Here is a 72,089-nt window from a genome sequence, read left to right on the forward strand (position 1 = left end):
TAGAGTCTTCCGACCATTGCGCTTGCCGGTCACGTGACCTCTCCACTAAAGGTTTTGTTGATATACTGTACAGCTTTGACACAACAGCAGTCACCGTTTTAGAAAAAATCAGAAACGCCACTCTGTCTCCCACTCTAGTTTGATCAGCTTGACATTGATAACAAAATTACTCAAACAAACGCCTCTCACGTCCAAAATATATGCCTCACCTAGACAAATTTTACAGCAAAACCTAGGTATTTTTGTCCTGTTTCACCTCCCTTGTTGTGCTTGGCCTCATGGCTTTCTCACAAATCACCTCTGAACGCAAAGAGCCACCACTCAAGCTCCCATGCTTTATAAACAGGCTGCCTCATCAAATCAATGCCAAGGCTAATTTTAAAATTGCCATAAAAAACAAAGCGTACATAGGACCAGAATGAAAATTACACTGGTGGCTTCTGCCATCCCTTCTGGCACTCACAGTTGATCGTATCAGTATTAAACTCCAAGGTCGTCTCTCATAAGGGCACAAAGTAGTGGCACTTTTTTCTGTTGGCTCCTGTTTTTCTTGCACACACAGCTGTCTCCCATAGTAACTAATTATGAGGGCAGAGCCAAGATGGCTGCCCTATTATAACAAGTTTATGCCAGCCAGTGTTATGTGTGCTCATAATACAATATAACATGACAGTCTCTGTCTCTCAGTGGGGTGTAGCTCTAACTAATCACACAGCTGCTACTCCTTATGAGGGCATAGCCAAGATGGCTGCCTTATTATAACAGGTTCATGCCAGCCACTCATGAGACAAATGCGTGCGACAGCACGCACTTACTCACATATTACTTACATTTTCCCATTATTCTGAACATCTCATCTTAAAGTTTATTCAGAACCGGGCCTTATGTGTTGTAATAGCTTCATGACAGCCATTGTGTTATGTCTCCTACCAATACAGAAGCAGGCACAATATGGGTTCAAGTGACAGGGAGACTTAGGTCATATTGCAATATGACTATAACATGACAGCCTCTGTCTCTTGGCGGGCAGACTGTCCGCCAGACCGTCTTCGGCTCCAGCTCCCTCATTGCTGGTCGTCTGTCCGCCTGACCATATTCCGGCTCAGCTGTGCTTTTTGTCAGTTTTGTCTGTGGAATAAATCATCAAATATCTGCATCCGGGTCCTTCCTTCATCACCATGCCATACAAAACCTCTGTTATGATAGTACCTCACCCATTAACATTTCTTCAGAAATGTTCTAGTTATTTTTATTATCTATCTATAACAATAGCAGATCTTTAATAATAAATAATACTACAGCAATATAATTCATCTTTTGTGATTAATAAATGATCAAATCAAATTTATTTTAACTGAATTGAATGAAATGATTTCAACTTGAAAACACCCCAAATGTTGAAACCAGAATCAGATCCAGAATATACAAGTGAGGAGTTTGACAAACCACCACAGGAAAGATTGCAGCAGGATATCTCTGGAAAAAATGTTTATTATAGGCAACTGCGCAGAATCACAGATTGTCACGTTTTTGTCAACCTCACTATATATATTTCTTTCTGAATACTCCCATGTTAACAGGCGCAGATGTGGAAAGTTGTAGTAAAATGGAAACTGCGGCTTGCTGCCTAGAATTAATAAAGGTAATGGAACCTAGACTATTGTTGTAATTACAGTGTTTTGACTATTGCTCTATCCTGTTAGCCATCATTTGTTTGTTTGCAACTGCCAGTGCCAGCTACTGCTTCCTCTTCTTCTGGCTAGACACTTTGGTAACTCACATCTCATCTAGTGGCACATATGGGTATTACTGGAAGGTCTCTCTACCTCTAAAATTTCACAGTTTTATAACTTGGCTGCATTAAATTAGACACATTTTGTATATCATAGCATTGCTTTTTCCAATTCTATTGGTAACTGTGGTTACATTTATGTACATTTATGTATCACTTTATGTTTTAAACCTTTTTTCTTCATCCTTTAAGATGATTAGCATAACGTCACCCTCTTAAAGTAATGGCCAATGAACTTTTTTGCCAAAACTGATTTTTTTTTTTTGCCAAAGTCATGTCCTCATAATACAGGGCACCTCTGGAAAAATTGCCTACATCCTCAGTTCTATCCTAACAGATATTTTGTTTCCACCCCTGTGGTATAATGGCCTGTGTCAAGAGTGTGACTTTGGCTTTTTTAGTTTTTTGTGTTTTCTGAAAAACTTCTGAAAAAAAATTACATAGGCCATTATTTTAAGACCATTATTTAGTAAGTTGACAATTTTATAAACCACACCCTCCTCAAATGTTGATTTGTTTATTGGTTTTTGGATAGAGGAAGTACAGATCAAATTAAAACCATTTCTACAGAAGATGGGTCAGATTTGATTTAACTTACGTTTTTTAACAGGCTTAGATGTTTAAAACTCCTACTTGGAAAAGTTGAGTATCTATCATTTTGCTATTGGAGACAGATGTATGTAGTCAAGACTATGATTATAGCTTTGACTACAGTATTATCAAATTTGATGTGTCTTGAGAGATTTTTTCAAGTATAATGTGGTGCCATATGTACTCCTGCTTGACCTGCATCATCAAAATCAAGTTGGGTGCACAAACAGTCAGACACATGCACGATAATGGATATAAAATATGATATTAAAAGTATTTTTTACAAAATGTTTACTTTTATGGATAACTGTGCACTTTCAACGAAAAAATGTGTTTAATTTGGCAAAAAATTACCTTAAATGAGGGAAAATGTAAAATTTTACAATGTTTAAAAAAAATAATAAAAAAAGGGAAAAAAGACAAGCTGAACAAATAGAAGAAAAAAAAATAAGATGAATGATTGTTATTTTCACTGACAGGCTTGTTTTGATATCAATATATTCCATCAGTCATTTTAAAACTCAAAGTGACAGTTTTTTTTAAATAAAAAGCTCAGACTGATGTATCAGCCTGACTTGAGCACAGCACGTTCTTTGTTGACTGTGAAGATTCACAGCAGCAAGGGAGATGATCAGACTAAGCCTGCAATGAATCATGACCCAGTTTGTAGTGTAATAAGCAAAAGCTGTGTGAACAAGCCCTGCATGACAGACATATTTGAGAAACTGCTCTTCCTCTCATACCAATCTCTTTCTATTAAGTTCTGGCTATGTGTTTATCATATATATCCTTGGATATTCAAATTTCCTTTAGTCTATTATTAACTTTATCATTCTATCCTTTGTTGACTTGTAATTTCAGTCCATTCATTTACTTGGCTGTCACTGCTGTGTTGGTCTAATATCTTCTCTGAGTTCAGTTATGTTTTACTGTCGTCTAATGGATAAAGTGCATAGATGGATAGTGTGCTTCAGGTGTTATGACTAAATGTTCCACTGGGGGTCATCTTGGGAACACAGAAGAATATCTAGTGGGGAAAAAGAATGATTTCACAAGCAAGAGATCAGTCTCCCTGTTTTGCAACTTTAAAAAACAAATATACAGAAAGTCCTTTACAGTAGAGATTAGGTAATTATCTTGATCAAAACATGGTATTGTCCCAACTAAGGTGTGGAAATTGGAAAATATTTCTGTTTTGTTGTTTACTTTACTGCATGTTATTTTGTTTACCTCTGATCATCCAAAGATCTGGTTAAACTGTATAACTGGTCTAAACTGACCCAGGAGTGAATGTGAGTGTGCATGGTTTTATGTCTCGTTTGTCTTTGTGTGGCCCTGTGATGGGCTGATGACCTGTCCAGGGTGTACCCCGTGTCTCGCCCAATGACAGCTGGGATAGGCTACTGCCCCCTTGCGACTCTGAATTGGATTAAGCGAATACAGAAAAAGGATGGATGGTGTTTTGTTTCATGCCATGTTAATGTGATGTGAGTCCAACCTTTAATAATGTACTTGGTGTTTTTTGTTCATAATTCTAACCCTGTATCTGTTGATGTTTGACCACAACAGTTGTATTCTTTAGCACTAGAAGTCCCAAAGTGCAGACTTTAGACTGCAAGGAAATTCCCCCCAAATGTGTGAATAAGTCTAACATACCACTACTTGCCTCCCATTGTTGTGTAAAGAAGTCTAATTATTTAGCTGTGTCCATGCCAGTACCCCACCCCCACACACAGGATATTCTGCAGGCCAGCAACTCTGATGTGCCCTTCTTTAAGAATCACTGGCTATACCTGAGAAATAGCCTCTTTCAAGTTGACTACGTGGGTTTGATTATAGCTGAGGTGCCCTTTTGTAAGACTCAATGGGCATCATACACTTTAGATTCGATGAAGGAAGGTAGGAGAAGGGAGTGTCGTAAAAGGTGTGAATGTTGTAGACGAGAAAAAAATCATAAATAGGGAATGCCTGGCACGCAGACCCAGACTTAACAATGTCACAACCAAGGCAACCAAGAAGGCTCAGTGCTCAGGAGGCTTTAGCAGTTCTACAGAGCATGTCGGACTGTGAATCTGATGGTGGAGATGTGGACTAGTGATGTGTCGTTCGCGAATGATTCGTTCGATATTAACTAATCTTTTATATGACTCGGGAGTAACGAGTAGTCTCAGTGAGTGATTCGTTCGTTTTCATGCAGTACCCTTCCTCCCCATATGACAGGCGGCTGCTGCATAAACTCAGTCAGCACGACAGGAAACAGAAATGATTAATTAATTTCCATGCAGTACCCTCTCTCGCCACATGGCAGGCTGCAGCTGCATAAGCTCAGTCAGCAGGACAGGAAACAGTTTTGATTCGTTCACGAGTCAACTCCTCAGGTTATGGCTCCTCGCACAGGAAACAGTTTTGATTCGTTCACGACTCAACTCTTCGGGTTACGGCTCCTCGCACAGGAAACATTATTGATTCGTTCACGACTCAACTCCTCGGGTTACGGCTCCTCGCACAGGAAACAGTATTGATTCGTTCACGACTCAAGTCCTCGGGTTACGGCTCCTCGCACAGGAAACAGTATTGCTTCGTTCACGACTCAACTCCTCGGGTGACGGATCCTTGCACAGGAAACAGTATTGATTCGTTCACGACTCAACTGCTGGCGGCTGGCAGCTAAAAACACTGTGAGATCGGGATGTAGCCTAGCGACAGGATGTCAATAAATGATGTGGAAAGGAAGCTCAAAGAAGGTCTTTACAGCACAAAGACAAAGCAAGGCAAGTGTGATATTTGGAGAAGTTTCTCAATTGTCCGTGAATCTGTTTATTAATAGCCTATAAAATTACGTGTTTTCACCTGCGGGATGGGAGAAGACACAAAATCAATGCATTTCTGTTATTGTGCGGGCCTAAATTCTCAAAGTTTTGCGGCTGCGGCCGGGAGTGTAACACACACGTTGTGGCCGGTAATGGTCAGAAATTCAGCGGGAGCGGGGGGAAGAAAACAGTCCCGCACAGGGCTCTACTGTGGACTGAGAAACGAAGGAGGAAATGAATGATATCTGATTTGTGATGTTCATTTGTCATGAAATCATGATTAATTAGTGGTCTTCGGTTCTTGTAGATATGTATAGTGTTGTTGTGTATATAATGCCTGAAGTGTGTAAATAGATAAATGATAATGTAATAATGTGAATAGATACTTTTGAAAATTATATCAACATATTGATTTTGTGTTATACTCTACTATAAAATAATATAATAATAATAATAATAATAATAATAATAGTAATAAGACACAATAAATGCACTATGTAACATTTTAGGGAACTTATTGTTACTTTTTTTCCTCACTTAATTGTGTTAATTATTGTCAAAATGAATGTGAGTTTTACATTCACTTGTTCTCGACCAGCTGTCACGTGACAAATTAACGAACGAGAGCGATCGTTCAGCCCTGTCACGTGACAGCTGGTCGAGAACAAGTGAATGTAAAACTCACATTCATTTTGACAATAATTAACACAATTAAGTGAGGACAGCTACCGAGTCAGTGTCAGACTTTAAACAACAATGGCAGGGAGGATACAGACACAAGTCACTTTATTGTGTATTTGATTTCCCAGGTTTTCACATGGTTTGAATTGTTTGTGGCATTTTGTGTATTGTATTTTGTCAGCTCAGCTGAAGCAAACTATGTTTCCTTCAGTGTTAAGTGTTTAGAACCGTGGTCATTTTGTGCAACGCCCACAGTAGGGCTACAGCGCCACCTGCTGGAAAAATGAACGAAATGATTCGTTCAATTTACTGTTCGAGAGTAAATGATCCGATTTAGCCAAAAGAGTCGAAGTTCCCAACACTAATGTGGACATCGCTTTTCAGAATGAAAACATTGTCACCCATTCATTAAGTGATGAGGATGCGACTGCTCAAAAGATGCACCAGGAGATGGGTGGTCAAGTATGTGATTGAGCAGGACAGTTCAGACACAGAGGCCAGGTCAGATGAGGAGGTAGCGCTGTACTCATTTCAACTATCGCTAATAGAGCCACTTCCGGTTGACGTCGTCACCACCACCACCAACAACAACAACAAAACTAAAGCATTCAAGAAAGATGGCAAACAAAGAGCAAGGTGAAGCTACGTCCCTCTACATTTGTGATGAACATGGTTATGGCACAAACGCGATGCACAATGGTGCATTCTCCATCGCGTTTGTGCCATAACCATGTTCATCACAAATGTAGAGGGACATAGCTTCACGCGATGCACAATGGTGCATTCTCCATCGCGTTGTTTATTTCTTTCCGACGGCGGCGCCGACGACAGTAATATCATCTCCTTCAACTTCCAGGTGACGATCGCGGTAAAAAATCTCGAGCATGCGCTGAACGCTCGATCCGATCCACTGTCGTCTACATGAACATTCAGTGGGCATTTGGATCGCATTATTTTGGGGTCTTAATTCGATCACAAGTAACCTGATTCGATTTCTTGTAAGATTAAGGCGTCTACATGATATTGATACCGTCGACCATTCTATACTATAAAAAAGATTAGGAAAATGGATTGGACTGTCTGATACAGTCCTTTGCTGGTTTAGATCATACCTACAAGACAGAGACTATTTTGTTTCCATTGGCAACTTTGTCTCCCAGAAGGTTGACATGAGGTGTGGAGTTCCTCAAGGTTCAGTCCTTGGTCCTTTACATGCTTCCCTTAGGAAAACTTTTGCAAGACAACAATATCAACTACCATACCTATGCAGATGATACTCAAATTTACATTGCCCTCTCTCCTGATGACTACAGCCCAATTGATTCCCTTTATCATTGTATCTCACTGATAAATGACTGGATGTCCCACAATTTCGTGCAGCTAAACAAGAACAAAACAGAAGTTATTGTTTTTTTCAAATGTCTAACCTTAACCATTAGGGGGTGGGAAAGTAGTAGAAAAGTGAAAAGAACAGGATTTGAATCAGGAAATTGTCAGTTGAAGGTCAAGGGTTCAACACCCACCATCCCCTGATAACAATTTAATCCTTGTCAAGAGTGACAAATGAAGAGTGACATCATGTCCCAAGTTTCAATATTGTCATTGACTCCATTGACAGGAGTGAAAACATCATTAGAAGTGTAACAGAAGTTACACTTAGTGTATCATAGTGTAGAACCAAAGAAGGGAATTTCTAATATTCAACAATTGTTGAGACTCTATTATGAAACTGTCATATAATCCATGGATAAATAGCTATAGCTATATAAATAGCTAATAGCTATAGCTATTTTACAATCTGTCAAAAAGTTTGTATTGTTTTGAAAAGTGAAACTGGTTGCCTGGTGTAACAGTATGCAGTGTAATGCCATCACTCAACCTCTCCTGCCTTCAAATTAGCATTTTAAAAAAAATGTTCTATAGATATGAAATATCACTTCTGTCACAGTTTTCACATAGCCTTCAAGCAAAACATAGGCATGATACAATTTGGAAAGCAAAGGTAGCCACATACTGTTTTGAAAGCCATCAAATTGCATCAATGACAGTTTTACCCTTTTTTTTTAACTGCTACAGTTTTTGCTGTAGAACTACCAGCTATCACACATTTAAAAATAAGACTTCACTGATCTGACTGAGACTTCTTGATTGACCTTTTAGCTCAAATTGAATAGGCTTATAGTCAAAGGTTCCAACACATTTTTTTATTTTACTTCATCTGTGGAATTTTCTACAAAGAACTTTTTATTACGTAGTAAACAAGGTGGCTGTGTGTGTTTGTGTGGTTTCAGGGATTATAGATGAAACCTTGCTTTTTCTTCCGGTCACAGTTAACAGTAAACAATGGCAACCGAGGTGGAGCAGCTGCATTTCCAGTTGGAGCTCATCAATATTAAAGAACAAATGATTATATTGCAAATGTTGAAGCGCAGGCGACAGAGAAGACATTTGCAGGGGTGGTCAGTCCGACCACTAAACCGGTCAAGGCTGAACGAGTGAATTTACAGTACTGGTTCAACCACTGAGGGACCCGAATGAGCAAATGCACTTTTGATACTTTCGAATGTCAACGGGCCGATTTGACAAGCTTCTTTGCCGTATACAGCACATTAATACCACAAAAAGCAACTGCCGGAAATTATGTTCTGAGCAGACCAATCACAGCCCTTACGGACTGCGTCAACTACGCTGTTTACTTGACGGAGAAGCATAAACTAGACTTCAGAGCGCTTTAACACTACATGCCACTTTGACCGATTCATTCAAATAGCACATTTTAGTCCTTTAGTGCTTTCAGTTGTTTGTAAGAGAGCGTGAAAATTCACAGGGGTGATATTATTAGTTGTCTTTTGTTTCCTGGATTGAAACCCGGTAGGAAAATCAATATTTTTAAGCCACAATATTCTAGACATTTAAAATGTCTGCTGTAATCTTTTCCTTTCTGCGCCCACTGCACAAGCAAGAGGTAGTTCGTGTTACTCACTAAAAGAGAGTACAAACTGGAGACAAGTCACTTATTGTGATCCAGAGGAATTCCCCAGCAAACTGCAAGCAGAGAAGCTAAATCATGCTAACATTATCAAATACAAGGGCCTTCATCTCACAACTGTATTATGTTGACTGTACAAAGAAAGAGTTTGAACATATCACATAAAAACACATCTGCACAACCTCATTCCGCAGCCCAGCCAAAAACAGGTGGACACAGCACTTTTGGATTTCTTCCTTCCTCTTCTGCCCCAGGTGTCCGTTGCAGATGAGAGCTGTGCATCCCTCTTATCTCTTAGTCATTAACTGATAAAAACTCCACACAGCAGTCAGCACACATAACATCACCTTGCTGCAGTAGCATAAAGAGTTTCAATACAGCAATTGACCAGGAAGTCAGCTCTTGTAATTCACTGGAAACACCAGGCCTGATTCAGAGGTGCTGTGTTGTTGGAAAACAGTGACATTCTGGAAAAATCTCATCCTAGGAAAACCTCTTCCAGTTGTACAGTATAATGAATCTGTTTGAATATAGCACAGATCTGAAGAAATTAATATTGTTTCTTTTGTTTAGTTTTTTTATATAACAGAGTCATACAGTATGCTATTGTTTTAATGTCCATGAACACTATATGGACATTAGAATATGTTGTATTCCAGAGCATGAATCAATATATGTATTATATTTTGTGGCTATATCAAAATTCTTATATTCTGACTGTGTTGCATTTACATGCAAGCATGATAATTACATGCACTGTATGTACCCTACCACAGAGCAAAAGGTTCATCACAAACTGTTAACCCTTAGGAACCATCACTTGTTATACGCTGGTGTTGGATAGTCTGCTTTTGTTCTCAATAGATTAATTTTCCTTTACATTTACAGCTATTCTTGATTTGATCTCAAAACCTGAAATGCATACAAAAACAAGTACCCAAAGATATTGTCTTTGTTTCTTAGACTTTGCATTTCTAAGTTTGTACTGAGTTAGAGAAAAGGGACCCACTGCTGCTCCCACTGCTTGAAACCTTCAACACATGTGGCTTTCTCTAAGTCCCACTGACTCCTGCTAACATCTCGCTTTTCAGTACAAGAGGAATGTGTTTAATGACATGGGAAAAAATGTAAAAGGTTTAAATCAGTAGGGATGCCATTAACTCTTTCAACTGACTTAAATTCCAAAGGTACAGTCACATTAAGCTACATTAAGCTACAAGCAATAAGGAGGGAAACTGGCAACTTGCTTGGCACAAATCAAGGTAAAATGTGCAAAAAGTTTACAGCACATCATCATCAGCTTTGATGTTACTGAGTCATAATTAAATTAATTCTGTCTTTTCTGTTAGTCAGGCTTTGTTTACTTGGTACACAATGTCTATTTTTGTTGTGGTCTTTTTCCTGGGTGGCATTTTTTTTAAATTTAGAGAAAGAAATCAGACAAGGACCTACATAAACTGAAACGGAAAATTACTACATGAAGCCACTAGCTTCATTGTCCTATATGTAAAGATAACAGCGCTGCCTATGAAACCTGGATTATATACAGTTATTATTTTGAGTAACCTATAAAGGAAGAGTCTTTTGTCACCTGAACAAAAGACTTTTAAGAGATTCTCTTCTTTAGAGCTTCAGAGACCTGCATAAGCTGGCTTTTTAACAATGTGTTCATTATTTAACTGTGAACAAACCAGGAGGCTGGCTCTACCACAAACATGTCGAGCTATTTGTTATATAACTCTCCAAATCCAGTGTCTCACCATGTCCTGCTCTCTTCTTGCAGTCTCATTTCATTATAAAATGATACAAACTTTATGAGAATACCTGTAACAAAATATATGCTGTCTGATATTGTAGTCCCTATACAGATCATTTTTATTTTTCAGGTCTCTGAAAGAAAGAAAATAGGGCCAAAGTTAAAACAATTACAATTACTGTGACAAATTTTCATGTGAAATTAGCAAAATTATATGTATGTATATCTATGTGTGTAACATCTATACTGTCTTTCATTGAAATCACTCCAGGCATGATGCCTGTTCACATAAGAATCACATTTTGCCATGATGACACACAAACATCATTTACCAGAATGATGAAAATATAAATGAACATTTACAAAATGAAATTAATGTAAAAATGAAGTAAATACAATCTCAGATTAACAAAAACACATGACAATTTACACTGTCATTATTTATTCAACAAAAATTAAGAAGCATAGTGTGAAAAACTAAGTCCACCCTTATCGCTTCGCTTGGAATTAAGAGTTTATGTAACAGCCAGGTGCTTCTAATCAAATGCTCTTGATTATTCATTAAGTGTGACCACCTCTATAAAGTTTGCTGGTCTGGAGCACTGAGGAGTGTGTTTATTCAATGTCAAAGAGGAAAGAAATCAGCAATGATATTGGAGAAGCAATTGTTGCCGCCCATCAATCTAAGGAGTTAGAAGGCCATTTCTAAAGAATTTGGAGTCTATCATTACAGTGAGAAAGTGGAAAATTTGCACAAGTTGAACATGTTCAAGACAACTCAATTCAGCCTTATTAATAGAGCTTTTCAAGCATTTGAGTTGCAACCCAAAGAATTTTATAAAGCAAAAAACATAATTCAGAAGAAATAATACAACTAAAAACTAAAAGACTAAAAGAATAACAAAATTTATAAAAAAAAACATTTGCAATAGCACTGGAATCTTCTTATAAACAGAAACAAAACCAAAGGTAAAAATACATAAGTTTAGAAAGATCAACAAATCAAGGAAAATCTTTATCAAAGAGGTAAGATTTGAACTTAGTCTTAAAAGCAGAAATGGAGTTTGAATCCCGTACCCAAACTTGGAACTGATTCTACAAGAAAAGGCACCTGAAATACTAAAGGCTCTGCCTCCCATTTTGGTCTTGGAAATTATGGGAATAACAAGCAGGTCAGAACTCTGAGCAAAGATCTCTTCTGTATTGATACGACACAAGGAGATATTTAAGGTATGTGATCAGAAAAAATCTTGAATTCTCTTTAAAGGCTAACATAGGAGAAATGTGTTCTCACTTGGTGGTGCCAGTCAGTACTGCAGCATTTTGTATCAATTGAGAGATTTTTACAGAGTTGTTTGGACACAATTATTTACATGTACAAATTGAAATCCACTAGATAAATTTATATTAAACCAGTTTCAAGCAGTACCCGTGATTTCAATGTTATTTGCAAGTTTTTGTACTAAGATGCTGTGGTCGATAGTCTCAAATGTGGCACTGAGATTTAACAGGACCAACATAGAGACAAGACCATGGTCAGAATCAACATGGAGGTCAATTGTAACTTTTATTAGTGCTGTTTTAGTTCTATGGTCTACTCTAAATTTTGACTGAAACTTTCCATACACTATTATTCTGCAAGTGCACTACTAATTGTACATTAATTCACCAAGATCAGTGAGTGAGAAACAGTGTAAGGAAGAGTCAGATTCAGACTCTGCAGCATTGCATAAGACCATAGAATCCGACAATATAGTTGTACAAGTTGTCGGATGAAAAACACCATAGCCCTCCAGCTAGTTGTCAACTTGGTCAGAAGCCTAAGGTTATACCACTCTTTCACAATTAGCAAAGAATAACATGCAGTTTTAGTCCTGCACAAGGCTTCCTTTTTTTAAAGTTCTACAGCTATCCTTCCAAGCTGGATAATATAATTTGGATTTAATGGAATTCCAGTTCCTCTCCAATTTTCTCACTGATAGTTTGTCTGGTATAATGCACAACTGGGTTCCTTGAAACAAAAACTGCAAAATACCCAAGAGCTGTATCTCACATTCTAGCATTCCAAATATTAAAGTTCATGACTGTATAATTAGAAAAAGACTGAATAAGTATAATTTGTTTGGAGGGGTTGCAGGAGAATGCGTCTTCTCTTTGAAAAGAACATGGCAGCACAGCTTAGGTTCTCAAAGTTGCATCTGTGCACATCACAAGACCTTTGAAAAAATGTAATTTGGACAGAGAAGACCAAAGTGGAGCTCTTTGGTCATAATGCACAGCAGCAGGTTTGGAGAAAACCAAACACAGCATATCAGCACAATTAGTTTGAGGTTTCAATTATGGTAATGGGCTAAAGATTTGGGCTTATTTTGTAGCTACAGGACCTGGGCACCTTGCCATCATTGAATCTATCGTGAAGTCCTCTGTATACCTAAGTATTCTAATTTCTAAGTCTAATTTGAGGCCATCAGTCCAACAGCTAAAGTTTGGCTGAAACTGAGTCGAAACTGAATCATCCCAAAGACAGCAGCAAATTTACAACAGAATGTCTGAAAAATATTCCAACAACAACAAATCTGAACAGTCACTTGGGGTGTAAAAAAAGATCTACATAAGAGACAGTAGAAGAATTACCCTTCCAAAATGAAAAACTGCTAAATATGGCAGTTCATTGTTTTTCAATTCAATGCAGTTATACTGAATGAGAATGGCTCTGTAATACAATGACCAATTCAGCAGAAATGTGGGCTCACAACACTGATTTACTGACCAGCAAAGATATACAATAGTTACATCAACGAAACCTTTGACAGAAAATCATCCAGTTCTAGATTTTGTAATCACCGTAGCCTTGAAAAATGTTATCATTCAAAACACAACAATTATAGATATGTACCATATCTAGTGCATTTTATTCCCTCACAGTCCTCTTAGAAAAACAATGGACAGTGGAGTATTTTTTTAACCAGCACACGGCACCTGAATACCTCTGTTATTTTGGTAGAAAACAAAACAGGTCAAAGAAGTAATCTCATAGTACCACGAAGCACATTCAAAAATGTCACTAAATATTCATTTAACATATTTTCTGTTTTAGATTCTGAAAAATGGCAGTGTCTTTAGCTGTCATAGCTTGCTCCAGCTGTAGTTGGGGTCATTGGTAGATCAGAGTAAAGGACTTGATGCCCTGGGATCTGTCCAGGCATCTACTCTTCAAGAATGTCTACCATTATTTTACTGGAAAGTACTTGGAGGAGTGTGGATTTGATGTTTTTATAGCGACTGCTGTCTCACCATATTGTTTGACACCATGATTGAGGGATTTGGACTGAAATGTGACAAATTGGTCTCAAAGACTTTAAAGGAGCACCTATGCTACATTCTATTTAGGGTTTGTTTTGGCTATTTATTTGTGGTGGCAAGTTAAAATGACATCTTATCTGCTACTGAAAATACCAAACTTAGTAAAATCGAGTCTACTTTAAAGCACATTCTTACTTTTTAATGAATTCTAACATCAGATTAATGTTGCAATAACTCCAAAATAGCATTGGAATTCCAGTCACAAAGTTGGGATTTGGAGGTACAACCACCCGACCTAAAAAATCCTCAGCGTTCAACAGGTTAAGCTAGATTTATACTCTTCCAGAACGTCGACGTGACGTCTTGATTGAGCATTCGAAGTTCTGTGTCGAGGGAACACATTGCTCTGCAATTAACCATGCCGGTAGGGAGGTGTGGCTGTATCTTTGTGTGGTTTCAGGGGTTATAGCCGAATCCTTGCTTTTTCTTCTGGTCACAGGTAACAACAGTAAACAATGGCAACCAAAGTGGAGCAGCTGTATTTGCAGTTGGAGCTTACCAGTATTGAGGAACAAATGCTTATATTGCAAATGTTGAAGTGCAGGCAACAGAGAAGACGTTCGCGGGGGTGGACTGTACGACCAGCTGACGCCGAACGGGTGAATTTACAACCTGGATGAACAAATGCACTTTAGATAATTTCTAAGAGCTTCTTCGCTGTATACAGCAATTAAGACCGGAAAAGGCAACTGCCGGAAATTACGTTCTGAGCGGAACAATCACAGCCCTTATGGCTGTTTTTTGGAGGTGCACGTCAGGCTACGGCGGAGGGGTCAGCGTCTCCGCCATCGTAGTTTATGCTTCAACGTCGAAATGGAAACCCCAGGAGTAATTGTTCCATGTAATGATTCTCTAATACGCATGCCTTTGTTTCCTGTCAAAAAATCCGAGACAAAGATCAACCAACAGAATGGCATTTTTTTTCAGTATCTGCAAGCAGGTAATGCAACCAAGTAATGCAAAATTATTTTCAGTGGTCGACTTTTCAGACACCTTCCTTCCAGGTCAGTCAGTAAGTTAATTCTGGTTTGCTTTCAATAGGCGGGGCTACACATTCACACGTCTGTGCTAAGGATACTGTGAAAGTTTGCACTGAAGTTCTCAGACAGTCTTGAATCCTTTGTTCTCTCCCCAGAAACTACTTTGTTACAATATGTTGATGACAGACATATTGTTGTCCGACCAAAGAGCAGTGTGAAGCCAACACAGTCTAAATCTTGAAACATCTAGCTAAAACTGGCCACAAAGCCAGCTTGTCTAAACTTCAATTTGTCCAGGAAAAAGTTGTCTTCGTAGGTTATGTCATCACTTCTGAAGGGACTCTTTCACCAAAAAGAGTTGATGCAATGCAGAACCTTCCAAAACCTGTCACAAAAAACAGATGTCATTTATTGGTATGTGCTCTTACTGTAGACAATTAATTTCTAACTATGCCATTCTTGAAGCGCCACTCGCCTCCCTCATTCATGGGAAAGGTCTACAAGCACAACATAAGATCACATGGACTCTCGAAGCGGAACAATCTTTCACTGAACTGAAACTTGCCTTACAGAACACACCAACTGCGTGACCAGACCGTTCACTCAAACAATAGATGAAAAAGATGGATGTATGACTTCTGTTTTGTTGCAAGATAAAACTACGCTCAGTAGCTTACTTTCTTCAAAACTCGATCCCGTGGCTACAGGTCTCCCAAGATGTATCAGATCTGTGGCGGCAGCTGAAAAGGCAGTTATGACCTCCAGAGATATTGTTGGCTATTCTGTTGTAACTCTCCTGGTCCCACACGCTGTGTCCATGATTTTACTTGAACAAAAGACTTCTCACCTCTCCACAGCACGATGACTACGATACAACACGGTACTATTAGAAATGTCTAACATCACTGTCAAACGCTGTAATGTGTTAAACCCTTCCGCCCTCCTCCCTACACCAGACAAGAACAACATAACTGTGTTGCTGTCAGGTTTGCTTGCCAAGACCGGACCTACAAGAAACACCATTAACAAACCCTGATTTGATTCTCTTTGTAGATGGATCAGCTTCACGTGACCCACAAACGGGTCACAACAGAGTTGGGTTCGCTGTTGTCACTAATCATGAAACTCTTCAGTTCACTCCCCTCTTACTATTCTGCACAAGTGGCAGAACTGACGGCCTTGACAGAGGCATGCAGACTAGCTAACCCCAAGGCAGTTACCATCTACACTGATTCCAGATATTGGTGTTGTGCATGATTTTGGCACTCTGTGGAAACACAGACAATTCCTAAAATCTGAAGGCAAACCTATTCTCCATCATGACAAATTCGCAGTTATTCTCGATGCCATTTTTCTACCAAAGTCAATTGCTGTTTGTAAATGCCTTGCTCATACTAACAACACAGATCCTGTCTCTCAAGGAAATGCAAGGACCAATTCTGCTGCAAAAAGAACTGCACTCCAAACCACTATACCTGAACCTTTGTTTGTATTGATTCCTGTCAATATTCCCACTTCTCTTACAGCAATACAAAAGGAAGCAGTGTGGCGGGGACCCGATAATAAGGCTTGCCTGCCTAAACACTTCTTCCTTCATTTTGCAAAATTGACACATGGGTTGGACCATGTGTCAAAAGGGGGGATGATGGATGCCATAACCCAACCCAACAAAGGATTTTCAGTTCATGCACAGAAGTTTTGTTAATCGTGTATGGTTTCTGCAATGCATAATGCAGGTAAAACCAAAACAATCACGCACACAGCTCACCCACCACCAGACAGACCATTCAAACACTTAATTATGGATTTCATAGAACTGTCACCAGCAGAAGGAAAAAAAAATACTCCTTAGTAATAGTTGACATGTGGTCAAAATGGATTGAAGTATTCCCAGCAAAACACCAGAGCAGCCAAGTGGTAGCAAAGGCTCTGCTAACAGAGATTATTCCCAGATGGGGAATACCAATTAAACTGAGCAGCGATAATGGCTCTCACCTTGTCAATTCTGTAATATCCCAAATTAGTGAATTTCTTACTATTAACCTCAGACAACATTATGTATAACACCCTGCCAGTAGATATGCTGTTGAACAAGAAAATGGCACTCTAAAATCAAAATTGGCCAAGTGTTGTGAGGAAACAGGACTGCCAAGGACAAAAGCTTTGCCTATTGTTCTTATTCATGTGAGAATGAGGAAAATATCTAGAGTAAACATGAGTGAAATTTGAAATTCTTTTTGGCACACCTCCATCTCTGGGAGTAAAACCTGTAACCAGGCCACCCCCCTCCACTGGCCTGTGTGAGGACAATATGTTGCAATATTGTAAAAAACTTATCCTCTCTCTCTCTCTGCAGACTTCCAGCCTGATGACTGGGTGGTGACAAAAGAACTGGCTTTTTTTGTTTGTTTTGTTTTTTGTGTTGTTTTTCATTGTTATTACTTTCTATACTCTAAACAATTGCCATGATGATACATTTTGAAATCTGCATGAATTAGCGTATTGGATACTTAAGTTGTGACTACTTTTTTCCCCCCTTCCCTTTCATTTAGTTTTTTATTAGGGCCCAAACTGCAAGGCAGTGAAGCCCTATTGTATCTGAAGGAGTTATTATTTTTAGGGCCCGAGCTATGAAATAACGGAGGCCCTATTGTATCTGTTGGCATTATTTTTCTTATTCTTCGCATTTTCATCGCATATTTGGGGGCTTTTGCGTGCGCGAAAACTCACAAATTTTGCCATGTCAGGTCTGGTACATCATTTTGTTTCACTGTAATTGCGTTATAATTGCTCTGTAGCGCCTCCTAAAAAATTAATAAATATCTGCGACGTGGGGGTTAGTTTTGCGTAGCCGGACAAAATTCGCTACACACCTTCATCATGCACAGGCGCACAAAAAAGCCTCACGACATCATGGCGCTGCCATCAAAGGAAGTCGGCCATTTTTAATTGAATGTGCAAAGTAGTGCTGTTTTGCCGTTTTTTCCACAGCGCGCATCTGAACTTGTCCTAGAGATTTAATGCTCCCGGCTTCAAATTTGGTCAGGTCCCTCTTAAGCCCTGGTGGATTAAAAGTTGTACAAAACTCTTCCAAAGTCTGAAGAGTGTGGCCTGGCAGACCGTCAAGCTTTGACAACTGGCTACTGCTCGCCACAAAACAAACAAAGTCACTCATAACTTTTGCATACATTGTCCGATCTTCACCAAACATAATAGGCTTGCCTGGGACTCTGGCTTGACTGCGTAAGTATGCACATACTGACACTCACCTATAGCGCTACCTGCTGGTGGTTGGAAACGTGACTTTGTTTACACACCTCGAATATAATCGAACTTCTCATAGAGATTTAATGTTAACTTCAAACCTGGTCAGGTTACTGTTCAGCCATGGGGACTAAAGATTGTACAAAACTTTCTCAAACCTTAAAAGGTGTGGCCGTGACGAAACCTCAAAGTTTGATGACTGGTCACTACTCGTGATCAAACACATATAAACTCATAACTTCCTCATACATTGTCATGCCCAAACGTATACATGGTTATGGCGCCACCTATTTGTAAACACAAATAAGCTTATAACTCCCACATACATTATCCAATCTACTCCAAACTTTGTAGGCTGCACTTGGCCTCCACCCAGAACGCATAGAAATGTTCAAATGTACACATTGTTATAGTGCCACCTATTTGTTTATAACTCCAAATACGTTTATAACACACAAATAAGTTTATAACTCCCACATACATTATCTAATCTGCCCCAAAATTTGTAGACTGCATTTGGGCTCCACTCAGAACGCATACATATGCCCAAATTTCCACATGCTTATAACGCCACCTATTGGTGGCCAAATATGTCACTTATAACTTGTGCATATATTGTCTGATCTTTATCTAACTCCATAGGTTTGCCCGGGATTCTGCCCTGACTGCGTACATATGCGCATACTGACACTCACCTACAGTGCCACCTGCTGGTGGTTGGAATTGTCACTTTGTTTACACACCTCTCATATGGTCGCACTACTACAGATTTCATGGTTACGGTTTCAAACTTGGTCTGATTACTCTTCAGTCAGGGCGGATTAAAAGTTGTGATCAAATTTTCCAAAGTCTAAATGGTGTGTCCGTGGCTAGGCGTCTAAGATTGTGTGATGGCATTTATGGGTTGAAAGCTGTATCATCATCACAAGGTCATGAAACTTGGCACACACGTCCATGCTGACGATCTCGTACGTATGTAAAGAATAGAGTGTGTGGCCGGAGCTAAATGGCTCTGTTGCGCCCCCTACGATTTTTCAAAAATCCTGCTGATAATGTCTTCATATTCATGGGATTCTCACAGCCTGCTCCACACTTGATGGACAGTTGTGCTATGCTGTGGGCTGCGTCGGCTGGCATCCAAGGCCTACCCCAACATGCACACGTGCTCGGGCCCGATCAACACTGCATGCAGCTTTATTTATTATTATTATTATTATTGTTTGCGCTAGTTGCTTGAAAACTCACAAAACTCACCAGGGACACCAGTCGTGGAGGGAAATAGCGCTATGTGGCGTTCGCGAGCATTGGCGTTGTAAAATGTTTCTGTAGCGCCACCTAGAGCATCGTAAAAAAACCTGGGGACCAATGGGGTAAGTCTGCCGTACCCTGATGAAACTCGATACATGCCTTCGTCATGCCCAGACGCACAGAAAAGCCTATGGACACCATGGTGCCAGGTCCACAGGAAGTCGGACATCTTGAGTGGAAAATTTTTGCCCGTTTCCACACACGTTTCACGCTACAGGCTTCAAACTTGGCAGGGTTACTCTTCAGTCATGGGGGACTAAAAGTTGCCAAATCTTTCTCAAACCTTTAAGGGTGTGGCTGTGGCGACACCTCAAATTTTGATGACTGCCCACTGCTCACCATGAAAAACAAAGAAGCTTATAACTCCCACACACATTATCCGATCTTCACGAAACTTCATATGCTGCACTTGGGGTCCACCCAGAACACATACATATGCCCAAACATACACATGCTTATAGTCAAATAAGTCACTTATAACTTTTCCATAGATTGTCCAAGCTTCACCAAACTTGAACCAAAGTTCAAACTGAAACAAAAACTGACTCCCTACCACAAAACACTCAATGCACGCAAAGTCCAGCACCTACAAATCAGAAAATGTGGAAACAATATATCCTTTTGAATTTGGATGATGAGTAGGAGAAGAGGGAGGAGTGACTAGCTGCTTCCCAGTCTCTTTCATTCTCCTGATGCTTCCAGAACCTAATCTTGACTGTGGATGCAAATAGTTGAAAAAACGTCCCCACCAAATATTTGCATTTAAACAAATAGAGAAAGGTCATTTTGAAAAGCTACCTCCTCATGACTGCAGTGTGAGGTGGCATGTTCCATGTGTCCCTGCCCTCCTGACTGCATGGTTAAAGCTCCAGCGTGGTACAACACTCAGTATGGTGCTGCACACTAGGATTTAGCTACTGTAGGCAAATACAGCTGAGGGAGAACAGAGAGACCTGTGTGTCTGTATGTATGTGTGTCACAGTGTTCAACAGCATCATGGACACAGGTAAGACCTACTCATTCATATACAAGCTGCTCTTGCTTTAATAACAGCAATAATGAAAAAAAAAATAGATTTTACCTTGTAGAATTTAAATTTTTTATCAATATTATTTAAAGCTGACTTTAATTTTAGACTGTGTATGGGAAAAGTGTTTGTGGGGTCTTCTGTATTTGTAACAACACAATTTGTATCTCAGCAAATATTTGATTATATATGTACTTACCAAGTAGATCCTAAAAATAAGTCCTCTAGAAATGTCTCAGCAAAAACAGATTTGTCACAAAATATTCTAAATAAAGTTATATAGATAACTTTGATATTTTAATGTATGTTCATTAATATAATCTGTAGCATATGTTTGAAAATTGAGTGAAGTCCAATATAAATAGACAAAAACAGATTTAACATTTTCAAAAACCTTGGAGCTGTGCAAAGTTGGGTCTTATCTAAAAGATCCATTCAAAATGTTGGGGTCTTTTACATAGAGTTTTTTTTTGCATGCAATTTCCTTCTGCATTATAAAGTTTGCATTTTCATTGAGTTTGGACTTCTGCTTCCCAGGAATGTCCCCAAATCACACCAACACCAATATGAGTTTTGTAAAGAGATATGATAACTGTTTTTTTATTTTTTTATTTAATGTTTATTAGGTAATTATCAACGCTCCCTCTCCCTTACACCCACATGCTACCCCTACCATCTCAAGTGTTTGCTTACTGCAAGGTTTCAGCAAGTGTTTGTAGTTAATTGCCTCTTTTTAGCAGTCCATTTGCATCTACCAAACCAAAGGCAATTTCCATGACATTTACACACCAATCCCAAAGAGTCATTCACCTATATGCATCAAACTGTGAAACATTCAAATGAACACACAATTGTGGGGATGGATGAAAATTAGTATGAAGCTGTGTTACAAGTTGAACTGTTTCTGGATTTATATCACATATGGAGTCAGAGGCTTGTTTTCTCTTCTTATCAGAATATTCTAAGAGAGTGTACCAAGGCGTTCGAGTCAAGCATACAGTTAAAGACCTGCTAGCAGAGAAGCGATCCCGACAGATGAATGGACCGAGATACAGTGTAAGCATAATCTCCTCTACACTGTCTTGCCTTTGTCCTGTCCTTTCTCTCCACCTCATTTTTCTCTCATATTAAACCACAGTTGACATTCTGTTGGTGACGCAGTGTCTTTAAAAACATCCCTTCACTCTGTTTACATTTTATGTTGTTTTGTGCACTAACGATCCTGTGGTTGATACATTCACCACCTGTACCTTGCTCTCCTCTTCTGTCTCTGCTTCCCTCAAGCGCTTGCAAAGCCTGTCAGTAAATAGCTGAACACAATGTGTGTAGAGATACAAAGCACAGAGTCCTATTCTCACCACACAAAAGAACATTGACATAATGCAAGTAATGATAATGGCCATGATCTTCCAAAAACTCCCTCGAGCTGGAGGTAGAGGCGGGGTGGGAGGATTGAGGTGGACAGGTAGAGAGACAGAAAAAGGGCAGTGCAGGAGGCTGCCTATGCAAAGTTTGATCCATGCACACCTGCCAGTCGATATTGTCCTCTGCCATGAACAGGCTCCAGACAAACCTCTCATTGTTGCCTCAGAAACACACACACACACACAAACATACACGCAAACAGTCAGAGAAATCTGGCTGTGCTTGAGACCTCTGCATGCACAAGCAAGACTGGCTTTTCATTTCCCACAAAATGCCTGTCAAAAGGCTTTTACAGGATAGTATTTACTGTTTGTTTTCTGTGGAGTGTCGGCATGTCCACTTCATAGAAATTAGGGCTGCTGGCGACTCAGGTTATTTGGGGATTATGTGAGAGACAAAAAGGAAAGAAGCCTTCAGATACAGCAACGAGACAAGTCTAAAAAGTTGTCTTTTTCCATCCAATTATCAAGGAATTCCTTAAAAAACTGGATGGGTCATGTTGTGCTGCATTATACTTCATAATAAATGGAGGCTCACACACTTATCATTGCACCTTGTATGACTTAAAATTGTCCTCACTAAACCAGAGAAGAAACATCAACATACTGCTGTTTACTGCAATTACATTGTTAGTTAAATTACCTACTTACTTTCTATCCAAAATATAGATGTTTTAAAGCTGTTTTTGAGAACTACCCTGAAGGAAACCTGTTGCTGGTTTATATAGTTTTATAACCTGAAGAGGAAGTTGTTGAATTTAGTTGGCATGACCCTGTCCTTTTTACCTCCTGTGTCACTGTTATTGTAACATTTGAATTTTTTATTTATTTTTTATTTATGTGAGACCTTTACATGACATTTATTTCATGCAGCCATCTTGACCAGGATGCCCTTGAGGAAGATATATTGTATTGCAATGGGGGCTTCCTTGTAAAAGAGAAGAAAAGAAAATGTAGAGTAGCATACTACAGACAGGGTGGTGAGGCTGGAAGATGGACTTGGCTTTTGTCTTCAGACCTGGTCAGCCTCTGTAAAACACATCTGCTGTCTGCATTTTACTTTAAACATACAAACTCTATATGTTTAAACTATGACCACAGGTAGAGGGAAACAATAGGTTCAAGGAGGGGTAAAATCTATCAGCCAGGGTCAGTGGGTTCACAGATTAGAAAAATCCAGCTGCTCAAGAAGATAACCTCTGCTATTGTTAGTGTTTTTAAGAACAAAATGAATGGGTGTAATATTGATCCTGACCTCAGAATGATCAAAACGTCTATCTAATCTACAGCAGATCTGACTTTCTAATTGACATTTTCAAAATGAAGGCAGAGCCATGCCATTTAAAAAAAGATGTGAAGTGCCCAACTAAAAGCTGACATAATTAAATAAAGTTTAGTACAGTTAGAGCAGTTAATCCTGTAATCCATCTCCACGGCTGCCAGAAAAACTTTACTTTAAACTGTAGGTCACAGTACTTTTTTATTTTGTTAACTATATCGTATAACAAATTTTGTTAGAAAAAATAGCTGCACAGGATAATTATTATTATAACCTTTATTTAACCAGGTTTGTCCCATTGAGATCCAAGATCTCTTTTGCAAGAGAGACCTGGCTAAGAACGGCAACACGCACAGTTTCAACACAGTCAGATTAATCACAGAGAAAAACAAATAGAATACAAATAACAACTGAATTTTCAAAATTAGTTAAAAGAATTTATAAAATTAGTCAAACATTTTCACTCAAATAAAACATTTGCACTCATGGAGCCTGGATGTAATGGAATTTATCATAGACTTGAGGACATTCAGAGATACCAGACTTTGGAGTTTGAGCTCTGACTGCCAAATGTTCCAGAAAATCTAAAAGCTTTCTTCCCCATTTTTGTTCTGACCTTAGGAACAGTAAAATGACAAAAGTCCTGGGAGCGGAGACTGTAGGCCCTATTATTCAAGATTAAAAGGGATGATAAATAAGATGTCATCTCAATGATCTGTGTTTACGTTTATGTGATTTGTTTAGCTAACTATTTGTTTATTAGTCACTTCTGACTATTTCATTCTTAATCATCTGCCCACAGTAAAACCTGTCATAATTTTATACTGTTTTTTTCTGAATCCTTCAACTCTATATGTTTTATTTATCTAGTCTCTTTGGTCTATCTTTTCTCCTATCTGGGTATTCATCTGGGCATGTTTGGAAATTTAGTGTTACAATATTTATCCATTGCCCTTACTTTATTACTTTTCAAAAATTATTTGGACTTAATTATTTGGTTGCATGCTAACTAACCAGTGTTCTCACTTGCCTTGTATTCAGGTGTTACAGCTAACTAAAAAGTAGATTTACAATAGGTGAATAGAAATGCAAATTTGTGTACCTACTACTTTCCAACTTTCCAAATGCCTCCTAAACAATATTAAGGTCCTCTTGGGGTAGAAGTAATGACAGTTGTGAGTTAGTGGAATTTCACTTGCATAGTTTTGATGGGTAGATTTGAGCATTTGTTGGTTGATTTCAGACAGCCTCAGTTGAATGTCTAACTTTTAAAAGTAATTTCAGTTTTGCAAAGACTCTGCTCTGACCTATGTTACAGTATTTTTAAGCAGTAAGAAAGTTTGTACTTATTTTCTCTTTAGTGTGCATTATTTTCAACCTTATTCAAATTATAGGTAGACAGTAACAACAGCACACTGTTTCCCTGTATTTGCTCTTCTTTTCAATGCAAGTTTTATTTGTATGCTTATAAATGATGCTTTAAGACCTAATAATGACAAGAGGCACACAGTAACTATAGCCCTCCACATTCTTATGTTAGCTAATACCACTTTTTATCTCAGACAATAAAAGGCCATTGAGAGAGAAGAGCAAACCCTGACCGCAGAGTAAGTCTGCTCATGTTGAAACATGAACAGCTACAGGGAAAATATAAAGGTCTTACATCATTTCACTTCAGCTGCTAAGTCTCGTCTAGAAATTTCTATTGAGTTATGCCCAGACATGAGCTATTACATAAATGAGCTAAAATGAAAGTGTTATTCAAAAAATTTGAGGCATTAACGTTTTAAAAGGTTGAAAATATGTTTTTAACCCACATGACCCTCTGGGTTAAAGTTAGCTAATAGGCAAATATCGCACTGGGTTCAAAATAAGACTGCGATTTCATGATCAATATGGGAAAACTGGTGTGCTACAGAAGCAAACAAAGACTATAGAAAATAACAAATCTTAAAATAGGAACCAAAAAAAAAGATTAATTTTCACATTGAGTCCTTAAGTTTGATTAGTGTAAAATGATTAATATTAATATAAAGTCAAGCATGGACCAAAAAGGAAATATGCATTAACGGCATGTGTTATGTAGGAATATTCACACAGAAAATAAAAGTTTTGTACGCATGTACCCTTTTTTAACAGATTAAATCAGTTTAAAGTCTTATTGTGCAAAATCGCATAACGCAATAAGTCAAAACTTTTGCATAAGAAGGAGGAGTTTTTCTGTGAAACAAGGTTAGATAAATTCATCATCATTATCCCGCATCCCCCAATACACCACAGACACATTATTACACAAACAAACACACATTATATGACTGTCTGAGCTTGAGCGAGCCAATTTCCATACACAGCCTTCAGAGATGCACTGAGCCATATCTGGGCCACACGAGGAAGTCTTAGCACTGGCAAATTACATTCAAATTTAGCCCTCAAAATTTGCTTGCATCCCAGCCAACATGGGCTTAATATCAACTCTTTCATGTTAGCCATATGCAAATAAGAGACCCTGTCACTCTCTGTCCTGTTTGCAGCATGTCTGCACTTAGACAGTTCAATAAAGGTTGTTTTTCATGACAATTTCACTTACACCCATGATAGTGTGTTGTGTGCAATCCAGGATAGAACAGAATAGAAAATACTTTACTCAATTGTGGTGGCTGTGGTGTCGATGTGTTTTAAGGGAGAGACACGTAAAAGCCTAAAATTCTGCTAAGTAACTTCTCAGCTACTAAGCCTAAAAAACATGCAGATGTTTCACTAATAATTCTTATACTTTAAAACATTTTTAGTCAGAGTGAAAAACTATAAGAAATTTGACATGAGTCATACAAACCGATGAAAGTAACAAAGTCAGAGAAACAAAGAATATGAGAGAAAAATAATTTTTTATCTACATTTTAGTAATATTCCCATCATGACACAAGTGTTTATAACCCATTTAAGTGTTATACAAACACAATCCATATTGTACCATTGCAATCTGAAACCTTATGTCTCTCTCACAGGGAGGATCAACCACTCCACCTTCGTTTGTCCAGATGCCAGGTGAGACTGAGGAGAACAAAGACTCTCAACACTCACTCTTTGCTGCAGTCTAAATATATCTGTCAACACTGTTTCAGGCAGAGTGCTTGCTGTTATCTTAATTAATGCTTATATTGTTGCCATACTTCATGCTTGGAGGACCCCCGTTTGTCCATAATCACTGTTACTATGATAAGAATGTGGATATAATTTCTGTTGTTCTCTTTCAGGCTCTCATATGCTGTCCAGCTATTATGGCATGAGACGTCCCTTTATATCTGACACAGACTTCTGTCCATCAACCAAGCAGTTCTCCCCCGATGTCTATTCCTCCACTTTAGGGGGTAAACCCCTTGGCTGTGAACCCTCAACCATGACCAGTTACTCCTCCCTAATCGACAGCTACTACCCTGAAACTTTCGGGGACTACCGCAGCGTCGCCACCTTCTCCAGCCCTGGAGGGTCCTTCCTGCCTTCGTCAGCCATATCATCCCTCCTGCCACCTTTCAGTGGAGAATCCTCACATTTATTCCTGGTAGGTTTCTGGCTTAGGCACCCTTTAAAAATAGTACTATGGAGTGAAGAGAGACAAAGATTAAAATCACCACGATAAATTAAGTAAAGGTGAAATCCACCTACTGGTAAGTAAAAAAGAAAATAGCTTGTTTATGGAGTTAAGTTTTGTTGTAAAAAAAAGTTCAATAGTCAAAAAGGCTATGTGAGTATAAACTGTGTGTTACTATACAGTATATTTTCATCAAAAAGTTTCGACAAGCTAAAACAAAATATTTATTGAATATCAGCTAACTGAATGGGAGCAGAAAAAAATAAGATAAGTACTTTTGTGCAATGTTTGTTTAAAACAAAAATGGTGGATGACAATGATCACCTCATCTTAGGGATATTTTCATGAGATCCACAAGCATAAAAAGGCAGCAAAGAAATTCAGTGGTGGAAGAAGTATTCATCCATCCATTTTCTATAACCACGTAATCTGTCAGTCAGGTCGCTGGAGCCTATCCCAGCTGTTATTTAGAATCGCCAATTAACCTAACATGCATGTTTTTTTGGAGAACAAGCAAACTCCACACAGAAAGGCCCCAGCTGGGAGTTGAACCACCACACCACCGTGCAGCAGAAGTATTCATGATTAGTATTAGTACTACATTGTAGTAGAATATGCAGTGTGTGACATCTGGATTTGTTGAAATTAAATATAACAATTTCTAACTTAAACTATTCTTTCATTATAGAGTGTAGAACCACTTCAGTAGAAGCCCTTGTAAAAAGAAAAGAAAACTGCTGATATGTTGCTATGCTACAACTAGATGTTATGACCTGGCCCAGAACTTTCACATCCAAATAAATGTTTTTGTTTGACATATGCTGCAAATTACTAATTCTAGAAATAGAAATAGAAAAATACTTTATTCATCCCCCAGTGGGGGAAATTCAAATTTGTTAAGTAACTAAAAAACATTATTTAAAAAATTATAAGTATTTACAATTATTGTACATAAGACAACAACAACAACAACAACAATAATAACAACAATACTACTACTACTAATAATAATAATAATCAATGACTAAATAAATAAATTTGAGAAGAACATGTCAGCAGTCACTGTTAAAAAGCCTTATGGCTGTGGGGACAAAGAACCTCCTGAACCTCTCAATCTTGCAGCGCAGTGAGATGAGCCTCACATTGCAGCTGCTCCTCTATATTCTATAATGTTTATCATTCTCCAAAACATAAAATAATTTCCTCCTCATTCGTTGCTCCACCACAGCACTGTGAGGGTCTCGCCTTCTGCCTACAACAGAACTAGTCTTTTTAACCATTTTGTCCAGGCGCCTACAGTTTTTGTCTGTAGTGCAATTCCCCCAGCAGATTTTATTTTTTTTTTGCATAGAAAAAGTGCACTATTAATGCTAGTGTGATAAAACATACATATCATATCACTACAGAAGAAGAGACGACTCTGGTCCCTCCTGTACACTGTTTCTATGTTGGCAGACCACTCCAGTTTATTATCCAGCACCACCCCCAGGTGATTTTATTTGCAGGTCTGAACAGTCTCTATCTCCCTTCCATCAATGCAGACTGACTGGTATGGAGTTTTAGACCTCCTAAAGTCCACCACCAGCTCTTTGGTCTTGGTAGTGTTCAGTCAGATAGTCTATAATCCATAATGTCAGGGAGGGGGAAATACCCATACCTAGAAGCTTATCTTTCAGTACGGGAGGCCGTATGGTGTTGAAGGCACTGGAGAAGTCAAAGAACATGATTCTCACATATGAACCAGGCACATCCAGATAAGCATATGCCCGATGCAGCATGTACAGAATCGCGTCTTCCACTCCTATGTGTTTCTTGACCCCCTCCAAGCAGCTGTGGGGGTGGAGGGAGCAGCAGCAGAGGTGGAAAAAGCCACACTATCAAACCTGTTGAAATATTGGTTAAAAGTATTGGGTCTGTCCACATCAACTTCCACAGACAGAGTTTTTCAGTTTGTATCCAGTGATGGTCCTTATGCCCCTCCACACCTCCTTGGTGTTATTGTTCTCCAGCTGTCTCTCTACCTTTTTCTTGTACTCCACCTTCGCTTGACGTAGTGTCTTTTTAAGCTCCTGTTGTACATTCCTCTGCCTTTCTCCATCCCCATTCCGGAACACCCTCTTTTTCTGGTTCAAGAGGTCTTACAGTCCTCACTAGAATCACAGTGTCCCTGCAGAAGTTAATGTAGTCAGCGATGGTGCTGACCCTTCTGTCCATGTCAATGTCCATTTCTTTTTCCTCCAGCAGTACAGCCCAGTCTGTGACATCAAAGCAGTCTCTCAATACACCACTTACCTCTGGTGACCACTTCCTGAAAGATCTGGTCATAACAGGAAGTCTTTATACATAAGGTCTATATGTGGGTTGTAGATAGACCATGCTGTGATCAGATCTACCCAGTGGTGGAAGAGACACTGCCCTGTAAGCCTCCTTCACGTTAGCATAAAACAGATCTAATGTCCTTTCTCCACATGTTGGACAGTCCATATATTGTATAAAGTCAGCCAGTCAGGAGGATAGAGAGACGTGGTTGAAATCCCATGTGAATGCCTCAAGATGCTGGGTCTGTATCGTAGCAATGACGTCATGGATGGCGTCACCAGCCGTTGAAGGTGATGCCCTCGGTGGAATGTAAACAACGATGACGACTGTATAGGAGAACTCTCTGGCTGCATAGAACGCACGGAAACCAACTGACAGCAGTTCAATGTCTGGACAACATACCCTCTCCTTAATGGTCACATTGGGGGGTTAACCCATCTCTGATTAAAAAAACAGTTTGATACCCAAGCCTTCCCACTTACCACTCGTACTTCGTTCACGATCCGCTCGTATGGCCATAATCACCGAGGGCAGAAAAGACTTGTACCTCCACCTCCTGTTGTGCCTCTTTGCCGTTCGTTTTGCTCCAGCTCTGCACCCACGCTACAGCTTTTTAAGCTTTGTCGGAATTGGATGTTTAATTCCGCGTCCAATCCTTGACAGTGCCAACAGTTCTTCTCTTGTGTACACTGCTCTAGTACTGGTGCACATTGTCAAAAAAATAAATAAAACGAAAAGTTAATAAAAAGCAGATCACTAAAAATAACTAAAAAAGTTTAGATAAAAACTAAAAATTACGTATAATTATATAAACAACGAACAAAATTGAGAGCTACACAGACTTGCTGCCGATAAAGCCGGTGGATAACAACCGAATACTAATTACTAATACTTACTAATACTCAATAATCATTTTTCATCCATACATTGCTGATAAATGTCAGGTTTTTGTGGTGGCAGATAATTCCCTCTCTTCCTTAGAAACGGCAGATTTAACGGACTACAACACTGCACTGTTGGGCTGGCAGCTGATTTGCTATTGGGATATGTCAGCAACCATCCTTCAAGCTTTAGACACAAACACTGTGCTGCATGTGTATAAAAAGCTAAAGTAACATGCAGAAAGTTTACAAATGCCAGGAGTTTGAAATGACAAGATGGAAAACCCTAGATGGAAATACTAACTTTTTCTATAGTATATGACTGTTAATCTGCCCTTCAGTAGCACCCTCTGCTGCTGCCGACAGCATAGTTTGGAGACTGTTTTGAAACAAGGTTTGCCAAAATGTCCTATTGTTTAGGATTTAAAAAAATATATATAATGAAGAAATTACTTAAATAAATCATTTTTATAAGCCAAAATGTCTTCTGGGAAATGTTTTCTGCGAAAAAACACAAAAACTAAATGATTTGTTTTACAAAACAACACAACATTTTCAAAAGTTCCCATCATAATCAAATGCAGGAACTACATATTTTAAGCCAACCACTCATGAACCTTGTCCAAGGAAGAATTAACAACAATTGAATGAACTTATTTTTGAAATTGGAGCAACTTAAAAAGTTTTCATTAGTGTTTATTCAGTCATCAGCTATGGTCCAAACTCAATTTCCCACCCAGTCTTTAAACTAAAGACTTCCTTTAACATGAAATATACCTGTTATTACAAATTATAGGGCAATGTGGAGTGAAGTGATGTTTGTAAAGCATTTTCCAATAACTACATATGATAAACTGACAATTTAGGGTAGTTTAAGGGTAGGGTCAAACTCATATCTCAACAGAAAGTTAATTCTGCCAGCCCTTTGAGAGATATATGAAGATCCCTTCATAGTTTAGGTAAACCATAAATTGTGTTAATTTTTTATAAAGTTCTGCTGCCATTTCATGTTGTAACACCCCTTTTTATCTCTTGTGCTGATTTTACCAAATCACTCTTTAGAATCAAATGTTGTTTATTATTCCAGATAAGACTCGGTTTAATGTGTTTAAAGTGTATGCGAGGTAAATTAATCTTGAAATCCCTTCCATCTTTGTTTGCAAGATTCTTCCAACAACTTTGAATTTAGCTGTTAAAAACGTTCTTTTGAAAGACAGATTGAATATTGAACTAACATTTATACTAATAGTTATACCAAAATATTTGGCTTAATTTTTGACCGAAATATTGTGAATTAAAGTGGGATTATTATTATGGATTGTTAAAATCTCATTTTCATCTTTTTAATATTCAAATGTAGCCCTGATGCATCCGAAAAGGATACTGCTTTCAAAACACAAGTTATTTGATCAGCATCCCTGAAAAACAATGCCGTATCATCTGCTAAGGGTATAATAAATACTTGGGTCCCCATAATTTTTAAAGGTCTTATATTAACATAATTTTTAATATACATGCTAACAGGTCAGTTCCAAATGTGAGAAGAAGAGGGCTAATTGGGTCTCTCCGCCGAATACCTCTTTTAAAATCAAATCTCATTCCAGTCCCTGATTAAAGTGAGACCACTTGTTATTTCTTGATACAACATTGAGACAATATTGATACATTTTTTTTTACCAAACCAAAATGCTGCAATGACAGTAAGAACAATCTAAGAAGAATATAATAACATCATCTTCTACCAGATGTCTGTAATCGAAGTTGTAAACATGACTAATTTTATTGTGTTAACCTATTCTTATGAAAGTTTGATTGTGTTTCACTGCTGATTGTATGCATATCACTAACATATCTACAAGCAAGTGCATGAATAAATATTTTACGTTTGTTATACATATATATATATATCATGCATATATCCAAATTAAGTAAACTAATTGTTTATTAATCAATTAATCATCGGTAAGTGTTTTATCCTTGTTTGGTTTTGGTATTAAAATAATCTAACCTTGTCTCAGTGTTGTTAAGAATTTGTTATTCTGTAGCAATGCTTTCAATGCATCATAGAGCAATTAGCTTACTAGATTCCAAAAAAAATTATATGTATTCTTAAACTCAAAGCTTGAGCCTTTGACACTCCTAACTGTACTGCTGTGAATGATGATAGGTAAACTAACCTTTTAAACTCTTAAACTCTAAATTCAGAAAATATCAAATATCAGCATGAATATGGTATTTACGCCCCCTACCCCCAGGACTACTGAGGTGGTCAGTACATGTACACACCAGGAAGTAAAGGATGAAACACAACAGTTAATTATACCACCACAAAAGGTCTTCTGTGCTGAAGTTTAGCTGATAAGGGAATAAATGACTAAATTATCTTTTGTGTTTTCCTACATCAGAGAGACTCATGGGAGCAGTCAGGACCAGAGCCAGTATCCCAGGTTGAAGCCCTCTGTCCAGACGGTTTGGCCTCTGTCAGCGTCCCACCTTCTATGTCCAGCCCAGAACCCCCAGGGAGCCCCTCTCATTACCGATCCCCAAGTCGAGGCTCCTCCATGGGCCCTGTCACCAGCAGCCAGCCCTACACCCTGCACTCATTAGAGGACGTTCACTACCACCCTTTAACCACCAGTACCACCTACCCCATCCCTTCCTCTTCCTTTCCCTGTCCTCCATACATGAGTAACCCCGTCACTGACCTAGTGTCCAAGATGGGGACAGAGGAGATGGCCGATGGCCACAGCAGCCTCCCCACCAGCACTGACACCCACTCCTCCTGGGCAAAGGAGGATGGTGTGAGCTCCTGGTCGCCTTATGAAATTAGGAGGGCCTACTGACTGGAAAGGAGCCAGAATCTAAAAGAAGATTGAATTTCACAGACAATTTATCAATGACGTCAACAATACTGAGCCTGGCATAAATTATTTGAGAGCTGTTATGACAATTTGATTTTCTTAGTTAAAGGGTAGAAATTCTGCTTTGAATACTGGTAAGGTTAAATGATGTAAGGTTGGATTATTGAAGTAGATGATTTGTATTTATGATTTATGAACTGAGCATGTGTGGTTGTTTTGTAACATGTCACATGCTAAAGACCATTAACAGCTCCTCATACATAGACCTTCAACTACTTAAAGAGTGTGGTGCATTCAGTAAAGAGACTTCCGAGTACTACTATGATTAAGGTGGGTTGTAGAGCTGTTGCTTCGCTTCTGGTTAATCTAAAGTTTTTCAGTTCTCATTTTAACCTGGTTATGTAGACACACACCGTATTTTTTAATTCTTGCTAGTTCCTGGGTGAGGAAGCTCCTAGGTGAGAAGATTGAAACTAATGTTATAAAAAGTATACAGAACATGTGTATACAACTACAAACATTTTTACAGTTGAACTTGAAATGACTTGTGCATATAACAACATGTAAAACAAACTCTATTTAAGAAAAAAAAACGATGATGAGAAAAGTCAATTATCACCTTTTCAGGGATAGAATGATAGAATGAGAAACAGCTCTAATTTCTGCTGACAGAATCTTCTCAAGTAGCATCTAAAAGTCACAATATGATATTAATTTTAAATAAAGAAATAGTTAATACAGTAACACTATTATAGTGTGAATGGGAGTAAGAACATGTCTGCTTTGTGATAGTGTGTAAAAGTTAAACATTTTGAAAAAGAATGTTGTTTCTCTGCCTCTAATAAAAACTTCTGTTTTACATTTTATAACTTCAGAGTCTTACTCCTCAAAGCAAGTTATAACAGTCTGTATCTATAATTCCAAATCTGTTTATTAATAACATGTCATTTTTAAAAGAATGAAAAGTTTTATTTGATTAAACATCCTTCAATTTGGTAAATGTATTATTTGAATCAAGTGGCTTTGGTAAATGTCTATTTTTTAAAAAAACAAAAACATTTTTTGAACCTTTAAATCAGTTTGAACAGAGAAGAAAATGATGGTCTTGGCACAGCTCACTAACACCACATCTTCCTCTATGCTGCCTCCCAGCTGACCAAACATGTGCTCATAAGATGCAGTCTCAACCTGTGTTTATATGTAGTCTTTTAAGTCTAGAGACACTGTCTGGTGTCTGCTAAATTGAATGATCTTGGCAGCTGTGACCCAACTCAGCCATGATAATGAGGGAACCTCATAATACATTTTATGGCTGGATCACATGAGTGCCTCTGGACCTACACAACTTACACCCAGACAAATTTTCCAACTATACATTCCAATACATGATGCAGGGAAGTTACTACCTCTGTTTTGATGTTATGACCTATATATTTTTTCGTCATCAATTCAAACTTCCCTCCCACAGCCTAGCAGTATATCACGCCGTTTCCTTTAAACAAAGTCTATCATCAGAGGATTCTCTACTAACAAAATTGTCTGACAATCTGTGAAACTGAAGCAGCGCGATGTTCCTGTGACATGTTTAGGAAGTCCTAAATCTTAAGTCGAGTCAAGTCAACTTTATTCATAAAGCACATTGAAAATGGTCAATGGACTGTAATTGTATAGCACTTTTCTTGTCTGCTGACCACTCAAAGTGCTTTTAACACTACATGCCACATTCACTCACACACTCATAGTCTTAGTCTGTACATAGCTATGTGCTTTCTACTTCATTCACACACATTCATACGCCGATGGATGCATTGGTAGGCAACCTGGGGTTCAGTGCCCAAGAACGCTTTGACAAGTGACCCCGGGAAGCTGAAGTCACACCAGAAGGCACTCCTTTTCCTGCTGAGCTACAGCCGCCCCCCCTCCAGACAAACAGCTGCTGATGTGGATCTCCATGGTTTCACTGAACCTGGATGTCACACAGGTTTTAATTTGTGGATATTTCCAAACACTCTGATGGAAATAAAAAAAATGTTACTTCTTCACAAGAGATAAATTCAGAACTGATATTGTGTGTATCTAAATTGAAAGGAGTGTGATGCATATTTCAATGCTACATATTCTTGATGATCTTGTTACAGTCTCTACCTATGTTACCACTTATCAACATTTTTCTTTTTTTTTTTCTTTTTTAAAAATCCAATAAAAATTATATTACAAATGTTTAGATTTGCATGATAATAAAAACAATGGTTTTAAATGTGACAAGAAAAAAAAAAGTATTTGTAATTTTCCCAACTGTTGAGATATCCGCTGCTAACACAGGTAAGCCGGAGTTCTGACTGTTGGCCCCTAGGTGGAGCCGTTCCACAACCTGAGGAATCCAGGCAGTCCATTGAGGCAAGGCACAGGAGGGCTGAGATGCAGTGTGTAACAGAGTACATACAGTAGGGAGGGGACCTCATGACACAAGCAAGCAGGATTTTAGAATGATACATGAATCAAAACTACGCATATATAACAAATTTTCATTTTATTAGAACGGGGATGCAAACAGGGATTTTTTTTTTTTGCTGCATCTCATGATACTAAAGCTTTGAAAAGAAAATCACTTAAAGAGTTATCAATAGACCAGTAATAAAACTGGAACTAAATTATTATTTTTCACCGTTAGTTGTTACAATTCTCTTCAGCTGGCTTAACATGACATAATATTCAGCTTAAAAGTTTTTTTCTTTTCAAACCAAATTATTTCTTTACATGTTCACCTCCTCTTAAATCGTTAATTGAACTGTTATTTCACCCAGAAGAAAAAATATTTAAGTTTTCAACGCTGCCTTTTATGTTGATAGTTAACATAACTTAATCCACTTTAATGGAATGCAATGAATTGTCACGAAGGTGATTTATTGCTGAATTAAAAAAGATCATGCAGTACTTCCTCACTGGGAAAAAGAATTCCTTTTCCTGAAATATGTTTTTTCTTCTTGAAAATATCAAGCCTATGACAAAAATAACTTTCTTTAAGTATGGAGCTGCTGAGTCTTCACGCTGCAGGGTGCAGGAGGTGAGAGCACAGGGACCACTTCAACCACTTTAACAGAAGCTGAAGGCCTGCGATGGCAAAGATGGCTGCTGCTTTTGCCACGCCCCCTTATTTACCACTTTTATGTGTTTTTTCTTTAGAAAAAGCTTTAAAATGTTTCAAGATTTTTTGTTGGAAAGTAAGGTGCTTCAGTAACGTGTGATCTCAGAAAAATGGTGAAATGCGATGTTAAAGCTGCGCAAAAGAAGCATCCAGAGCTGCAGTGTTTTGGAAGGGGTGTGATGCTCTGATATGGCAAATGAGGATAAAATTAATAAAAGTGTCGTTTTTTTCAACCAAACTATAAAATATTAGTATATTACATTAAAGTGGGGAGTATACAATATCCTTGCGTAATAATTTTTATTGTAAAATCGATTTGAGACAGTTGCCTCTGAATATTCAAATTGAAAGTAACGCGCAATCAAATCATTGTCAAATCATTGAGTTCTAGGGGTTTTAAATAGTAGGCATGCAAGGAGAAAATCTCAAACTAATATGTTCACAGCTATATTACAATATTGTTGTATGCTCTGAGTCTGCTGGATGATATTTGTGTAGAACTTTTTGGGGACTTTTGCTCAAATTTCGTTCTTGGCCATTTTGCTGAAGCAGAAAATTACGTTGTGGAGTTCCACAGGTCTTCTTCAGGGATCATCTCCTCATCTCAGCCACCATGTCTGGTGAGTTTCACGTCGGATTTTCATCACGAAATTGGATTATGGCATTTGCCCTGTTTGACATAAAAGAGTAAAACAAAAAAATATATATGAGTATAGGGTGTATAAATTTTACATTTAGTAGCAAAATGAAAAGCGAAGTTGGGGCCATGTGCTTCATAAGGTGTTTATCTCTCTTATGTTCAGTTCTTCATATATTTACATGATTTATTGAACGACAGACTAAACTGAACTTCCTTGTGAAAAGTATAGAAGTTTAATGCTACTTGTTTCCTTGCTGACAGATGACTATACAGTGACTATTCTAATTTCTTTTTGTAAACACCCCCATAAGCCCATAAGACTATTATAGATCCACATCATGTTTAATTCCTTTGACCACAGTTTGAATAAACTCATCAGGACGGGTAAATTATAATTTTCACCGATGTTTTTGATCGAGATTATTAACCACTGGAGGTAACATAAGACTTAGGCGTTCTGCCCGAACTGCCTGTGCGTAACGGGGCGTTAGAGTGGGATGTGTCTGCTTGTGACTTTAGGCCACTATTTCCACATTTAAGACAAATCATACAGAAGCATTTAGCTGCATGAATATTTATAAGATGATGTTTTGCAGTCAAGCCTTCTTGTCTTATCCCCACTCAGTTCTTTAAATTACGCCTTTAGGCCTTAATTACGCGAACCTATACGAAGCGTTCTTTGGGAATTATTGAACGAATGTCAAGTAGCCTATAGGAAAAAAAAATTGCCGAATTATTCTCTGTACAAACGACGTTACTTTTTACTAGCACGCATTGACAATGCGGGGATAATTTGCGACTAAATAATGACAACATATCGGCGGCTAACGGGGAGTTTTGTGTTTGTAAATCTTAACAACGCCGGCCTGAAATCGTTGTCGAATTTTTCCATAAGAGTATGATCACAGGACGATGGTACCGCAGTGGAGCTGTCTGTTTTGTGGGCTTTTACTTTAACAAATCTTACTCTCAGATTGATTTGTTTTAACAGCGGTAGGTTAGAAAATGTATTCACTTACAAAGCAAAATTTGATCTTTTAGGCACGGATCACGGACACTTTCAAGCCTTTGTGCGTCATCCAATTTTACAAATCAATCTCAGGGGTATTTTAACTCTAGATGGATCCCTGTTAATCCCATAAGCATTAAATAAAACTCATACATGTTCACGATCGGGAATTTACTTACTATAGCTTATTTTCTGCCAATTTTCTTTGTTCGTGGTCTCGGCGGGTGGTTCGAGAGCGCAGATCACAAACAAAATGCAGTCAGCAAAGGGGTGTAGAAGGAAAAGCCTAGCTTTGTGCCGTCAACCGGGAGCACTAGGAGGTTTTGTGTGATTCGGATCCACCTCGCAGTGCAAGCGCGGAGATTAGCTCTATCACGCACAGCGGATTTTTTTTAAAAGACCGGCACATTTAAAGTCTACATGCAGTTCAACCTGCAATTTATAGTTCATTATTAAATGTAATGTTTTCCACAGTGTCACCGAACAGTTTATGACTATGTGGGATAAAACGGACGCTCTCTTAACACATTTTGATTTATTGGGATGAACATTATTTCTTGCATTTCAGGAGAAGAAAATACATGGTATGATATACATGGTAATGATATTCGGTGGGGGGTAGTGGTGTAGAGTGGAGAGGTGTCCATCACAGCTAGTGTCTGCTCCTTTAGTTGGTGTTTATCAGTAAACAGCAGTGACGCGCTGTTTTCTTTGTGCAGAAAAGCCAAGGGTGTACCTGGGTGTCCGAGTGAAGACCACGGTCAAAGAGCTATTGCAGAGGCACAGAGCCCGGGAGGCCAACAACAATAAACTTAAAACGGTAAACCTATAACCCCCCTGCCCAACCCCCACCCCTTGCTGAGTTGTTTGTGTACATGTGCACATGCCTAACCCTTATAGCTTATGGTTATGTCATAAACAAGGAATTCTAATCATTCGTGTTCTTTGTTTCCTCCTCGTCCTGCTCTTAATAACAAACCGCTACGCCAGGCTTACTTGGAGCTGAAGGAACTGAAGGAGCTTTCTGTGTCCACTTTCTCAAGTAAGTTTTCCCAGGATTAACATTCTTGTCCCGTTTTTAGATTCACTATAAAACATCAGGCGCATCTATTGCATTTTTATTCAGTCTGTCCTAAATAACTGACTCAATTACAAGCCTTTGTACACTCATATTGTCGATTCACAATATGTGAACTCAAATTAGAATTTCCATGCACGAGTCACTAAAGATAAAACAATAAATCTCCAGCCAACACAATTACTAAAATTGAACTAAAATCAGCATTAGTTGCAGGAAGACATCTTAAGAAGCCAGATGCATTAATCACACAGGATCAAAAGCACGCCACATTCCCCTATGATGACAGGCAGCAACCTGCCCTGATTCCAGAGATTTGGAACAACATACTCACATGAAAGCCTCAGCCATGGCCACCCCTGAAAAAGTCTTGCTGGAGTGCAATTCTAGTAAATTATTGACAGCTCCAACCCTGAAGTGCAGAGTCCCCACTTATATTTAAATATGTTGGCTGATGGTGTCATGACATCACTCAGAGGTTTAAAAAGATCCATGTCTTATTAAATGTGTTAGAATACTGAGAGAACCCTATATTTACTTTTGAAGAGCTCCCCCTCTTTAGACTTAAATATGTCACCAGATCTGAAATGAAAAGGTTGTTTCCTTTTTTATTTTGTTCAACATTTTTTTTAACTTTGACATTATATTCCTTCAGGTCCCCACGTAGACCCTCCCCCAGCCGCTCCCCAAACTGACTCGAGCAGGAGCGGCTCACGAGCCCTCCAGCTGCGCACATCCTCTTTCCTAGTCCCTGACGGTTCGGGAACTATCCAGATGTCAGAGAGCACGTTTAACGGCATCCATCAGCAGTTTGGGGACGGGACGTTGCCGAGCAACGGTTATAACAACAATAATAGAGGAGCCATCGATTACAACGCTCCTCTCCCAACCTCTTCCCCGCTTCCCTGGTGCCACGGACTGCCCTCAGATGCGGACTACCATGGACACGGGATGGTAGGTTTCTCAAGATTTGTTATAATAAAAAATCCGTTTTTTTCTTTTTCTCGGTTAAATATGGTTATGGTTAAGTATGCAAAATACTCACTTTAGCCTGTCCTTGTTTGCAATGTTTTTATCTACATTAATTTTGTCAGTCCCTGGGAATTTAAGTCAAATTGCTCTCTATTGAAAAAGTACACTTGCATGCGAAATTTAGAAAAAAAAACATTAATAAATTAAGACATCTGTGTGTTTGGTCATCAAAACTCAAATTCACAAATAAGGAAATGGTTTTAAAATTATTAATCACCATTAATTGTTGATTTTTAATGACATTTTAATGTCATTAATCGAGACAACATCAATGACTTTTGATTTGGATTAGAGCTTTCTCATGTTTTTCCTTAACAGTGTTCGAATTTACAATACTGAAAATAGTTGTGGTCTGTTGGTAGATTCAGGACTTAAAATGGTTAAGTAATTTAATCTAGTAAAACTATATAAATATACCCACTTCATGAGCACATGATTACTTCTACAGCTTTAATTAGGGACTACATAGGTGTTCCTGGTGAGCCTTTGAGCTTAGAGTTTCAGTTTGATTTTCCTTACATGACACATGTCATACACCTTACATGTCACTGTGTTGTCCTCTGCTCTTTCAGGCTGCCTGCTCATCATCTGAGTCTTTAGCACCCTGCAACCCCATGGATCACAACAGCTACTCCCCACAGGAATCCTTCTCCTCTTCCTCCTCCTCTTGCTATGACTCGCCCACCAGGATGGAGTCCAGCTACTGTGGGTTCTCCTCAGAATACTATCACTACCAGCACTATAATCCCCAACAGGACTGTGTGCCTGGCTGTTGGCCTGGCCAGCAGGAGACCCTCCCGACCCCTGATTACACACCATACTACAACTCCACAGACTATCCATGCGCATGCCCCGTTGAGGATAGCTATTTCAGGAAGGATTTCCCACTGACCTCTGAAATGTGTTACAATGTTCTATGATAAGAAATTGTGCAGTATTACTTTTTCCCTTGAGTGTGAATCTCTTCAAGTACTCAGCAAGACTGTTTGCTTAACTGCTTGCTTTGTACTTCAGCTTGTGTTCCGACTGGCTTTTGCTTTTGTGGATTATATGATTAAATGAACACTGTATGAATAGGCTATAATGTTTGTAACTTTTTTACAATTTTTTAGAATTATTTTCATACATGATTTGGTGCAGAACAAAAAAAAAAAAGTTAAACTCATTAATGTCCCTGCTGTGACTTTCTGTTTTACAGTAGTCAAAAAGTTAAAAACAGACCACCATAGTAAATGTCTTGTATCCGAACCAGTAGACCCACAAGTCTGTCCTTCAAAAAGCCACTGGAAACATATTACAGAGTACTGCCAAATAAATGAATAGCTCGGGCTGAGAGATCATCATGTTTTTTGTCTTCTTTTTTTTCTTGTACTACTGAAACCTGGGTGTGGCAGGAGGAGAAGTATATCAGCATGAAATGAATTAACATTCCTGGAAGCAGGGCAGAAAAGTGTCTTATGTATATAAAAATAAATATGTAAATATATAAGAATATATATATATATATATTCATGTATATTTACATATATTTACAGAATGACATCCACACAAATATTGTAAATGTGAAAGGGAACAATTGTGTTTTTGTAACAGGCTACAAATAATTAAGAGCCTAGAGATAAAATGAAAAATTGGTTATCTGCTAAGTTCATCCCTTGAGTTAGGTGCTTGTTTTCTGCTTGATTGATTCACAGTTCTGTTTCAAATGGCAGAACAAACAAAACATGAGGACTGGACTGAAAATGAATGTAAAAGCAGCATGTTCATGGGAAAACTCTGGAAGACCTTCCGAAATCTTGGAAAACTATTGATGGAGTATGCTGCCCAGTGCTTCTCTAATCCTCATCCAAGATAACAAACTATTGACTATGGCTTCATATTTAGTGTGTAAACTTTAAGAGCATTACCCAAACTATTTCTTTTTATTTCAGTACAATGTGAAAATTCCTGTATAAGAATGTAGAGTTGTTGAGGAGCTATTCTTGTTTCTACAACTAACAGACCAAATAAAGAGGAAGCAAAAATAGGAAGAGACTTTACTGTCATAGATGGGACAGTAAAAATCTTTAGTCTGCTGAATGAAGACAGCTAAATTGCTTTATGGACCCTTTCTAAATATTCTAAATATAGAGCCTCTTTAGTTCTACAGCATAACAGAGGCACTTTGTAGTCACTCTGTAACCAGTATAAAGCTATCACCTTAGAGCTTTCTCTAACACCCAACAGTCTTATCTAACTATAAAGTTAACCAACCATGAAAACTTTCACATATGACACATTAGGGATCATCCCATTAATAAGGCTTACTGTGTTCAAAATAGATAAAAGGTTTAATATACAGTTGCAGCAATCTAATTATGCAGGACAGCTGTGGTGTATTAAATGCATTTGAGGTAATAGGTTGAGTCTTTTACAATGGTTTAAGTGTAAGGAGAGGAAAAATATGAGTAAGCATAGATAAATCAATACCAAACCAGAGCCTGTTAATGTTTTCAAATGGCCCGTGGGGTTCTATACTGTAAGGTCTTTCCTATTACAGGTCTAATCTTTTGTGGATTTAGCTAATCCAAAACTCTGTGTATTTATATGTATGACTGTCTTTGAAGTTTTTTATTGCCTAAATGTGAATGTCAATAATATTTTGTCAGAATATAAGTATTTATTTTGTATTGCTTTTATAACGCTCTACTTATTTTATCTCAATAAGTATAGGGAAATTAAGTGAAAGAAAGTTTGTAATAGATGAAGAAAAAATTACAATTATTAGGGAAAAGGCGGTAAAGAGTTTAGGTAGGTGGTACCAGACAGACTTAAATGATCGAGAGCAGGCAGTGCAGTTTCGGAAAGATGTTGCTGAGGGACTGGATAGAATAGATAAATCAGGGCTTCCGGGAAAGTTGAAGCTGTGGTGTCTGCAATTTGGATTGTTTACTCGGTTGATGTGGCCATTATCTGTGTATGAGATTACATTATCTGTTGCAGAAAAAATGGAAAAGGAGTATTAGATTTTTTGCAGGGGCAACATATGATGTATTGCCAACTCCCCAGAACCTAAAACTCTGGGTAAATGGAGACCCGCTATTCATTATGTTCAGGTACTGCAACTGTAAGGCACATTTTGTCAGGTTGTAAGGTTAGTCTGTCACAAGTATACGTCATATGTCAGTATACGTGGCGACATAACTAAGTATTAAGAAGCTTAGCTGCAGGTATTGAAGATAAATGAAGGCAGGTAAATTTAGGAGGGTCTAAGGTGTAGAGAGTGGCAATTCAGTTTGGTCAAATGGGGGAGAAAGCTAATAAGACAATAAGGAGGCAAGTCAGCTTAGAGGATGCTTGTGATTGGGAGATGCAGGTAGATTTAGGAGGAAAGTTTATTGGTCCCCAGGAAATAGCCTTTACAAATCTAAGGCCCAATATAGTCCTGTGGTCGAGGAGTAGAATGAGAGTCTATTTCATAGAGCTGACTGTTCCTTGGGAGGAATTAGTGGCAGAAGCATATGAAAGGAAAAAGCTTAGGTATGTGGTACTGGGGGCAGAAGCAGAGCAGCGAGGACGGAATGTTAGGATATGTCCAGTGGAAGTAGGATGTAGAGGATTTGTTGCAAAGTCTGTTGTATCATTGTTGAGAGAGTTGGTTGTAAGTGGACAGAGTGTGAGGAACTGGAAGAAGCGATAGTAGCTGGGGGTCCAGCACTAAGGGTAAACAGACTCTTGGAAGAAGCAAGGAAGAAATCCAGGATGTATTTAAGTGGAGGTTGAGGCCCATGTGAGTCTTTTGAAACCAGGTGGACATTTTAGGTGAGTTGGCCTGTATGACCTAGTTTTTGCTGGCATTTTTAGTGATTGTAGGACTGTTTAGGAGAGACTGTTTGCTGAATCTGCTAATGTGACTTGTCCTGCCTCCACCCTCTATACTTTCATTATCCCCTACTCGAACCAGGGTTCGAATCCCATTCCTACTTATCTTTACCTCTTTTATTTCTACCCCCTACCTGAACTAGGGTTTGTATCCACACCCCGCTATGACTGGTGTGCAGTTGGTGAGAGGCTGGGGTAGCTTGTGGACGTGGAAAAAAAAAAGATGGTTGAACCCAGTTAAAATGTATGCGTTATTAGTTCATAAAATATTACCATTTTTATTTAGTCTTGTCTGTCATTTGTTCATATTATGACTGAACAAAACTTACTGTTAAATTTACTTAACTTCCTGTTAATGGGAGAAATGCTGAATTAAGTTCTTGGCGAATGTAAAAAAATATATGGGACACCTTTCGTAAAATTGTGACAGATGACCTTTAGATGACCTGAGTACAGGGGGGTGTCAGGGGAGGAGTTAGGGGAGAAGTTATTGGGAGGAGTTGGGGAGAGGTTACGAGAGGGGTTACAGCTAGGATATTTTGGAAAAATATAATTGTTGAGTGTATAAATGAAATAATGTTTCATTACAGAATAAATTAAAGAATGGTTCATTAAAGAATAGGAAAGGCTGATTTTAGGAGAGAAGCTGCCATGGGTTTAAGCCTGGATGGGTTCAAAATTCAGGCTGAATGTTATATATATACTTGGTATAATTGGACATTCTAATATGGGGGTGAGGGGTGGGGTGTTTCTCCAAATGTCCGTGTTTACCTTTATTCACCACCTGTCTGGACACACCGAACACAAAAACCTAATGCCCTCCTGATCCTCTGTCAACTGTCAGACACTACAGATTATTACACTACAGTTATTTTCAGAACCTGATCCAAGTGAGTTGGAAAATTTTGTGCTAATACAGTCAGATTATGGTACTGTTTGGTAAATATCAATAACCTCTAATAATTTAAATAATCCAATAAAAACACAACAACACTTGTAACTATTTACAGATTTAATAAACAACTCGGAGCAAGGGGTTTCCAGTAGGAATCCGGCCGTCTTTGAAGGGGCTCTAACTACGATCACGCCGGACGGTAAACGTCTATCATTGAAGAAAAACAGGATCAGAAGACGCATAATCTCCGGTCAAAATAACCCGTTTCCAGCGGTTCCTCCTACAGCTGCCAGCCCGCTCCACGGCTCCGTTTCCAGGGGAAAAGAAATAGAATCGGGCGTGCTACATGCATAATACTCAGCCCGCGGGTGGAGAGGGACACATCTGACGGCTTTGCTTTGCGGTAAGACGTATTGCATCACTTCCTGTTGCTTTGTGTGTGTGCACTGTGAGAGTTCTCGCTCCTCTTGAACTACTAATAATCACCTTATTTCTCCCTATAATTTACACATCTTGCATAGTTAACTCTATCCCATACTTGTTATATTCTAACGCTTACTCTTACAGATCTTTAGTTATTATTTTTCACTTTTTAGCTCACTCAGGACTCCCCCCTGAGCTGTCACCTTATCGTGGTGGGGGAGTTTGCGTGCCCCAATGAGTCTGGGAGCTATATTGCCCGGGGCTTCAAGCCCCTCGTATGGTCACCCAAGGCAAACAGATCCTAGATGAGGGACCAGACAAAGAACAGCTCAAAAGACTCCCTATGATGAACAAAAAATTTGGACCTCGTGATCCCTTGCCCGGATATGGGACACCGGGGCCTCCCCCCGGAGCCAGGCCCGGGGGTGGGGCCCAGCAGCGGGCGCCTGGTGGCCGCGCCTGTGCCCATGGGGCTCGGTCGGGCATAGCCCGAAATGATGACGTGGGTCCCCCTTCCGACGGGCTCACCACCCGTGGGAGGGGCCAAGGGGGTCGGGTGCTATGTGAGCTGGGTAGCAGCCGAAGGCGGAGGCCTTGGCGGTCTGATCCTCGGCTACTGAAGCTAGCTCTTGGGACGTGGAATGTCACCTCTCTATTGGGGAAGGAGCCGGAGCTGGTGCGCGAGGCTGAGTGGTTCCGGCTAGATATAGTCGGACTCACCTCGACGCACGGCTTGGGCTCTGGAACCAGTCCTCTTGAGAGGGGTTGGACTCTCTTCCACTCTGGAGTTGCCCGTAGTGAGAGGCGCAGAGCAGGTGTGGGCATACTTATTGCCCTCCGGCTGTGTGCCAGTACATTGGGGTTTACCCCAGTGAACGAGAGGGTAGCCTCCCTCCGCCTTCGGGTGGGGGGACGAGTCCTGACTGTTGTTTGTGCCTATGCGCCAAACAGCAGTTCAGAGTACCCACCCTTTTTGGAGTCTCTGGGGGAGGCACTGGAGAATGCTCCTACCGGAGACTCCCTCGTTCTGCTGGGGGACTTCAATAATCACGTGGGCAATGACAGTGAGACCTGGAGGGGTGTGATTGGGAGGAACGCCCCCCCCGATCTGAATCAGAGTGGTGTTATGTTGTTGGACTTCTGTGCCAGTCATGGACTGTCCATAACGAACACCATGTTCAGGCATAAGGGTGTCCATATGTGCACTTGGCACCAGGACACCCTTGGCCGCAGTTCGATGATCGACTTTGTGGTTGTATCATCGGACTTGCGGCCGTATGTCCTGGACACTCCGGTGAAGAGAGGGGCGGAGCTGTCAACTGATCACCACCTGGTGGTGAGTTGGCTCCACTGGTGGGGGAGGATGCCGATCAGACCTGGCAGGCCCAAACGTATTGTGAGGGTCTGCTGGGAGCGTTTGTCAGTAATGGTACATGTAACAAACGTAGTCTTTTTCTAGTTTTGGAGGCAAGGTTATCTGAATTGGAAGCTCGGCTCTGCACTGTTGAAAACCACCCGATAGCGAGCCAGGCCCCTTTAGTCAGTGCGGAGCCACCTAGCGTAGCTAGCTCTGTTAGTCGTCCCCGAGCAGATCCCGAGCAGCCGGGACTTAAGAGTGGCTGGGTGACTGTCAGGAAGAGGAGTCATAGTCCTAAAGTCAAGCCCGTGGTTCACCATCAACCTGTCCACGTTTCAAATAGATTTTCCCCACTCAGCGACACACCCGCTGAGGAGAAAACCCTGGTAATTGGCAGCTCTATAGTCAGAAACGTGGCATTAGCGACACCAGCGACCATAGTCAAATGCATTCCAGGGGCCAGAGCGGGCAACATAGAATCCTATTTAAAACTACTGGCTAAGGATAAACGTAAATACAGTAAAATAGTTATTCACGTCGGCGGTAATGACACCCGGTTACGCCAATCGGAGGTCACTAAAATGAATGTTGCATCGGTGTGTAATTTTGCCAAAACAATGTCGGACACCGTAGTTTTCTCTGGACCCCTGCCAAATCTGACCAGTGATGACATGTTTAGCCGCATGTCCTCATTCAATCGCTGGTTGTCTAGATGGTGTCCAGCAAACAACTTGGGCTACAGAGATAATTGGCAATCTTTCTGGAGAAAACCTGGTCTGATGAGGAGAGACGGCATCCATCCCACTTTGGATGGAGCTCTTCTCATTTCTAGAAATATGGACGAATTTATTAGTCATCCAAAAACATGACAACCCAGGGTTGAGACCAGGATGCAGAGTTGTAGTCTTACACACTTCTCTGCGGCTTCCCACCTGATGCTGCCCCCCCCCCCCCCCCCCCCCCAAATCAAAAAACACAAAAGGAGCAAATCCTCTTGTGCAAAAAAAATTTAAAACAAAAACTTTAACTGAACAAAAACATCAAACTATTAAATGTGGTTTGCTGAATATTAGATCTCTCCCTTCGAAGTCTCTGTTAGTGAATGATTTTATTTGTGATCATCATATTGATATATTTTGTTTTACAGAGACCTGGCTGCAGCAGGAGGATCATGTTAGCATTAATGAATCAACTCCCTCTGACTATTTAAATGTTCACGTTCCTCGAACCACAGGTAGAGGAGGAGGAGTGGCAGCTATCTTCAGATCAGGGTTACTAATCAGTCCTAGACCCAAGATTAGTTTTAGCTCTTTTGAATCTCTGATTTTCAGTTTTTCCCACCCAAAGTGGAAATCACAAAAACCTCTTGTTTGTTGTTGTGTATCGTCCACCTGGCCCTTATTCTGAGTTTCTGTCTGAATTCTCAGAGTTTTTATCCCAGTTAGTGCTGAGTACAGATAAAGTCATTGTAGTGGGTGACTTTAATATTCATGTAGATGTTAGACGACATAGAGATAGAGCGATAGAGTTAACTATGCAAGATGTGTAAATTATAGGGAGAAATAAGGTGATTATTAGTAGTTCAAGAGGAGCGAGAACTGTCACAGGGCACACACAAAACAACAGGAAGTGATGCAATACGTCTTACCGCAAAGCAAAGCCGTCAGTGGAATGAATAACGGCTTTTAAGAATGATTAAGAGGGGGAAAAACAAAAACAACAAAAGAAACAGAATAAACCAATTTAAAAAGAAGAAAAAAACTGACATGTTTAGTTTACTTGAGAATTACCTTCAAGTCACGGGATATTTTCTGTAACAAAAATTGACTCGTTTGCATGAACATGAGGGCTCTTGACTTTTCACGTTGGATGGTGACAGCTCTGTTTCTCCGCTGCTGTGGGTCTGCCAGGAATCTGGGGTGTATTCTATCTATCGATAACACAGCCTCTGTGGTGAAAGGAAAATAAATAAACTATTTTAAATATTCAAGTACGAGGTTGTGAACATTACAAAGTAAAAGTAAAGATGAGGAAACACACCTCTGATTAATCCTTTAATGAGCAAATTTCTCCAGCGTACTCTGCTTTTCTGTTGATTCGTGACCACAGATCTGATCAAGCTCACAGGATTTAAATTCTCAAATTCTATTAAATAGAGCAATACATAGTTAACGAAACAAGCATACGGACATGTAGAATAAGATGCTTAAGTGTACACTATGCTAAAGATGCATATAGGTTACCGGATAATGATCTGATTGAAAACAGCATTGGATATGGAGCATTATCATTATTTGACAGACGCACACAGTTCAACTGAATGCGTTACATTTAGAACGGCGTTTCAGTCCTCTTTTTATCCCCACACGTCAGTTACGTAGTGACGTTGCATGTAGGAAATCCGGCTCCACATTCAAACGCGAATGTAAACTTTTCCCCAGCAACTGAAAGAAGAAGCAGAAATAATAAATAAAGAATGACACGTTTTAACTTACCCCGAACATCCGACGGCTTCTCAAAAGGTTCCGTGATTTCCACGGTTCTTTCTCCGTCACGAGCGGAGTGTCCCATAGGAGTGTAAGGCTGTTTTCCCCGTCAATTTAACTCTGACAGGCGGGGGGATTCAATTCAATTTTATTTATATAGCGCCAGATTACAACAATTGTCATCTCAAGGCACTTAAGTAATATAGTCCAATTCAAGCCAATTGGAATTCAATTCATTGTAATCATAATCCAATTAATTCATATAGAGCCAATTCAAAAAATTAATATCCTAGCTAAGGAAACCAACAGATTGCACCGAAACTTGTCTTCAGTCCAATCTCCCGTCCTGAGCGTGCCTGTGGCGACTGTGGAAAGGAACGACTCCCTTTTAACAGGAAGAAACCTCTGGCAGAACCAGACTAAGGAAGGGTGGCCATCCGCCTCGACCAGCTGGGGTTTGAGAAGACAGAAAAGAGGGAAAAGAGGGGGGAAAAACACCATAATGCCATTCAAAGGATATCTGTTGGAACAGGGAAACACAATAATGTCACATGTACATAAAATCAATTGTGAAATTAAACAGGGGGAAAAAGAGAGCAAAATGAGGAAAGGTGTGACAGATGAGGTCCCCCAGCAGGCTAAGCCTATAGCAGCTTAACTATGGGATGTTTCAGGATTACCTGAGCCATCCCTAACTATAAGCTTTATCGAAAAGGAAAGTTTTAAGCCTAATCTTAAAAGTGGAAAGGGTGTCTGCTTCCCGGACATTTACTGGCAGCTTATTCCACAAGAGAGGGACCTGATAACTGAAGGCTCTACCTCCCATTCTACTTTTAGAAACTCTGGGAACAACAAGTAAACCTGCAGTTTGGGAGCGAAGTGCTCTGTTAGGAAAATACCTTACAATTAAATCTTTAAGATATGATGGAGCTCGGTCATTAAGAACTTTATATGTGAGAAGAAGAATCTTAAATTCTATTCTGAATTTAACAGGGAGCCAATGAAGAGAAGATAAAACTGGAGAAACATGATCTCTCCTGTTGGTTCTCATCAGAACTCTGGCTGCAGCATTTTGGATCAGCTGGAGGCTTTTCAGAGAATATGTGGGACAGCCCAATAATAAGGAATTACAGTAGTCCAATCTTGAAGTAACAAATGCATGAACTAGTTTCTCTGCATCACCCTGAGACAGGATGTTCCTGATTTTAGCAATATTACGAAGGTGAAAGAAGGCAGTCCTAGAAACCAGTTTTATATGTGCGTCAAATGATAAATTCTAGTCAAAAATAACTCCAAGGTTCCTCACTGTAGAACTAGAAGCCAAGGAAATACCATCTAGAGTAACTATATAACTAGACAATTTCTCCCTGAAGCGCTCAGGTCCAAAGAGAACAACTTCAGTTTTGTCTGAATTTAAAAGCAGACAGTTCTGAGTCATCCAGGTCTTTATGTCTTTAAGACAGGCTTGTAGCCTGACCAACCTGTAGGTTTCATCTGGTTTCATAGACAGGTACAGCTGAGTATCATCAGCATAACAATGGAAATTTATGCCATGCTGTCTAATAATGTTACCTAATAGAAGCATGTATAAAGTTAAAATAATCGGTCTAAGAACAGAACCATGACTTACACCAACGTGTGAGGAAGATTCTTCATTTACATGAACAAACTGGAATCTATCAGATAAATATGACTTAAACCAGCCTAATGCAGTTCCTTTAATCCCAATAACATGTTCAAGTCTCTGTAACAGAATGCTGTGATCGATCATATCAAATGCAGCACTGAGATCCAACAGGACAAGCACAGAAACAAGTCCGCTATCAGAGGCTAAGAGGAGATCATTGGTAACTTTCACCAGTGTTGTTTCTGTGCTATGATGCACTCTGAATCCTGACTGAAACTCTTCAAACAGATTATTTCTATGTAAATGATCACAAAGTTGAACTGCAACTATTTTTTCAAGAACTTTAGACAAAAAAGGGAGATTGGATATAGGTCGATAATTAGCCAACACTTCTGAATCAAGAGTAGGTTTTTTAAGTAAAGGTTTAATTAAAGCAACCTTTAAAGTCCGGGGTACATATCCTGTCAACAAAGACGATTGATCAAATCCAATATGGAAGTGTCAATTAAGGGGAAAACCTCCTTGAACAGTCTGGTTGGGATTGGGTCTAACATTTAGAAGAGACTATTGCTGTTGTTAGCTCAGAAAGATCAACTGAGCCATCTAAATACAAATCGGGTTCGAAAGATACTTCTAAAGCTGCTCTACTTGATGATGCATCAGTGATAATAGTGGGAAGGATTCCATTAATCTTCTCTCTGATAGAAACTATTTTATTGATGAAGAATCTCATGAAATCATCACTGCTGAGAGTTAAAGGAATACATGGCTCAACAGAGCTCGGACTCTTTGTCAGCCTGGCTACAGTGCTGAAAAGAAACCTGAGATTATTCTTATTCTCTTCTATCAATAATGAATAATAAGCAGTTCTAGCTTTACGAAGTGCTTTCTTATACGTTATTAAACTATCTTTCCAGACTAATTGAGACTCTTCTAAATTAGAGGAACGCCACTGTCTCTCCAGCTTTCTTGCAGTCTGCTTTAATGCACGCAGCTGTGAATTATACCAAGGAGCCAACCTCTTCTGACTGATTACCTTCCTTTTCAGAGGGGCAACATTGTCCAGTGTTGTACGCATTGAAGCTATAGTGCTGTCAACAAGAGAGTCAAGTTCTACTGGAGTAAAATGTAGGTAGCCGTCCTTTGTCATATCTGCACATGGCAGTGAAGAAAAGGATGAAATCAACTCTTTAAATCTGGTTACAGCATTCTCTGACAGACACCTTCTATATGTAAAATTCTTCTCAGAAACTCTATAATCAAGTAATGTAAATTCAAAAGATATTAAAAAATGGTCAGACAAGACCGGGTTATGAGAGAACACTGTTAACTGTCCACTCTCAATGCTATAAGTCAGCTCAAGGTCAAGGGTATGATAGAGGCAGTGAGTAGGTCTGTGAACACACTAGAAAATCTAATAGAGTCTAATATAGAATTAAAGTTAACATTTAGGCTGTCATTTTCAACATCTACATGAATATTAAAGTCACCCACTACAATGACTTTATCTGTACTTTGGGTGCGAAAAACTGAGAATCAGAGATTCAAAAGAGCTAAAACTAATCTTGGGTCTCGGACTGATTAGTAATCCTGATCTGAAGATAGCTGCCACTCCTCCTCCTCTGCCTGTGGTTCGAGGAACGTGAACATTTAAATAGTCAGAGGGAGTTGATTCATTAATGCTAACATGATCCTCCTGCTGCAGCCAGGTCTCTGTAAAACAAAATATATCAATATGATGATCACAAATCAAATCATTCACTAACAGAGACTTCGAAAGGAGAGATCTAATATTCAGCAAACCACATTTAATAGTTTGATGTTTTTGTTCGGTTAAAGTTTTTGTTTTAAATTTTTTTGCACAAGAGGATTTGCTCCTTTTGTGTTTTTTCATTGAGGGGGGGGCAGCATCAGGTGGGAAGCCGCAGAGAAGTGTGTAAGACTACAACTCTGCATCCTGGTCTCAACCCTGGGTTGTCATGTTTTTGGATGACTAATAAATTCGTCCATATTTCTAGAAATGAGAGCCGTTCCTTCCAAAGTGGGATGGATGCCGTCTCTCCTCATCAGACCAGGTTTTCTCCAGAAAGATTGCCAATTATCTCTGTAGCCCAAGTTGTTTTCTGGACACCATCTAGACAACCAGCGATTGAATGAGGACATGCGGCTAAACATGTCATCACTGTTCAGATTTGGCAGGGGTCCAGAGAAAACTACGGTGTCCGACATTGTTTTGGCAAAATTACACACCGATGCAACATTCATTTTAGTGACCTCCGATTGGCGTAACCGGGTGTCATTACCGCCGACGTGAATAACTATTTTACCGTATTCATGCTTATCCTTAGCCAGCAGTTTTAAATAGGATTCTATGTTGCCCGCTCTGGCCCCTGGAATACATTTGACTATGGTCGCTGGTGTCTCTAATGTCACGTTTCTGACTATAGAGCTGCCAATTACCAGGGTTTTGTCCTCAGCGGGAGTGTCGCTGAGTGGAGAAAATCTATTTGAAACGTGGACAGGTTGATGGTGAACCACGGGCTTGACTTTAGGACTATGACTCCTCTTCCTGACAGTCACCCAGCCACTCTTAAGTCCTGGCTGCTCGGGATCTGCTCGGGGACGACTAACAGAGCGAGCTACGCTAGGTGGCTCCGCACTGACTAAAGGGGCCTGGCTCGCTATCGGGTGGTTTTCAACAGTGCAGAGCCAAGCTTCCAATTCAGATAACCTTGCCTCCAAAACTACTAAAAGACTACATTTGTTACATGTACCATTACCACTAAAGGAGGCAGAGGAGTAACTAAACATCTGACACACGGAGCAGGTGAAAGCAGGAGATAGAGGAAGAGAACTGGTCGCCATGCTAAGCTAGAGAACCAGACACACTGCTAAAAAGTGAAAAATAAAAACTAAAGATCTGCAAGAGTGAGCGTTAGAATATAACAAGTATGTGATAGAGTTAACTATGCAAAATGTGTAAATTATAGGGAGAAATAAGGTGATTATTAGTAGTTCAAGAGGAGCGAGAACTGTCACAGTACACACAACAGGAAGTGACGCAATACGTATTACTGCAAAGCAAAGCCGTGTCAATCCACTTGTCAGTCAATCTAACGCTGAGATGCCTTCAGATACTAACATGAAGTTAATCCTTCAAGTAGTAAAAAAACCCCACAGGGGGTTCAAAAGGCAAGGCTGCAAAAACCTTAGACTGTGAGTTACTTCAGAGGAAAAAGCATCACTTGTACTTTACAGATAATTGTAAAAACCAGCTCTGCTTTGCCATCAGCCTCGCTCATGTTTCTGACTCTAACCTCACTGATAACCAGGCCTTAGTACCGGGGAGAGAGTGGCAGCGTCTAGCTGGCCTTACTGAGCAGGCCTGTATCCTTCAGTGATGTTGGAAAATTTGTAAAAACATCATACAGAGAAAAATTGTGGTGTTTCACAGAGCCTCAGATGACCGAGCTTTGTGTAAATTTGAGACCGATTTCAGAGAGCGATCGAACCCTCTCTTTCTGTTATTATTCCAAAACCATTACTATAGAACAAAAAATGTTAAGGGTTTTATCGGGTCAAGATACGTCTGCGGATACTGCTACATTAGCTATAATCATCCCCACACGCATTACTGTCCAGGTTACTGGTCCGTCTGTTACGACCCTTCTTGTACTAGCCAACAGTTCAACCCTGTGTTTTGTGTTGATTGTAATAGGCGCTGTCGTAACTCGTCATGCTTCACCAGACACAAAGAACCTTGGGAGAGACCCAGAGCCGGTATGTGTGTGAGTGATTGTGATCTGATTAAAAGGTGTCCGTCGTGTAAGAGATTTTGTGATGTTGTGATGACTAAAGAAAAAATGCACAATCTGGGGTGAGAAATTACTTGCTGATGCTGCTGTAACTCTTGGTGAACACCTATGCTACATTCAACCTCGCGTCGGTAATGACCAACTCGGTGAAAAAATAATCTTCTATGATTTTGAATGCTTTGTCAATGAGAACGATGTATACGTCCCCTTTCCGGTCTGTGCAAAAACGCTGAAAGGTGTAGAGTGGTCTGCCTATGGTCTGGATTGTTTCCAACAATTTCTCCTCCATTTCAGGAAGCCTCGATACAAAGGGTACACGTTTATTGTACACAACAGATGAGGATACGATAGCTACCTGATCCTCAACGTTATGCTACAGCTAGGTATTAAACCCTCGCTCACCATGCAAGGAAGCAAAATTCTCTGTTTTACAGACCGTGATTATGGTTTGAAATTCACCGATAGTTTGTCATTCCTGGCTATGAAACTTAGTATGATGCCAAAAGCATTGGGTTTTACCGATCACGCCAAGGGAACAGAATCTTCTTTGCTGTAAAAATGATGTTGACATACTTTCCAGAGGGTGTCTTAAATTCAGGGACCAGTTCTTTAACGAGACGCACGTGGATCCCCTCACATGCATCACCATTGCATCAGCCTGTATGAAGGTTTTTGTAACCAACTTTCTTTCAGCCTAAAACCTTGGCTATACCATCACGCGTTTACAACAGACATCAGTGTAAAACTTTCTCAAATGCATCCATATAGTGGTTGGCGTGGTTAACTTCTAGCAGAAACGTGAACATCAAGCATGCATTGAACACGGGGGAAAAGAAAATTGGGCCCTATCACGTAGACGGTTACGCAGAAACTGATGGCGTGAGGCAGGCTTTTGAGTTTTACGGCTGCTTCTTTCACAGGTGTCCCATCTGTTATCTGTCTCAGGACACATGTCCATTGAGGAAGGTATCGTTTGAGCAGGTCTATGCAGCGACTCTCAAGAGACAGTGTGTCCTACAGTCTGTGTACAGTCTGCGTGTGCAGGTCATGTCAAATCAATAATCAGGCAGGTCCTTGCTGCCACAGTGATGAGGAGAGAGCACAAACGGGTGTGTAGGTGAGTGTGGAGTTTAGCAAGGCGTTAAAACTTGGTTATCGCATTGCTAAAATCACAGATGTGTGGCACTTTGACAGAAGCAGTAGCTTTACACACTTTTCTTAAGGGAAAAAAGGAGGCGTCAGGTTACCCCCCTAAGGCTGGTGATGAGGATAGCAAGTTAAGGTATGTCAGAGACTACAAACTCCATCAAGCTCGATGTCAGCAAACTAGAGGTGAACCCTGCTAAAAGACAATTCGCCAGCTGTGAAACACCACAATTCGCACAGAGGAATGATCTGGCTCAGACTACCACTGTTACTGACCCAAATTAATTTTTTAATCTCATGTTCTCGGGTAAATGCACGATCAAGTACTTCCACTTCCTCAACCATGATGCATGCATGGTGCAGTGGAGTTACAACAAACAATGCATCGCTCCTCCCAACAAGGTAAACAATGTATTCATTGCAGCATTCACCACCGCTTATGCACGTTTAAAGCTGTACAGCTGTCTGGAAGTAATGCAAAAACAAAATTCTCTACATAGACACAGACAGTCTGATCTATGTGGTGAAAAAGGGTGAGAGTCCTTTGAAACTGGGAAACTATTTGGGGGATTTGACCGACGAGCTGGGGAGTGACACAATACAGGAATTTGTTGCAGCAGGACCCAAGAGTTACGCCTACCAGACCAAAAACCAGAAAAAGGTATTGATGCGCGTTAAAGGCATCACTCAGACACACGAATGCTGCGAGAAGGTCAACTTTGACAGCATCAGAGAGTTTGTGGAGGGTTATTTGGGTGACTCTAGAGAAACTGTGATCAAGACCGCTCAGCATGATCAACCCCCATCAGAAGAGATAAAAAGAGGTTTCTGTTAAAAAATGCAACATTCCTGAAAAAGTTCTGGGTGGTGTATGACAAGAGACACCTTTTTCCTGACGGGACAACTCTGCCTTTTGGTTATTAAGGCATTAGGGTGATTAAGAGGAAGAAGTAGAAAAAGAAAATGTTGTTTATGTTTATGTTTATGTATTTAGCAGACGCTTTTATCCAAAGCGACAATGTTGCGCTTCACTGATGTGAAGGAGATTGATTTTGACCCCAGACCAAAGACTCCTTTTTCATGTCTGATTGTGGGACCCAGTCGATGTGGGAAATCTTATTTTGTTAAAGTGTTTTAACAAGTGTTTTACAGAATTTTAACCATGCGATGGATGTTGTACCTGATAATATTGTATGGATTTACACTTCCTTTCAACCCTAGTATGCTGAACTGCAGAAAATGAATAAAAAGTTTTATTAAGTTTGTGGAAGGACTGCCTCATTCTTTTGAAGATGAAAATCTGTTTCCTCCTGATCAAAATCACTTGGTAATTTTGGACGGTGTTATTTTTCAAGCCTCAGACCATCCAGAAGTGGTGAAAATCTTCACGCAGTACAGACATCACAGAAATATGAGCGTTATGATGTTGACTCAAAATGTATTTCATCAGTCTCACCATCATTGTCTGAACAGTAATTACCTGGTGCTGTTTAAGAATCCCAGAGACAAATTGCAGGTGAATATACTCGCCCGTCAAATCTTCCCCTCAGAGAAAGCAAGTAAGTTAGTCATCATGTCTGCGTGTATAAAAAGGAATGCTCCCTTACTCAGAGCTCTGTACTACGCCACACCTCAGAAACGTAAAGACATCCTCAATCACTGCTCCCCAGACTTTCTTCAAGCCTTGTGTGAGATTGCTCTGAATATTTTAAAGGGTAACATTAAGCTGACCCCTTCTCAATATCAGAAATTGAAAAAGCAAAAGAAAGTTATCAGGCTGCTGGCTGATAAGAGAAGCGGTTTAAAACGTAAGTAGTTGGCTCTCAAAAGTCAAGGAGGCGGATATATTCTCCCCATCCTAACAGCTCTTGCACTTATAATCGGTGATCTCGTGAGTGGAGTCATCAGAAGATAGGAACTATATCTCTCAGGACAGCGCAAAAGATGTTTCTCATCTCACCGCATCAGTTCAAACATTTAACTCAACCAGAGACTTCCATCAGACAAACGGCTGAGGATGATTTGGATAATAAAATGAAAATAAATAAAATGCTTGATGAGCCTGGATTGACCTCTCATGAAAAAATGAAGAAATATGATGCTCTGTTGCAAAGGTTCCTCACCTTAATCAAGCAGGGTCAGATAGAGGAGCCCTGAATGACTGTGACCCTACAACGCGACCGTCTTAATGATCGAGTACCAGAATCCAATTCAGGTGAGACAGGCCATGTTCGTGAACCCGATCAGTTAGAACTGGACTCAACAGCAAGTGAGGTGTTAAAAATCCATCCCAAACGTGATCGCAGAAATGGTGACTACATCTTGAAAAAATTATCTGAGAGAAATGGATGGACCTCTAAAGGAGAATTTGTTTATCAGGGGCATGCTGTGAGAGGATCTCACTGGATTGATTTACTTAAAAACCTTTTGCTCCCTTTTAAAAGAAAATCCCCTGACCTGCAACCGACAGGCTGGATAAGTTTTCTCAATACCCTGAATGAACTGAACATACCCATATCTTCTGTGAAAAATAAATTTGTATTGATTCCAATTTTTCAGAGTATACAGTCTTTTTTTTCATAAAAATAAAATAAATTATAATGATAAAAATAATTTTTTAAAAAGAAGGGAAGTCATCACTTTCACACATTCACAATTTGTGACAGTCTTTGAACATCTGTAAAGAGCAAGCTCTGTGATGGAAAGAGGTACCATTATGCTTTTTGATGCATCTCTGGTATTTTTTTACAAAGTTAGATACCATCAGATCATTCTTATGAACGTCGTCATCGTAGGAAGATAATACTTGCTGCAGGGATAGACCACAGGCTCGCTGACAGAGGTAATAAACGCACTGTTGACCACACACGACAGACAAAGTGTTCTGAAGTTGGCGATTATGGTACAATATTTCCAGGGATCGATCTTTAAGAAATTACACAATTACTGAGGGGTAGTGTGAAAAATCTGGCGGTAATCCATAAGAGTCGAAAAAGGTGGCTCGACCATTCTCCTCCAAAGTCACAGCTAACCAGTGTTCCCCAGACATGTGGGCAGGGTGTGTGTTCATGATAAAATAAGCCGGTTTTGTAAACGTTTGTGTGAGTAAGGGGAGCTGGTCACAAGCCCACACGCCACAAAACAGGTTTCCCAGTAGCTCTCCAGTTCATGGTTATTCATGCTTACTCTTTTAATAGTAGTCCACCAACACTTGTCTTCTTGTGTTTATCTCGAGAATGGAGTCGTAACATGCGTAGACGATGAGAGTAGTGGTGTGAGGTAGTGGTACTCTAAACCTCATTTCCAATCTTAAATTACCGTTGGAAACAGGTGACAAGGCATCAGTATCCTCACCTGGGTTAAGATTAAAGAGAAATCGTGATATTCTTCACGAGTAATACTCAGAGGAAGATCTTTCAAATGGTGATCCTTAGCGGTGAACATCCTGTAAAACTCTCTGACTGAAATGCCTTGGTTGAACTGAGGCTGGAATGCCTTGGAGGGAACTTGTTTACCATCTTGACAGAGGGCTAGATATTCCATATTCATATGCTTAAAGGGTGACAAGTCCCTTCTTCCTGTAAATGCCTCATGATGCACCATACCTAAAACAATATATTTAGGCATTGCACCCAGAAAGAGATTTTCCTGATTAGATATCCTGGAATTTTCAGGGATGGAGTATGTTTTTACATTCACGCGTGACAGTGGGTAGAGAGCATTTCCTCTCATTAAGGCCGATGTATGGCCTAAACGAATAGCGGAGGAGACAGAAACTTTTTTGATAAAAAGAGAGGCGCGTAATATCATCAATCAGAAAGTTGAGTCTCTGGCACCCATGAGATAGAAGGCTTCACTGGCCCTGGTTAGTTTAATTCTCATATCCACAGAGTTCAGCAGGAGTCTTTCGCAGAAAAAAATATCCCCATAGAGGGGGCCCGTTAGGTGTACTTCTCTGGAATTAGCTGTAATGGCAACTCTCTGGTTATTGGTCACTATAGAGTCCATGGCTCCGGCTGTATCTTTATAATAAAGACCAGCGCTGAACTGACTCTTTAAAGTTTCTTCAGAAAAGCTGAGCAGAGTCTCAATCACAGCTCTATATGGATGGGTGGCGCGAGACTGTGAAATTAATCTGTCCCCCAGAGTAACGTTGCATTGACTGAAAAGTGTATTGAGTGGATAACTGAGACCCACAGGTGCATCGTTCACCAAGTCTGTTCCATCTGCATTCGTGATCTTCACGCGTAGATGTAACAAGGTATCGTTCAGATCCAGATATTTTTCTCCATCTCCCGGTATAAAAAACTCAATTGGTCCATTCTCAGTAATGACGGATAGCGGCATAATTTCCGTGTAGACCTTATCCTCGATAGAAAGCTGGGTCATAGGGACTGAAAACAAGTCCAACTCCGCTAGGGTGCATTCAGAGGATTTGTGATGTAAAAGAGCCATGTTTTATTCTCTCTTTTTATGATTCACTGACAAATATCCCTGCTCCGAGCAGACTTCCTTCCTTTAAGCTTGCTCTGTGCAACTGACTTCTTCTTTTTACGCACCCTCTGTATTTGTGATATGTTCATATGTTCGCCAGGCGGTCACTTCCTCGGTCTCTCGGTCTCCGTGACAGAACCATATTCCCTGGTCCTTCTTGACCTTCCATCTCCGCAGGACCCAAGATTCTTCTCACGGCTTTGCTGCTGTTTTCAGATGTGGCTTGGCTATAGCAAAACCTTTTTTAACTAAGGGTGCGACGAAACGAAATAATTTTGAAAATATAGACCCTATTCTGCGGCCGTACTTTACAGGTGCTCCATAAAAACCTGGCAAGGTACCCCCGACCTGGTTCTGGTAGTAGTTCACGAAGCGATGAGGGTCGTCCCTCATGTTTATCTGAACCATGCTGCTTTGTTTTGTTATCTTCTTCCTGACACAGGCTTCACCTCTGACTGAATGTTTGCTTGATACTGACGTCCCTGCGTTTAGCTCTTTAGCGTTTATCTCTTATATATATTTATATATATATATGTCTGATCAGAGCTTATTGGGGAGATGTATAATCACAATTCCCTCTTACTCTCTCTGTAATATCAGAGTGAATCAGTATCATTTCATTAAAATGTAGCCTCACAATGGTTTTCTTGTAAGTAAAATTCACTGGAGCGTCTTGGTCCGTTTTAATCTCAATGTGGATGTTTTCAACGTGTCAGTTCGCTACAGGTAGATAGTCGACAGGGCTAAAGGTACGTGTGATTATATCGCCAAACTTCCCCTCTACTCTAACCGTCCACAGGAGAAAGGCATAAGCATCACTGACTATTTGCAGTGCAACCACGTCGCTGTAGCAATAAAGCTGGTAGAAGCCTGATTTTAAATCCATCGGATAAGGGGCCTTCCTTGTATCAAACACAGTCCATTCAACACTCTCCACACCTAGCATGTAGCTCAACGATGGATAAAAACGCAGCTGATACTGGCCGCCTGCCTGGTACACCAGTCTATTTTCAACCGCGTTCACGACTAAATAAATATCAGAACCTATTTTTCTAAGCTGTCTCTCAATCTCCGCCCTGAGCTGATTCAAATCCTTGAAGTGTCCGCACCCTATATTCTGGGGGTAGAACTTTTCCTCCCCTTCCTCCTTTCCTCCTTCTTCCTCCATTCAAAATAAGCCAGATTCCTCTGGGCATTGTGCCACGTGTACGGATAAGAAATCTCTGTCAAGGCAACTTGCCACGAACCTTCCAAATTGATTTGCTGTGCTAAATCCACACAGAAACTGGAACTAGTATTATTCTTAAAGACGTTGAGGCTGGCGTTAGAGGGTAGGGTGATGTAAAACCCCTCATCCTCTACCGTTCGGTTCATGGTGTAATGTTGCTGGCAGGGTGTAGTAGAGGGTTCTTTTATACTCCGCAAAGGTCACTGACTCTGACCCAACTGTTGAATTTCTCAGATCAGTTTTTCCAACGGACAAAGGCCTGTTTTACACCCCTGACGGTGCTGCGCTTTAATATCTTCTCCACTCGATACATCTTGTCTTTATTCAGTTTAACCATCAAAATCTTTGAGTTTGTATACAGCAGGAGATCGAGTAATCTGCTCAGTCACTGTAAACACTTCATCTGTAAAACTTTGTTCATATTTTTTGTCAAATACACCTCGCTGCTTAGATATTCTTTAAACCTTTTCCTCGAGCCCTTGCGGCTGAGTGGTAACTGTGGTTGTAGCTTCTCAATACATCCTGCAGGGCGTCGAGGTATCGACGCGTGTTATTAGCAGCAAAGATTCTCCACATCCTTGTTTTTAAAGTGCGGTTAAACTGTTCAATCACAGAAGCCTTCACGTTGCTCGGCGTAGCAAAATGTTCAAGGCCAGGGTTCTCCAGTAAAACCTTAATTTTTTTGTTAAAAAATTCTTTACCGGCATCAGTTTGAAGCTTTTTAGGGATCTCACTTTCTCTAAAAACAGATTCAAAAGCCTTTACCACCACTTTACCGCCTTTACCAGTCGGCAGTTTTTCTCTTCAGAGCCTGAACGTAGGCCTTTTTCGAAAATATGTCAATGACGGTGAATAGATAATTATACCCATCATTGTGGTACACCAGGGCTTGCATGTCACAGAGATCTGCTTGGAATTGATTTAAAGGTCTGGTGACAAAAACTCTGTTTCTTGGAAAACGTATTCTCGCAGGTTTATGCAGCGTGTATGTATCCTGCTGTGATAAAAACTCTTACACTTTCTCGATCATAACCTTCTTACCACTTTCATTCTGCACAGCAGCTTTATTTAACCTCTCTACTTCTCAGAAACTACCCGGGTGAGCAGGTTCTTAGTAAATCTTTTTCAATAACCTCTTTTCAGCCATCTTACCTTATGCAGGCTCTGGCTTGTAATGACAGAAAACACAAAACGCAAGTATATTTCAACCTTGTCTTTATTCTCTCTCTTGTATTGTACCATTTCACATACATGTATGTATTCATGAAGAGTAAAAATGTTAGTAATATATGATTAATAAAAGATAAAAAAAGTTAAATGTTATAACAACATCACACATGATTACAATATTAGTCTAAACACAAATATTAATCTAAACAGGAAAAAAAATATATATAAAAAAATATGCTGCAATTTCTTTACATCTTCTCAAATCAACTGCTCATACATGTTGTGAATAGGGGTATTGATTTGTTTCATTGTTGTCAGTTCATACAAGTAAGCTTCTCTGCCGTCCTCCTCATGAATGTTGTGTGCAGTCAGACGGTGTTGAATAGAAGCAATGAATCGTTGATTATAAAGTTTTCGCATCAGACCGCAGTAATGGAAGAATTCGTCCTCAAGCAAGTCTTTTCACTGATGTTGGCGTAAACTGGGGTGGTCCACCGTACAACCATAGCAGCATTCTACCATTCTACTTTTTAATGGTCTCATTCAGGAGGTGTAACACTGCAGTTTTTTTACAACTTTGATAAAACCTGAAGGTACCCACCCATCAAATTCATCCTCACCCTCCTCTATCATCGGGGTCCCTTGACCTGATGGAAGCTGAGAGTCCTCCATCTCATCAGACTCTGCTTCCTCCAATACCCCGGTCCTGGCGGTGGTGGTCTTGGAATCTACCCGGTAGAATGTTAGGAGGACCCCGTCTGGTGCCGAAGGTGAGAATTCAATCTTGGGAGAAGAAGCGCAGAAGCTCTCGGGCAAAGTCGCTGGTGAAGGTGGGTGATACAGATCCTGGCTGTATCTATCGCTGTCTGGTGATCCAAACTGTGATTCTGTGGACGATGAAGAAGGACTCCCTGGTGGGATCAAGAGTGATGGAGAACCACTCTCCGAATCCCAATCAGGGGCCTCCTCGTATAGCATCTTTTGGACGTCAGTTCTCAACCCGTTCTTTATGTTGTTTGCTGTGTGTGTGGGTCTGTGTAGCAATGCCTCCTTATAAACCTGCAGGGGGTGTGGTTAATGTCTGGGAGGAGAAGCAATCTTGCAGGAAACGGGTTTACAAAGCCAGTGTTTTTTTTTACTGTTAGAATTTCAACCCAGCTCTGGCAGCCATGGAAGAGTTGGGAAACTCCATCCGCTATTTCATTAATCTTCTCCACCCGCACTGCTTGAGGTATCGCTAGCGTTCTAAAATGTTCTAAACACACCACAGTCAGAGTTAAAACACTCGAGAACAAAAAGATCCCCATGTGTCTTTTCATTTCCGGTAGCTAGCACGGAAGAACCAGCGGCCAGTAACACCTGTTCTCGACTGCCACACAGCAGTGAAAACTACCCTTCTCTTGGCTAGCTCGATGTCATTCAGAGGAACCTCCAATCTCGCACATTTGGCTGCAGGCGTTGTCGGGATTTCTTTAGGTTCTTCTTTCACAGATACCACTTCAACCACTGAGTCTAAACCTCCTCCTGCTCCTCTGAGAAGACGGGGAACCGCGAGTTTCAGCACTCCCCAGTCATTGGAAGTTAGCATACTCACATTAGTCAGAGGGCCCAGCTTCTCATCTTCCTCGTCGAGCTGATACAAACAGAGGTCGCCTGTTTCATACTTGAACACATAGCTCCATCTTTCACGCATTCCATAGGACTCCAACGACCATTCTTCCTGGAGAGATCCAGGCGGTGGTTGCTGTGTTCTGCACAGAAACACCACTGTTCTTAGGAGCATTTGGTATTGGAGGAGGATCTTGATGTATCGTTACTGGAGTCTCGCAAATGAGAGACCGAGGAGTCCATACCCTCTCCATTGTCTTGATTTATCTTCTTCTTGCCCCACTCTGCTTCTTGTCCTAGCCATCTTGAACCAGCTATCTTTCACACTGATATTGTTCTCCGCACATGGCTTCTCTCTGGGTTTTATCCACTACTAAAACCCCACCCCATTCCTCTCATTGGTTTCTCAAAGTCACGGGACAGACGATACCTCCCACATCTAATTGTTTTCTCATCTTTACTTTGCAGGGATAGAATCTACGAAGCTGCCAGAATGAGGATTCTTCGTCATTCCTGGCCCTGGCTCATACGATACTTAAATGCTGGCAGCTTCTCTCCTAAAATCAACCTTTCCTATTCTTTAATTACTGAATTACTGAAATTTATATGTAGCAGGAGGAGGAGTATATCAAAATTAAATTAATTGACCATTTCTAGTCATATTGTTTGCAACATTCCTGAAAGCAGAGCAAAGGAGGAGTGGCAGCTATCTACCACAACTTGAACTTTTCATGTCAATTTTTAAAATGTCTAAACTCTGCATTTATTTTATTTATAGACTCAATTGACTTTTTTAAAATGCAGCCAAACACACACCCTCCTTTACCCACATCCTTACTCTTATACAATGACATGGTGAAACTGAGAAATTAACAGTCAGTGGGTCTACATGATGAGATTAACTCGATTATAGCTATAGTTGGGTAATGCTCCTTATCTGAGCAAGGGTAATTATCCTTGGATATATGGCGGTGAATGAATTGAATCACTGGCACAAAGCATGCCATACCCCAGTATGATAGGTAGCGCTGTACCCATTTCAACTCTCGCTAATAGAGCGACTTCCGGTTCATGTCTTCACCACTAACAACAACAAAACAAAGGCATTCCAGAAAGATGGCAAACAAAGAGCAAGATGAAGCTACGTCCCTCTACATTTGTGATGAGCATGGTTATGGCACAAACGCGATGCACAATGGCGCAGTCTCCATCGCGTTGTTTATTTCTTTCCGACGGTGGCAACAACAGCAGTAATATTGTCTCCTTCAACTTCCAGATGACAATTGCGGGAAAAAAAAATCTCATGCGCTCGATCTGATCGACTGTCGTCTACATGCACGTTCAGTGGGCATTTGGATCGAGTTATCGCAGGGTCTTAATTCGATCACAAGTAACCCAATCCGATTAAGGTGTCTACATGAACTGAATAACTCAATCTTATTATAATTTAGCCATTAATCCGATGGCACACACGTAACCGCACTGAGTATATCTTCAAATCCTTGTCAGATCATTTCTGAATACATACAATACCTAATTTTGACCCCCATTTGATGGCTATTATATTCTTTAACCATATTGTGAGACTTAATTAGATAATCTTTGCCAATACAACAGAGGGAAGCCTCCAAAACCTTACTGTCTGTCAGGGCCATAAGACACAGATGTAGGGTCTTTTCAGTTCAAGAATGTTTATTGATAAACAAGGTGGAGGATCTCCAGACAGAGCAAAACGATGGCTTTTAAACTCCTAAAGAGCTCTCCTCAATAACTATGCTTGAAGAAAGTGCAGCTATGAAAATTAGAAAAAAGAAAGGCTATGAAAGATTGCAAATAAACTCTCACGCTCTCCTATTGAGGCGGACTTAAACAAAAAACTCTTAAACGGAGGCACTATGAAACTTTAACCATAAACTATAAGTACTCCTTTAACGGAGGCGTGACAAGATCTTCTAAAACTCAAACACAAAATCACTCCACTAGTGGAGGAACTATAAAACTTTAACAATGAACGACGCAACGCTCCTCTAACGGAGGTGTCTATGAAAAAGGGTTACAAATCAAAAATCACTCCAAAAAGGGAGGAACAAAACAGACTATGAAACTTATCGTGATTAAGCTAGAACTAAGGTATAAATTATCAAAACAAAGGATACGCTCTGTTGGAGGATTGCTGCACTATAGGCTCAAGGATTCTGTGGCTTTCTGTGTACAAAGACGTTGGAGTGAGGCTCATGACAGGAGATCAGGGAAGACAATCAGACACTTGACACAGGAGGAAAAGCAAGCTACCTGAAACGAGAGGGAAGTTAATATTTCAAAATAAAACAGGAAATGACGAGACAAGATATGAATCAAAGCACAAGTCGTGACACTGTCAAACATGTTAATTGTATTGTTAGTTTTGATGTGGCGTCACGGTATATAAAACTCAACAGACACAAGATTGTTGTGCCTCTGAAATAGAAGGTTATCAATCTGACGAGGTTGGCTGTTCTGTTTAAATAATAACTGCCTAATCTAAAATAAACTTTGCAAACTTGAAAGGAACTGGCACTTCAATGATTTGAGAGAATTTAACCTATTCTTTAACAATAGTTTAGTAGCACATTAGAAAAATTCACTTTAATTCAGTTTTATTCATACAGCACTAAATCACAAAATATGTCATCTCAAGGCAAATCAAAACTACAGTCCAATTCAATTAAATTACAAACCAATTAATTGTTTTTTCTTGTTGTTTTTCTACCCTAAGCAAAATAGTAATCCAAATACCATGTTGTGCCAAGAACAGATGTTTCGCCAAGGGAGGCTTTATGAATACAAAGCTCGCCTTGATGCCCAAGTACTGCTTATTTATTTATTTTTGTTAAAATACTTAATACATATTAATGACAGAGATAACTGTCATAGAGATACAAATAAATTATATGAGAAGACAAGAAAAACAAGAAAAAATTGGACAACTAGCTACTACATCTGTAGAAGGACTAGTTTTAATTCTATTCTGGATTTAACAGGTAGCCAACGAAGAGAAGCTAAAACTGGGGAAATATGATATCTCCTGCTAGTTCTCCTCAAAACTCTGGGTGCAGCATTTTGCATCAACCGGGAGCATTTCAGATAATTTATTTGGACAGCCCAATCATAAAGAATTACAGTTGTTCAATTTGGAAATTTAGAACTTATCCATGTGAATGTTTGAACTGTATAACCATGTCTTTTGTAACATGTAGACCTAACAATACACTTTCATTTTTATCTCTAACCATGTACATTTATATAGATATAGGTCATTGATATGCGTTGTTATTTTTGACCAGGACATATCCTTGAACTTATTTTTGAAACAAGTCTTTAGGAACATCCTGTTTTAGAGTGATGAAGAAAAAACAAACCATGCATTTGTTACCTCTATATTGGACTAGTGTTTTCTGACAGGGCTGTAAAGACATTACTCAGTTGATATCTTTATACTGCCGTCACTGTGCTTGTTCAGCATAAGAAAAGCAAAAACAAACATAGTTTTAATTTTCTATCGTAAATTAGCTTTAGATACTGTGTTTTATAAATTTACCAAAATATAAAATTGTATGTCATTACAGAAAATGGTAATGAGGAGGGATTAAATAACTTGCTTGTAGCCAGACTCATGATTTCAAATGTAAATGAAGATCAATGTTATGTCAATTGTAATGCAAACCTCTATTTGTGTTGTGGAAGGTGGGTGCATTGTGATTTTGACCCCACACTGATCACAGATAGGCTCTTGTATCAGCTTTCTTATACTCTTTACATTTGCCTTACACTGAAGACGACAAAAAAAGTCTTAAAACAGAGGCAATAAGCCAGTTCAAGCAGAGACATAAATAGAGCTCTTAGGCATTTAAGTAAAAGAGCAAAAAATATTGGGCTCCTAATTAACAGAAGCAACTTGATGAGATTCAGGTCTGATACCTCTGAGCCGTCTCATCTGTCTGTCACTTCTCATTCTCCTCGCCCTGTTAGGGCATTCTTGAGAAATTAGTTTTGTTCTGCTAGATGTCTGATAAGACTCTAAAAGCCTCTGGCAAAAGAGCAAAGGATGACAGGCTCATGCCATCTCAGCCTTTAAATTTCAGATATTTTATCACAACATCACCCTGGACCTGGTCATAACCTATGGCCTGTCCATGGGTGTGTCCTCAGTTTTGGATCTGGCTGTGTCTGACTGCTACTGTGTTTTTTAACATCACCAATTTTAATCAGCGGGAGGCCCCAGTGAGAATGGTGAGGAAACGCTACCTAACTTCTGAAGTGGCTGCAGATTTTATCCAGATTTTACAGAGCACTTCTGCAGAGATTTTACCAACACATTTTATCATTGACAATTTTAACAGTAATCTTAAGTCAACACTGGACTCAGTGGCTCCTCTTTTAACAAAAACAATCAAGACAAAACCTACACTGCTATGGAGAAATGAGGAAATTAAGAAACTGAAAAGAAACTGCAGCAGTGCTGAAAGGAGATGGAGAAAATTAAAACTAACAATTCACTATCAAATTTTACGCCAACAACTCAAAACCTACAATAATGCAATCAAACAGGCAAGAATTTCCCTTTTCAAAAAACTAATCTCTGACCATAAAAATAATCCAAAATTCCTCTTCTCTACCTTTGAATTTTAGCAGATCCCACAAAATAACATCAGATACTCACTGTGAGGACTACTCACTGTGAGAAATTGATGACATCAGATCCAGTCTTTTATCTCAACAGTTTTTAGCTGTCACCACACCTGGATCATTGCTTTTGCCTGAGGGAACACTGGAGAGTTTTGCCCTGGTTGATGTGAGGACACTTGGTCGAGTCCAGGTAAACCCTACAACCTGCCTTTTAGACCCAATTCCCACACCGTTTTTTAAAACATTTTATAGATTCTTTGAGGAGCAGCTTTTAAGCATTGTGAATTGCTCTCTCCAGACGGGTGTCTTCCCCACCTCTTTTAAAACAGTGATGGTGAAGCCCCTTCTGAAGAAGAGCAATTTAGACCCAAACATTCTTAACAATTACTGGCCTGTATCCAACTTGACATTTTTAAGTAAAATATTTTTAAAATGTTTTTTTAACCAAGTAAATGATTTTTTTAAAACATGAACAACATTTTAGAGAAGTATCAGTCTGGTTTTAGGATGAACCACAGCACTGAGACAGCCCTTTTAAATATTTTAAGTGATACCAGGTGCAACTTAGATAACCATAAACTCACAGTCCTGGTACTACTGGATCTTACCACCTTTGATGCAGTAGACCATCACATTATATTAAACAGACTGAGGACCCTGGTCAGCCTCTCTGGTACTGTCCTTAACTGGTTTGTTTCCGACCTTACAGATCGATACTTCTTTGTAACTATGGATACATGTTCCTCAGGAACCCATGAGATCAAGTGTTGGGTTCTCCAGGGGTCAATTTTAGGACCAATTCTTTTTAGTCTTTACATGCTTCACCTCGGGGATGTCATCAGGAGGCACAGCATCAGCTTTCATAATTATGCTGACAATACGCAACTGTACATTGCCATGTCTCCTGATGACACAGGGCCACTTAATGCCCATTTTAATTGCATTTTAGATATCAAGTCATGGATGGTAGCGAACTTCCTATAGCTCGACAAGGGCAAAACTGAGGTTTTAGTCATTGGTCCTAAAGGCAGAGAGAAAAACTTTTAACAAAATTACAAGATCTTAAACCTTTACAAACTGTAAAAAATTTGGGTGTGATTTTTGACTCTGAGCTTAGTTTTATTCCACATATCAAAAACATAACTGGAGGAACTGGCCAGGGACAGGGACGTCTGGGTTTCTCTGCTCAAGCTGCTGCCCCCGCGACCCGACCCCCCAAGGAAGCGGTAGATAATGGATGGATGGATGGCTCAAGACTCACCTTTTTAATCAGGCTTTTATTTGTTTTTATTGATTTCCTTTATTCCTTTAAATCAAACTTTTTATCATATTTAATTTTTATTCTATATCATTTTAATTATATGTTTTAACTCCTTGTTATAGTTATATGTTTTAATTTCCTGTTTTAGTTAGATGTTTTAACTATACGAGCTGAAAAGCATTTTATCTATTTTCTTCATTTTATACCTTTTTATTACCTTTTCATTTTATACATTTTATACCTATCTTATTTTAATGTTTTAGTATTTCAGTTTTTAGCTCCAGTGTTTCCTCATGGGGGCCTACCACTCTGGGTGTTGCTTTTGGTTCACTGAGGGGGTGCTGTCCTGTGGACTGCTCTGGCCCGGGTGGCTGGAGGGCTCTGCACCTTGGTGTGGGGCCTCTTGTCTGCCCGGGTCGGGGCTGTCTCTTTGGTGGCGCTCACTGTAGTTGTCGGCCGGGAGCCCTCTCAGTGTGGTCGGCCCCCAAGGGTGGCTTTTTCCTTGCCTTAGGTCTCAGTGCCCAGCCATGTCTCTCTCATATAGGTGCAGTGGGTCTGAGCTTGTGTGTTTGCGTGTGCATTTGTGCGTGCGTGCATGTGTGTGCGGGTGTGTGTGTGTGTGTGTGTCTGTATGTCTCTGTGTCTCTGGGTATTTATGGGGGTGGGAGGGTTTGTATGTTTTATCATTGTTGTTTTTAGCCTCTGTGACCAATTTTGTGTTGTTTTTAAAGTATGAAAGGTGCCATCTAAATAAAATTTGATTTGATTTGATTTTCCATATTGGGAGTTGGGGATCCACCATCCACATTTAGTACATTAAAACAATTCCCAATAATCATATTTTAATATTTAATATAATATTTTAACTTTGTTTCCTAAGGAATTTTCACTAAATATCCTATTCCAGAAACCAAAGCAGGAGTGTTGAAAGCCCTAGCACCATTTTTTCTAAAAATACCAATGTATTGCCTCATCTTTGATAGACTAACCATTAAGCATACATTTTATAATAAACTCATTATCACACTTTTCTGATTCCTTTGCATGTATCTATTGTTTTTTTTGTTGCTGTTCTTTGTGTCTATTCCAAAAAATAACGTTTATCTAAGCGTAAAAAATATATAATTTAAATTCTAAACCTGATTTAGAGATTGAGCAGCATAATCTTAACCACACTCTGAATAGAAGAGAAACTAAAAAGTGTAAAACAACAAAAGTAACTACTTTAGAGACTGCTTTATGAAATGCTGTCAATTTTCTAGAACAGATTTCATGTACATGAATTTCTAAGAGACTGCATGTTGACCCCCACAGCTTTTTTGCTCCAGAGAGTCCCCATGTCCGGGGATAACGCTTTCCTTCACTTAACAGAGACACCAAATCAGATTAGCAGATCATCTAAAACAGTCTTTGGCCTTAAAACTGAAAGTTTGAGCACCTAAAATTTTTCTCAGTAAATTGTGCGCACGATGCAAAGGTGGGTATCAGCTAAGAATCAAAAACTCTTCATTGTCATTATAGATACTCATAACAAAATTATTTGTTAGTTCTTGGCATCAAATAAGCACAATATTCAAATACCTCGGACTCACCATAGACAATTAATCTGACATTTGACCAGCACATAACTGACATCCATAAATCCCAACAGAGACTCCATGTTATACGCAACTCCGTGCCCTTTCTGTTTCACCCCACCTTCTGTCTCTATTATACATCAGCATCATTCAACCCATCCTACTGTACTGCTCACCCTGCTTTTACAGCATGCTGTCCATCACCAACAGGAGCAATTGACAAAACTCACACACACTGCATCCAAAATCACAAATCATCCCACACCCAACCTCACCGACCTCAACCTCGGAGCAGTAATGTATGTATATGTTGCTTTATCTATCTATCTATCTATCTATCTATCTATCTATCTATCTATCTATCTATCTATCTATCTATCTATCTATCTATCTATCTATCTATCTATCTATCTATCTATCTATCTATCTATCTATCTATCTATCTATCTATCTATCTATCTATCTATCTATCTATCTATCTATCTATCTATCTATTAAATACAGCTGATGTCAAAATTATTATTTATTTTCAAAAATGTTCCAAGTGCTGCTAAACAGATCATTGATTTTTTTAACACAGCTTTTCCAAACATCCTAGTTTTACTTTGGATGCTTACGTTTGTTTACAGAAACTAAATTATTTTACAAAAACCAAAAA

The 72,089-nt window shown here is 39.6% G+C and overlaps 2 protein-coding genes across 2 annotated transcripts; both read left to right on the plus strand.

Annotated features, from left to right (window-relative positions):
- The first annotated feature begins 20,352 nt into the window (after positions 1-20,352).
- Positions 20,353-33,157, plus strand: pou2af2 (POU class 2 homeobox associating factor 2). The gene is made up of 5 exons (XM_072393098.1): positions 20,353-20,540; positions 21,517-21,617; positions 26,270-26,309; positions 26,519-26,823; positions 32,459-33,157. Exons 1-5 carry the CDS (start codon positions 20,504-20,506, stop codon positions 32,894-32,896), a joined length of 921 nt encoding a protein of 306 aa, XP_072249199.1. The 5' UTR covers positions 20,353-20,503; the 3' UTR covers positions 32,897-33,157.
- Positions 33,158-36,496: 3,339 nt separating this feature from the next.
- linc.pou2af1 (lnc RNA pou2af1) lies at positions 36,497-40,881 on the plus strand. The gene is made up of 5 exons (XM_072391656.1): positions 36,497-36,679; positions 38,428-38,528; positions 38,699-38,750; positions 39,433-39,740; positions 40,391-40,881. The coding sequence occupies exons 1-5, from the start codon at positions 36,673-36,675 to the stop codon at positions 40,736-40,738; spliced, it is 816 nt and encodes a 271-aa protein (XP_072247757.1). The 5' UTR covers positions 36,497-36,672; the 3' UTR covers positions 40,739-40,881.
- Positions 40,882-72,089: the final 31,208 nt, after the last annotated feature.

Source organism: Leuresthes tenuis, unplaced genomic scaffold, assembly GCF_036924035.1.
Source record: "Leuresthes tenuis unplaced genomic scaffold, fLeuTen1.0.hap1 SCAF_9, whole genome shotgun sequence".
In the NCBI taxonomy this organism is placed as follows: domain Eukaryota; kingdom Metazoa; phylum Chordata; class Actinopteri; order Atheriniformes; family Atherinopsidae; genus Leuresthes; species Leuresthes tenuis.

Excerpts from the sequence above, each read along its gene's own strand:
- linc.pou2af1 (XM_072391656.1), top strand. Across the intron at positions 38,751-39,432 it reads TTCTGTGTCCACTTTCTCAA|TTCCTTCAGGTCCCCACGTA; the intron begins GTAAGTTTTCCC and ends TTTGACATTATA. Across the intron at positions 39,741-40,390 it reads ACTACCATGGACACGGGATG|GCTGCCTGCTCATCATCTGA; the intron begins GTAGGTTTCTCA and ends CTGCTCTTTCAG.
- pou2af2 (XM_072393098.1), top strand. The coding sequence starts at position 20,504 with ATGTGTGTCACAGTGTTCAACAGCATCATGGACACAG. Across the intron at positions 20,541-21,516 it reads CAACAGCATCATGGACACAG|AATATTCTAAGAGAGTGTAC; the intron begins GTAAGACCTACT and ends TCTTCTTATCAG. Across the intron at positions 26,824-32,458 it reads AATCCTCACATTTATTCCTG|AGAGACTCATGGGAGCAGTC; the intron begins GTAGGTTTCTGG and ends TTCCTACATCAG.